This window comes from Oncorhynchus kisutch, linkage group LG8, assembly GCF_002021735.2.
Source record: "Oncorhynchus kisutch isolate 150728-3 linkage group LG8, Okis_V2, whole genome shotgun sequence".
Taxonomy (NCBI): Eukaryota; Metazoa; Chordata; class Actinopteri; order Salmoniformes; family Salmonidae; genus Oncorhynchus; species Oncorhynchus kisutch.
Genome location: NC_034181.2, coordinates 55,842,328 through 55,893,877, shown reverse-complemented (window position 1 = coordinate 55,893,877; position 51,550 = coordinate 55,842,328). Strand labels below are relative to the sequence as shown.

Genomic DNA, 51,550 nt, shown 5'->3' with positions numbered 1-51,550 from the left:
GTTAATGGACATAAAGGGTCCCTAAATATTGTCCAGAAATTCAAGGATTGTATAGTTTAAGAAAACATTGCCAACACTGAATTCATTAGCAACTAAAACTTGCTTAGTGTACCTTTAGTCATTGTTACAATGTAAACTGAACAAAGATTTTACTGAGTTACAGTTCATAAGGAAACCAGTCAACTAAATATATTAATTAGGCCCTAATCTATGGATTTCATATGACTGGGCAGGGGCACAGCCATGGGTGAGTCTGAGAGGGCATAGGCCCACCCACTCGGGAGCCAGGCCTAGCCAATCAGAATGAGTTTTTCCCCAGAAAAGGGGCTTTAATACAGAGGGAAATACTCCAGTTTCATCAGCTGTCCAGGTGGCTAGTTTCAGACGATCCCACAGGTGAAGAAGCTGGATGATTTGGTCATGGGATGGCTTAGTTACACAGTCTGCAGTTTAGGTCGATTGGACGTACTGACAAATTCTCTAAAATGACATTGGAGGCAGCTTATGGTAGCGAAATGAACATTCCTGCAGACAGCTTGCCAATTGCACACTCAAAACTTGAGACATCTGTGGCATTGTGTTGACAAAACTCCACATTTTAGAGTGGCCTTTTGTCCCCACCACAAGGTGCACCAGCGTAATGATCATGCTTTTTAATCAGCTTCTTGATATGCCACACCTGTCATGTGGATGGATTATCTTGGCAAACACGAAATGCGCCGTAACAGGGATGTAAACACATTTTTGCACATTTGAGAGAAATAAGCTTTTGTGCGCATGGAACATTGCTGGGATTGTTTTTCAGCTCTTTACATGTTGCATTAATATTTTTGTTCAGTATTTATTTGGGAATTGTCACTAAGCATATCATTTAAATGACCAGAAATTAGACCCTGAAAAGACTAAAAACTAATTGCATGAAGCCCGCTCTGTAATAAAGTAAATACTTGTCAATGCAGTAAAATACCAAGGTAGAGATTCCAAGTTGCCCAAATTCATTCTGTATTTTACAAGCTGTTTTGATAATTAATAAATAGCCATAACCTGTTGACTGCTCTATTTGACAACAGAAACACCCAAACAAGTGTGGGTAAATAAATACAATACATTTATTTTACTGGCCGTGATATTTAAGAGAACTAATTACAATAAAGCATTTGTTTTGAATAAGCATAACTCAAATCACTTTGAAATTGTAATAAATCAACAAAAAAAATGAAAATTCGGGAAAATTAGTGGTTTTTGGTTTCAGTTCGTACACAAATATATAATCTGCCAATAGGCTACAATATCTGTCAGGTTTTAATTTATACATATAAAGCAGAATATAGATGGTCTTAAAGTGTTAAAAAAATAATAAGTTTGCATTTCTATGTCAATATGGTTTACAGCGTCACCCTTTAAGATGTAGAGAAGGGATTAAATGAGTTCTGCACATCAGAACATTGTAAATGCTATTAGTCAACTTTGAGTTATCTACAGTATTAACAATAATTAACATTGTATTCTAAACAACTGAAAACATTTAGACTAAAAGACCCCATACCATTAAATCACATACCTTGTATGTGATTTGATGTCATTTCAATGTAGACAATCATTTGCTGGTATGAGTTACATATTGAAAGGAAAAATATGAAAACTGGGATATGGTTTTGCAATTTAAGTCTCAAGAGCAATTCAAAATAGATGGCTCCACACACGCATGCCCAGGGAAGAGCAAACCCTTTGAATAGTGTGTAGAAGAACCATCTTCAGGCTATGAGTCAGCTCCATCAAAGACGATCTCAATATCAACCCAACTAAATAAAACAAATCGCCATAAAAACCTGATGGTTGACAAACTACAAATAGAAAACCACCAACCCTAATATTACACATATTTGTTAAATAATTGCATTGATTTCTTCTCCTAACTGAAAGCTCCATATAGCTTACTCCCTTATCGCTGTGCTACTTTGACATATTGTGCAACTTATGATAAATCTCCCCCATTTTGTCTTGGAGTCCTCAACTCTCCTCTATTTCACACTGATCTGAGTTGTAAAGTGGGGTCAGTAATGAAAAATAAATACAAATAAGTCTGTCAATCAGAAATCGCATCAACAAAAAGAAAAGCTTTCCTTCTCTAATTCCTTCTGAACGTTTGTTTTCATAAATGTCACATTAGCAAAGTCATCATCATACAAAGGACTGTGATAGAAACAGCATCATGGGGGGGGAACTGATGAGTAACAGCTTAGTCGAGTAAAATCCTATGACCTTATTAGAAATGGGTAAGACTATTATAAACATTCACGAACCACCATTTATGAATAGGGTAAAACTATTGAGTAATTCATTTTTATTTGTAAGCATTTCTAAACATTTACAGTGGTTTATTCATGAACGTTATAGTGTAACCCAAAATTGTTACAGTTGCAGAAAGTACTGCAGTGCCCACACAAGGAGCGCAATTTAACTTATTTTGCTATTCCAACTATTGTGGGATGCAAAGCACATTTTCAACATCTGGATGAAATTGCCACTCAGATGTCTGGAACCATGCTGATTTGGGGGAAGGGAGGAGAGTACATACAACTAAACCAAGGATGTGCAACTGGCGGACCCCTCTGACTAATTTCAGTCAGGGCCTCAACTTACTGTTGAGAGTTTGTATATTCTATGTGAAATTTGGTTGTGCATCAGTCAATTAGCTCATGTCAGCTAAATTGTTAAGTTAGTCTAGCGGCCAGCTATATAAACTTGTAGTAAGCATGGTCGAATTACCGACCAGTGTGGGGCCCATCAGTTATTAAAAACCGCAAACATTTTCCTCCAGCCTATGGCAAAATTGTGTAGAATTCCAGGAAATGAGCTGTAAAACTAAACATTTGTTCGCTTCTGTCGGGGGGGGGGGGGCGCTAAAATGTTTCTCGCAGGGTAGGCGGGGGAGATTGTGCGTACGCAGACCCACTGCATGTGGAGTTCCGTTTTTTTTGTGCCCCCAGCTGCATCAAAGAAGCCTATCCCTGGCCTAAGCTTACTACTCCCTAACGTAGCATTGAAGTTGTTCCAGTGTATAAGGCCTCAGCTTGGCCCTCACATATCCAGTGATGCTTTTACATTATTTTTTTTAAATCACTGCTTGCTTGTGCGTAAGTGAGTGATTGTACAAGTCATTTTGTATGGATGTCTTCACTTGTGGGCATACTAAATATATATATATATATATTTTGTCATATTAATATATACTTTGTACATGTAAATCAATGTTTGAGTGCATTTACAAAATGGTTGGTGGGGGTCCTGCACTTGAAAGTGGTAGGCTACACATCTCTATACCAACACTTCCAATCACTTTACCTTAAACAATTCAACACCAATCAGAATTGTTTTCTTGTTCCTTCACCGACAGGAGAACAAATCAGATGGCTGACTATTAAACTGCTAAATCACAACAATAATCAAGCAGGTGACCTACCAGTCATCTGGACAGTGGACACCAATAAGACACATTGCTTAACATTGGGCAGCAGTTAGGATACCTCTGTATCCTATCCCATTGCAGCACAGGGCTAACATGTATTTTTCTGTTTATTTTCACTTTGGGGTTATCATCCATGATGTGGATCTGGAGAGGGGGGCATTGCCAAAACCTTCATGGCAATTGTCGTTATAGATAGTCTCGTGATCGGCCTATCAACAGATATCAGTAGATGTAATGGTGAACACTGGCTAGCAAGTCTGAGCTACACTGACCATGGCAGCACAATCTCACCACAAGCCCGTCTCACCTTCAATAACGAAATGGGCGAGGGAGAGAAATCAGGTGTGCACAATCCTCAACCCATAGAAATAGAATTAATATAAATTGGTAATTCTATTTCTTTGCCCCAACCTCCCCATGAGATTAGTGTCCCAGTCTGTCCTCCAATCTGGCAACCGATCTGTAGGTTTGATACGTCGTGTTTGGGTATCCTGGGAGGCATCGCTTCATTCTCAAGTCTTTTTTTCGAGACACTCGAAAGACAAACCCAATGTTTCTGTCCGTCCCAGTACGCAGGTTTGCGGAGCGCGGCAGAGTTCCGCGAGGGTGTCGGCTGGAGTCACTCGTGGACGTCCCATATTTCAGACAGCAGCGGCGGGAGCTTCTTGTCCTGGAGGCGCAGGGCGAAGACCTGCTCAGAGTGGACGCTGCTGAGGGTGCGGAGGCTGACCAGCTTCATGAGCATGCGTGGAAACATCAGATGATCCTAGAAGGAAGAGAGATTAATATTAACCCCACTTGTCATTCAGGGTTGGGGACCATTACATTTATTTTTTTATAACCCAACATTTTCCTGTTCTTTCAATTTGGATTTTCCTCACTCATGACCTGAATTTCAATACATTTTCTGTACCGACTGGAATTTCAAAATTGAATTCAACTCTCTACGCGGACTCAAGTATGTATTTGAAAACTGAAACATCCTCAAAACCTACACATGGTGGCTTGTGCAAGTTAAATCATATATAAAAGTAGGGCACTCACGTTTGGTCTCTTTATCATGATGTAAGAACGAAGTGCGTTCACATACGGCTGCTGCAGTCGCTCCACCAGTTCATGGTCCTGGACATTGGGCCGGTCTGGGGAACATACGAATATAGCTTCACGTTTTATACCCAATACAATGCATAGACATCTGTTGAATGTTACTTCCTACATATGGGCAAGGTCTCTGTAGTACCCAGGTCAAGACATTCATATTTTGAAATCCTATAACTCTTTGCATAAATGCGGAAGAAGTCTAAACAGAAGGGACCAGCGAGGCGAGTGAAAATAAGTGAGTGATTGGCACGGAAAGTTCACCAAAGTGGAAAATAAAACACATTCATAGTGAACTCCTCAACAAACACATGCAGTGCCTTCAGAAGTTATTCACACCCTTTGACCTTTTCCACATTTTAGTGTGCTACAGCCTGAATTTAAAACAGATTCAATTTAGATTGTGTGTCACTGGCCAACACACAATACCCCATAATGTCAAAGTGGAATGTTTTTAAAAAATCATAGATTAATTGAAAGTAAGTATTCAACCCATTTTATGGCAAGCCAAAATAAGAAAATTGCTTAACAAGTCACATAAATTGCATGGAGTTTAACATGATTTTTTAAATGACTACCTCGTCTCTGTACCCCACACACACAGATTGTAATTGTAAGATCCTTCAGTCGAGCAGTGAATTTAAAACAGATTCAACCACAAAGACCAGAGGTTTTCTAATGCCTCGCAAAGAAGGGCACCCATTGGTAGATGGGTAAAAATGTCAAACGCAGACATTGAAGTTATTATTCATTCTACTTTGGATGGTATATCAATACACCCTGTAACTACAAAGATACTTCCCAACTCAGTTTCCAGAGAGGAAGAACACCGCTCAGGGATTTTACCATGAGGCCAATGGTGTCTTTAAAACCGTTAGAGTTTAGTGGCTATGGTAAGGAGATCAACAACATTGTGAAATTATAAGTAAAATAATCTGTCTAAACAATTGTTGGAAAAGTTACTTGTGTCATGCAAAGTAAATGTCCTAACAGACTTGCCAAAACCAGTTTGTTAACAAGAAATTTGCAAAGTGGTTGAAAAATGAGTTTTAATGACTCCAACCTAAGTGTATGTAAACTTCAACTGTATAGTTTGGCAAGTCGGTTAGGACATCTACGTTGTGCATGACAAGTAATTTTTCCAACAATTGTTTACATACAGTGAATAAGTGAAATAATCTGTATCACAATTCCAGCGGGTCAGAAGTTTACATACACTAAGTTGACTGTGCCTTTAAACAGCTTGGAACATTCCAGAAAATGAGGTCATGGCTTTAGAAGCTTCTGACAGGCTAATTGACATCATTTGAGTCAATTGGAGGTGTACCTGTGAAGGTGGGCCGTGAAATACATCCAAACTCAGTGTCTCTTTGCTTGACATCATGGGAAAATCAAAAGCCAAGACCTCAAAATTTTTATTATTTTTTAAAATAATAATATCGTAGACCTCCACAAGTCTGGTTCATCCTTGGGAGCAATTTCCAAAAGGCCTGAAGGTACCACGTTCATCTGTACAAACAATAGTACACAAATTTAAACACCATGGGACCACGCAGCCGTCATACTGCTCAGGAAGGAGACGCATTCTGTCTCCTGGAGATGAATGTACAAATCAATCCCAGAACAGAAGCAAAGGACCTTGTGAAGATGCTGGAGGAAACAGGTACAAAAGTATCTATATCCACATAACCTGAAAGGCCACTCAGCAAGGAATGAGCCACTGCTCCAAAACCGCCATAAAAAAGCCACACTACAGTTCGCAACTGCACATGGGGACAAAGATCGAACTGTTTGGCCATAATGACCATTATATTTGGAGGAAAAAGGGGGAGGCTTGCAAGTCGAAGAACACCATCCCAACCGTGAAGCACAGGGGTGGCAGCATCATGTTGTGGGGGTGCTTTGCTTCAGGAGGGACTGGTGCACTTCACAAAATAGATGGCATCATGAGGAAAGAAAATTATGTGGATATATTGAAGCAACATCTCAAGACATCAGTTAGGAAGTTAATGGGTCTTCCAAATGGACAATGACCCCAAGCATACTTCCAAAGTTCTGGCAAAATGGCTTAAGGACAACAAAGTCAATGTATATTGGAGGAGTGGCCATCAAAGACCTGACCTCAATTCTATAGAACATTTGTGGGCAGAACTGAAAAAGCGTGTGCCAGCAAGGAGGCCTACAAACCTGACCAAGTTACACCAGCTCTGTCAGGAGGAATGGGCCAAAATTCACCCAACTTATTGTGGTAAGCTTGTGGAAGGCTTCCCAAAACGTTTGACCCAAGTTGAATTTAAAGGCAATGTCACCAAATACTAATTGAGTGTATGTAAACTTCTGACCCACTGGGAATGTGATGAAAGAAACAAAAGCTGAAATCACTATTATTCTGACATTTCACATTCTTAAAATAAATTGGTGATCCTAACTGACCTAAGACATGGAATTTTTACTAGGATTAAATGTATTTGGCTACGGTGTATGTAAACCTCCGACTTCAACTGTATGCTTGTCATCAGTAAGAACTAGGAATTGTGGGCAAAAATTTAGTTAAGCACAGGTAAAAATCCAAGAGGAAAACCTATTTTTTCCAACAGACAGTGGGAGACAAATTCACCTTTCAGCAGGACAATAAACACACAAGGCCAAATATACACTGGAGTTGCTTACCAAGATAACACTGAATATTCCTGAGGGGCCTAGTTACAGATTTGACTTAAATAGACTTAAAAATCTATGGCAAAACTTGAAAATGGCTGTCTAGCAATGATCAACAACCAACTTGACAGAGCTTTAAGAATGTGCAAATATTTGCACATTGCACTGGTGTGCAAAGCTCAGACTTACCCAGAAAGACTCTGTAATCGCTGCCGAAGGTGATACTAACAGGGGTGTGAATATTTATGTAAATTAGATATCTGTATTTAATATATTTGCAACAATTTCTAAACTTCTTTTCACTGTCATTATGTGAGTATTATGTGTAGATGGGTGAGAAATGATCTATTCAGTCCATTTTGAATTCAAGCTATAATAATTTTGAATAGGTCAAGGGGTAGGAATACTTTCTGAAGGTACCGTATCATAAACGTGTTACTGTCATTCTATTTACTGAAAAGTTTTTCAAAATATCTACAGCCACCTTTACTTCACTTCATATTTTCACTGCAAGCCCTGTAGAATCTTTGAAAACGGCACTGTTCCCATAAATGTTTTTGGAAGCTTCCGCATATGATTACTAGGGATGCACAATATATATCAGTGACCATATTGGTATAGGCCGATAATAGCTTAAAAATCGATATCGCAAAGGAAATATTTCATATTGGTATCGTCCCAAAATGATTACGTCGATGTCCAGACCTTCGTAATAAAGGTACCTTGCATATGAGCTCTGTTCCACACTAGCATACCACTTGACCTCTGACCTGCAGAGAAGATGTTGATGGCGATGAGCAGAGCGTACTCCGCCTCGTCCAAATGCAGGTCATTCATGCCCTTGGAGAACTCAAAGATGGGGTTGATAAACTCCAACTGCAGCCCTGAGAGGGATGAGAGCGAGAGAGGGAAATAAATATGGGTTAAGGGTAAGAGGTCAATGTCTCCACAGAGTATGGCAGGGGTTGCACCAAAGTTCCCTTGAGTGGGTGCGGGACCTTCCTTGACTTCAGGGGTGTGTGTGTGATTTTTATATATGTAAATACACCTCCAGCCTGTGTACTGTATGTATGCATGCATGCATGTATAAAACACACAGTACCAGTAAAAAGTTGACACCTACTTATTCCAGGGTTTTTCAGTATTTTCTACATTGTAGAATAATAGTGTAGACATCAAAACTATGAAACACACACATGGACTCATGTAGTAGTATGCGGGGGAAAAAAAGAAGAAAAAAATTCAATGTAGCCACCCTTTGCCTTGATGACAGCATTGCACACTCTTGGCATTCTCTCAACCAGCTTCATGAGGTAGTCACCTGGAATGCATTTCAATTAACAGGTTCCGCCTTGTTAAGTTGCAGTATTTTGAGAAATGTCTTTCCTTAATGCATTTGAGCCAATCAGCAGTGTTGTGACAAGGTAGGGGTGGTATACAGAAGATAACATATTTGGTAAAGTCCATATTATGGCAAGAACAGCTCCAATAAGCAAAGAGAAACAACAGTCCATCATTACTTTAAGACATGACGGTCAGTCAATGCAGAACATTTCAAGAACTTTGAAAGTTTCTTCAAGCACAGTCGCAAAAACCATCAAGCACTATGATGAAACTGGCTCTCATGAGGACCTCCACAGGAAAGGAAGACTCAGTTACCTCTGCTGCAGAGGATAAGTTCATTGGAGTTACCAGCCTCAGAAATTGCAGTCCAAATAAATGCTTCAGAGTTCAAATAGCCTACCTAAAAGATGTCATGAATCTTGTTAAAAACTACATGGAATTGCAGGAAATGAGCTTCAAAAACAACAAATTACTTTTTTTAATGTTAAAAAGGTGGTCATGAGGAAAAAAGGGTGGGAGAGCCTGGAGTATGGGGTACAGAACAGGAGGTGGTTGAAGGCGAGCAGCTTGTTTTTGACTGATTGCCGTTTGAATGTGGATCATGAACATCTCAGACAAAAAGGAAAGATGCTGTACCTGCTTTGGCAAAATCCTCCTTGTTATAACTGAAGTCCTTCAGGAACGTGATGCTCTCAATGGCAGGGTTATATCTCCGCGATGTTTCCAGCAGCATGATCTGCAGAAAAACAAGGCACATCAGTGACTGGGGATAAAGTGAGAGACATCCTGCAAAGTAGATCATCTACTTGACATATTGAGACATGTGATCCTGAAAACCAACATAATGATATAGAGCCAGGCATGACCCCCCCAGTGGTCTTGACTAGAAGGCAAAAGACAATATCAAATCTGTCTGAGAATATGAGAGGAAATATGAGAGGAAAGAAGTTAAATGGTGAGGAGATACACTAGAAAAACCATGACTCACCTCAATGGTTGAGGTCTTCAGCAGGGCAATCTGGTCCTCTCTGGTGAGCTCTAGGAAGCCAGGCAACTGCTTGGCAAAGTCCACTATCTCCTGGACCGACATGATGGCCAGCTCGGTGAAGTGGGCAAAGCGCTGCTGCCGTACCTCCCTGTTCTGGGGGTCCTGACTCTGGGGCCACGGCTGGAAATTAGATGGCGACAAAGACGTCAATAGATTAATTATTCAATAAAAATGTTTCACACCTAATACAATGCAGAGATTTCACCATGTGCTCAGCCATGCAGAACTACCAGAAATTGTCTAGATGACAGTTAATTTGCCCAAAATTCGACAACAATATTTTGTGCAGTATTTTTGGCTAACATGTCTTTGAACAAGCGGAGGTGTTGTGGAATGCAGAAATGTTGCATTCCCTACATTAGTGCAACTGTCAATCAAGCAAAACTGTTTAAGATATCTAGCATGCCATATGTTAGTAGTTTGCCCTGTGGCATCAAAAGAATTGGGACACTCAGAGACAATCACCGTGACTTTGGGCCGGTCGATGAACGAGCGCTTGTTGCACTGCTTCTGCATGGCCACCAGCTTCTCGATCATCTCCAGCTGCTCGGGCTCCAGCGGGACCACCTCCGGCACCGGGGTGGGGGTCACCACGGCAGACGTGCGTGCAGTCTCTTCCTCGTTCTTCTTCATTTTCTTCCCTCGGATCTGCTCCTCTGAGAGAACGCCTGGGAACGCCAGGAACACACAAAATCAGAACAGTTATGACAAGTAGGAAAAATATATATTTTTATAGAGCTCTTGCCAAGCCATCTCCAATCAGTATCTCTACATTTAATATTAGTGCATCTTCTACCTTTTTTTTAGCACAACCCCTACATAAGGTAAAAAAAATTACATTAAAAAAAGCACAGGTGTTTTTGAAGATAAAGGTGTATATAAAAAAATATTTTAAAACATGGCTGCCACAGGGAACTGTAGCTCAAACAGACAACTCACATTGCTCCAGCATGCCCGCCTCGCGGCACTTGCGCAGCCGGCACTGCTGGCACTTGCGGCGCATGTACATGTCCATCTCACAGCGGCCGTTGTTCTTGCACGAGTACTGGGCGCTCTTGATGACGCTGCGGCGGAAGAAGCCCTTGCAGCCCTCGCAGCTCAGCACGTTGTAGTGGAAGCCCGAGGCCTTGTCCCCGCACACGCTGCACACCTCGTTCCCCAGCATCTTGGGGGCTGGACCCTTCTTCCTCTTCACCGGCTGACCCTCTGTGGAAATATAGAACAATTTAAGTATTGAGGGGGCGCTAGTGCGCATGGAGTAGACTCGCTCCTTCAGATCTCCTCTCCGTTTTATTTAACCCCTTTTTTCTCCCCAACTTCGTGGTATCCAATTGGTAGTAGTTAGTCTTGTCTGTGCGGGAGTTGCAGCGATAAGACTCGGGAGAGGCGACGGCCGAGAGCCATGCGTCCCCCGAAACACAACCCAACCAAGCCGCACTGCTTCTTGACAACACACATCTAACCCGGAAGCCAGTCGCACCAATGTGTTGGAGGAAACACCGTACACCTGGCGACTCGGTCAGCGTGCACTACGCCCGGCCCGCCACAGGAGTCGCTAGTGCGCGATGAGACAAAGATATCCCTGCAGGCCAAACCCTATGGACCTCCCGGTCACGGCCGGCTACGACAGAGCCTGGGCTCAAACCCAGAATCTCTGGTGGCACAGCTAGCACTGTAATGCAGTGGCTTAGACCATTGCGCCACCCGGGAAGCCATCACCGCTTATTAAAAATAAAAATAAAATGTTACCGTTTCATTTCCAAGTCTGCAAAAAATGTTTTTAAAAAATTATTAAAAAAACACACCTGATGTCGGAAGTTTACATAAACCTATACGCTAAAAAGCGTGTGAGCAAGGAGGCCTATAAACCTGACATAACCTGAAGGCAATGCTACCAAATACTAATTGAGTGTATGTAAACTTCTGACTCACTGGCCAGAAACAAATAACTTTCTTCTGAAACACAGTCTGTTTTTGTTCTGAGAAATTAAGGCTATTCCACACAAGAAATTGCCAAGAAACTGAAGATCTTGTACAATGCTGTGTACTACTTCACAGAACAGCGCAAACTGGCTATAACCAGAATAGAAAGACGAGTGGGAGGCCGAGAAACAGACGCCACAAGTCCTCAATTGGCAGCTTCATTAAATAGTACCTGCAAAACACCAGTCTCAACGTCAACAGTGAAGAGGCGACTCCGGGATGCTGGCCTTCTAGGCAGATTCTCTGCAGTGTCTGTTCTTTTGCCCATCTTCATCTTTTCTTTTTATTGTCCAGTCAGATATGGCCTTTTCTTTGCAACTCTGCCTAGAAAGCCAGCATCCTGGAGTCGCCTCTTCACTGTTGACGTTGAGACTGGTGTTTTGCGGGTACTATTTAATGAAGCTGCCAGTTGAGGACTTGAGGCGACGTTTATACATCTTGGACCCAGTAGCCTCTGTCCCTAACCCACTAGACTTATAATAAATTCATTTGGCAAACTATCTGGCTATTCAATAAATTGAGGGAAAAGGGATCTAATGTGCATCTCAGATAATTTTACAAGTGTGCTAGAGAGGATACCATTTGAAATGATGCATGACCACTTAACTTGCCTGGCACTAAAAATACCTAGAAATCCAAAGCTCATCTTAACTACAGTGAGCTGTTGCAAAGCTACAACAAAAAACAGAGCAGGAGTATATTGCTTCTTTCCATGATGGGGTTTCTCTTCCCAGGTTCCTTAATATTTTCCAGAATCTTCACATTTTTAAGACTTTGGACTCAACAACCTTGTCATTTGTCTGGGGTTACAAAAACCACCGTATTCATAAAGGCCCACTTGCAAAAGCCCAAGGAAAGTTGCGGCTTAGGCCTACCCATCTTTAAGCATTATTACTGGGCTGCAAATGCCAGGGCATTAACATTAATCCCCCTGTGGCTAAATATGCAACTCAAGTCTGTCACAAATTCCTCTCTTCCAAACAAACTGACAACTTTTCTTTGAGAAATTCTTAAAGAATTTTAAACCAGATTAAGCATGTTTGCAAGGTGCCTGATACCTCTGTATACACCCCAATATGCTTTTAAATCATTATTTTGTTCTATCTCGGTCTGATAAGGTATTTCTTGAATGGAGGGAGAAGGGACTGGCCACAATTGAAGACTTCATAGATAAGCAATTAGCATAATTTGTCCAATTAAAGAATACATTCACACCCCCATTCACCTTTTTTTTCCATTACTTACAAGACAGACACGATAGCAAAGTGGAAAGTAAAAATGCTGACACCCTGTAAAACATTTATTTTATGATTTGCTACAGCGCCCTCCCAATTCAAGAACACCTAATCTCATTTTGTCTCCTTTTTCTCCAACTACACACAGGCCTTTACTGGTCATCTCAAGGAGACTTGGGGCAAAAAAAAAAAAAAAATTAAGAGTTAAATATTGAGATTTCAGATGATCTATGGGGAGAAACCCTGTCTAGAATTCACTCGTTCCATCAATGCCAGATATCAGTTGATACAATAAAGTTGTGCATAAACTTCATTACTCCAAAACCAAATTACATACAATTTACCCCCAGGTCTTATTGTGGCAGAATCAGAATCCTTTAGGTAACATTGATAAATAGATGTTTTATCAATTTTCATAAGTATGCTTATGTGGTAAAAGTTACTTGGGCCCCAGAGAGGGGAGATGTCAGGCTTGTCATCATATGGGAATGTGTCTAACTATTACACGTCCCCTCTGAGGTTGCCTTATCTTGATTTAGTATATGGCCTAGGAGGCTCACTGTCTTTTCTGATCTTGTCCAGGAGGGGGTTTACTTGAGATGGGAGTATCTAGAATTGACAATTGGTATATGCCATTGGATGAGGTAATGTTTTGGTCCTAAGTGGTACCAAGACCCAGATAGGAACTTCGTTTAGGAGACCAAACTGCACAATAATTTATAGCTAATGCTGTCTGACTATGGGATACTCCTCTCTAAAGTAAAATCTTCCTTTGTGCAGTTTTCCTAAGACCTGTGGTTTGTCGTCATGTCGACTAGGAGGTGGATCTTTGCTATAAAGGATCTCAGTTGCCATCATGTTGACACTCTCAGATAATTAAGACATGAAGGTCAGTCAATACAAAAAAATTCAAGAACTTTGAAAGTTTCTTCAAGTGCAGTTGCAAAAACCATCAAGCACTATGATGAAACTGGCTCTCATGAGGAAAGGAAGATGCAGAATTACCTCTGCTGCAGAGGATAATTCATTGGAGTTACCAGGTTCAGAAATTGCAGCCCAAATAAATGCTTCACAGAGTTCAAGTAACAGACATCTCAACATCAACTGTTCAGAGGAGACTGCGTAAATCAGGCCTTCATGGTCAAATTGCTGCAAAGAAACCACTACTGAAGGACACCAGTAAGAAGAAGAGACTCGCTTGGGCCAAGAAACACAAGCAATGGACATTAGAACGGTGGAAATCTGTCCTTTGGTCTGATGAGTCCAAATGTGAGATTTTTGGTTCCAACTGCCATGTCTTTGTGAGACGCAGAGTAGGTGAATGAATGATCTCACCATGTGTGGTTCCCACCATGAAGCATGGAGGTGGGGGTGCGTTGTTGGACACACTGATTTATTTGGAATTCAAGGCACTCTTAACCAGGATGGCAACCACAGCATTCTGCAGCGATACACCATCCCATCTGGTTTGCGCTTAGAGGGACTATCATTTGTTTTTCAACAGGATAATGACTCAACACACCTCCAGGCTGTGTAAGGGCTATCTGACCGATAAGGAGAGTGATGGAGTGCTGCATCAGATGACCTGGCCTCCACAATCACCTGACCTCAACCCAATTGAGATGGTTTGGGATGAGTCGGATGGCAGAGTGAAGGAAAAGCAACCAACAAGTGCTCAGCATATGAACTCCTTCAAGACTGTTGGAAAAGCATTCCAGGTGAAGCTGGTTGAGAGAATGACAAAAGTGTGCAAAGCTGTCAAGGCAAAGGGTGGCTACTTTGAAGATTGTGGCTACTTTGAAGAATATATATTTGGATATGTTTAACACTTTTTTGGTTGCTACATGATTCCATGTGTGTTATTTCATAGTGTTAATGTATTTTACTTTTACTCTACGATGTAGAAAATAGTACAAATAAAGAAAAACCCTTTAATGCGTAGGTGTCCAAAATTTGGACTAGTACTGTATAAGATAAGACTTTGTCGAAAACAAACGGATTAGCCTGACGCTTGGACCAGTCCGACTGGTTTGAGGACATCACTGGACACACAGGTGCCAGGTCTCCCTCACAAAATATATATATCTTGACCTCAATGGGACTTTGTGGATAAATAAAGGTTAACTAAATACAAAAACATGCGCACCTGTGTTGGCAGGCATGTCGCCGGCGGGGTCAGCCTTGATGTTGCTGGGCTCCATGAGCAGCGGGCTGCTCTTCTCAGCTAGTGAGGAAGGCCCTTTCTGGGGGGGACTGGAAAACCCTGCATGGTGGGGTGGTTCCAGGGGGAGGAGGTTGCCCTCATGCTTCATTTCTGCAATGCTGTGGTTGTCACCACTGCAGAAGCAGTCCAGTTGCAGCTCTGGGGCCCCGTCGAACACTTCACCTGCGATACAGAAACACACATTGCAGGGTGTCCAATCAAAAATGCATTTTTTGACCAATGGGTAAAATAACCAGGTTAATTGTGTAGATCAGTGGTTCTCAACTGGGTTTTGCCTCAGGACCCAAATTGAACCAGGTTGTCTCAGTCGTGACCCAATATTCACAACACTTTTTTTTGTTGCCAAAATACATTGTGGAAAACTTTTTTTTTTTTATGCTATATTGATAGTAAATGTAGCAATTATATGACAAGGGAACAACCTTTCCACCTCTCATTGTGGATGATACAATTTTCCCATATTCTTGGTGAGCTCACTGGTTTAAGACCACAATCTACCAAAAATAGCACTGCTAATAGCACTATATTGAAAATAATGTGATTGAAGAACAATTGTTCAAAGATTAAATTATTAAAACATTTAAATGTGTCATTTATCTTATCTAAGAGTGACCTGAGTCCTGAGTAAAGAAAACATTTCACCCACTATAGGCAGAAAACCTACACATTGAGATATTAGACCACTTTACGGTCATTTGCTGTGGCTTTACTTTTGTAATCATACATGACCACATCACCTTTCTAAAAAGTCACAAGATTGTGAGACGTTCACATTTAGGCCTAAATGTGCTCTAACTACATGCAACAATTACACCTGAAAACAGTCCTAAATGTCAATGATATAGGCCTATCTGTAGTAGTAAAAGAATACAATTATAATTTAACAACTTAAAGCTATAAAAAGTTGATGTTTTACTGCCGATCGGCTGGTAACGCGAGGTTCTATGACAATGTATACAAATAGCAACGTCTTCCTGTTACACGGTTGGTTCTAGGAGGTTGAAAACAAACAATATAATACTTCACATCCCTGAAACAGATGGGTTTGGATTATGACAGGGTAAAAAAGTCATACTAAGCTAATTAATTTCTTTAAACATTTAATATTTTCATGACATGACTAAGCCAGTTCAAATATAATTTTTTTAAAGAATAGATATATTTTCTTTTATCTAAAATTGTCACTACATTTTTTTCCTTCTGTAGTGTACTATGTGGGGTGCTCTACAATGACCCCGCTTGTCATTGCACTGACGACTGAGAACCCAGCTGATGAATGAGAGTTAAGGACAAGAACCCAGTCAGATCACTACTAAAACAACATGGGGCTCTTACCATGACAAACATGTGATATCAGTCCCAGCCAGTGTGGACATCTTCTGCACAGCAGCTTGTCATTACGAAATCAAATCTGCACCTGGGGTTAATACAATAATACGAGAGCCAATAGACTGTACTTTAACGCCATAAAGAAGTGATCACGTAGAAAACGTGAAATATAAAGTGCGCCTATACGTGTGATCTCAATTAAATAGCATGTAGACTAGGTTATATGGGGCGGGGAAGCACGGCGCAGTCGCCTTTAACTTCCTAAATATGACAGGCTACAGTTTAGACTCCAACATCGACTGGAAATACATTTTACACTGCTTGAAAATCATCCGGCTCACATTTGTCATTTAGCATTTTTGTCACTTATCAAGGGCTCAATGGCAGACAGGTTTTCACCTTGTAGGCTCAGGGATTCGAACCAGCAGCCTTTCAGTTACTGGCCCAACTAACCGCTCGGCTACCTGCCACCACCACTTATACAAAATGCTCCTAAAAGTTATGCAAAACGTTCTACTCTCAAAGCCTTTAAACTCTACACTGTTTTAAAGTCACCATGGACTCACTGTGAAATCCCTGAGCGGTTTCCTTCCTCTCTGGCAATGGAGTTAGGAACTCTTTTTGTAGTGACAGGGTATATTGATATACCATCCAAAGTGGAATGATTAACTTCACCATGCTCAAAGGAATATTCAATGTCTGCTTTTTACATTTTTACCCATCTACCAATAGGTGCCCTTCTTCGCGAAGCATTAAGAAACCTCTGGTCTTTGTGGTTGACTCTGTTAGAAATTCACTGATCGACTGAAGGATCTTACAGATAATTGAATGTATGAGGTACAGAGATGAGGTAGTCATTCAAAAAAAAAAAATTAACACTTATTGCACACAGAGAGAGTCCATGCGACTTGAGCTCATTTCTAGGAGTTGAATACCTGACTGAAGACAATTTTAGCTCTTCGTTCATTTGTAAAAATGTCTAAAAACTTAATTCCACTTTGACATTCTGGAGTGTTGTGTGTAAGCCAGTGACAAAATCTCAATTTAATACATTTAAAAAATTAAGGCTGTAACAACATTTGGAAAAAGTCAAGGTGTATGAATACTTTCTAAATGTATTGTATTTGAAATTTTCGGTCTGTCACCTGGCCTTAATTTCAACGTCCACAAACGTTTTTTTGGTCCTTAAAATTGGTCCAAACCTAGACGTCCACGATTGGTTCAGATTTGGTCCGGTCCAAATCTGAACCAATCATAGACGTCTAGGTTTCGAAAGTTTAGACAGTACAGCACAGTAAGAGTATAGTACTTTACTACTTTTCTTTACTGTATTATAGAGTATAGATCAGAACAGTCCTTGTACAATAGAATGGAGTACAGTTTAGTACACAGTAGAGCACACTAGAGTTGAGCAGATCAGAAATCTGCATTTTTTTTAAACAGACCTTGAAAAAAAATGAACAATTCAGGTTTGTTTTATATTGAAAGTCAGTGTATTTCCTGCTTCAATAGAGTGATCAGGGGTGTTAGAATATAGTTTTCCTTCAAAGAAAATACATTAGCGCAACACATTCGGCACTAAATAGCTTCCTTTTCATCAGGATGGCAACCAAAGTGCAATTCTATTTATAGCAGCCACATTTAAAAATGAGCTTACAATGGAAAAAGGTATTTTTGGCAAAAACGATGCATGGCCATCATGTTTATAATGTTTATCATAAAAAGAATGTAGCCAGCTACATTGCCTAATTTTCGCTTGAAGTTAATCTTGCATATTACCAGAGAAAAGTAGGTTACACTGAGAAAAGTAGTTACACATTAGTCAGAGCATGGTCTGCTGATAAAATGCCCGTGTGTGAATTCTCATCCAATTGGAGAAGTGCAACTGACGTACAAAATGTGTGCTGACAATATACAGCATTTTAGATCTGCGTTTACAAAATGCTTCAAGATATTTCTTATGTGGGAAAAACAAAAAGTCAAAAAAAATGCACAATTCTGCATTAACACACCCCTGTTGAGTACACTATAATGTAGTGTAGTATACTTTACTTGAATATACTCTGAGCTATAGTGTGCTGTACTTTGATGTCCAAACTTTGCAACAGAATGGTTCAGATTTGGTCCGGTCCAAAGCAACCAAATTTGGTCTTGTTTGGTGGTGGAGCTCATTAAAATAATAGCCCGTGTAGAATAATACCCAAATATTTCAACCTTTTTTTTACCTATTTAGGATACATCACCATGAAGAGAATGACATTCATATCCATAATTATGCAGGGACCCATGATGAAATTCCATTAACACAATTCTGTTACCAGCTGTAAATCCACTACTGTAGTTTAATAACTAAATTAGATAACTCGGTAAAATCTTAAAAGTAGTCTGTGCATAGAGTTTGAAATCAAATGGTTATTGATTGGTATACATTTTAAGTGTCTCCGCGCAATTTTATTACAGTGGAATTGTCCATAGCTAGGAGACATTGTGGTTTAGTGGGTTGAAATCTTCATAGAAGTCGGGAAAAAAATATGACAACATTTTAGCACTTTAGTCTTTTTTTCATATAAAAAAAAAACTCAGATTTATTGAAATGTCCATGTGGTCTATATTAAAAAAGGGGCACTTTGTAATAACTTATAACAGGCTTTAAAATATCCATGGGATATGGGATTCAAATAGTATTTATTTGTGGAACGATTGATTGATAGATACCCATTGATTCTTTCAAGAACATAAACTTAAACTTAAAATGCCTCATGAGCTTAGTCCAACTGTCCCCATCAGAACCCAAAATAAGCCTGCTTTACTCCAATGTTTGTAAACAGCGTAAGTTTAAACAAACTGTATAGCCTCAAAACTATTGATGGGGGAGAGGGGATCAATAGTTACTTAAGGATATTGTTTGAGATATCGTACAATTTTGACAATGGCACAATTTTATTTTTGCACTAGTTGGCTGTACCTGCAACAAAACGCCAGTATTTGTCCTACATCAAACGTGAACAATTAAGAAAAATGCAGGGCGGCAGATGGCCTAGATTAAGAGCGTTGTGCAAGTAACCGAAAAGTCACTGGTTTGAATCCCTGAGCCGATTAGGCCCAAAATCTGTTGATATGCCCTTGAGTAAGGCACTTAACTCTAATTGCTCCTGTAAATCTCTGAATAAGAGCGTCTGCTAAATTCCTATGATGTAAATGTAAAATGCCATCTGGCCCCATCTTCATTGACTCAATTCAACCATTTGGGCAAATGTAGGCATAATAAAAATGTACAAAATTAAAGAAACAGACTTACTTAGCATAGTCCTGTTATTCGTTTGAGCGGCACAAGTGTATTGCATGTCAGTAACTTGTCAGCGTGTTTAAGAGATTGACCAGAGAGTCAGTTAAACTGGGCATCTGGTGTTCAACATACCTTTGAAGTAATGTCCTGTTATGATCTGTCCATCTTGCCCATGTGAGACTGAAACCTCATTCAATGTGGCTGCTTCCCCAGCATTGACAGGCAAACAGCTTTAAGGACAGGCCTGTTTGTGTTCCACTCAAAAAAATAAATCCCTCGGTCCTCGGTCTCGTGGAAGTTATGACTCAAGCATATCTTGAGAGAAACACAAACCCTTCTGCTAGCCAATATCCTGTGGGAGACAGAGAGAAACAGAGAGATGGAGGAAAGGCAGGGTGAAAACAGGAACACAGACGAGGTAACTATTGGTCGTTTGCATGGTTCTGAAATCCCAATAGGGCCTTGTGCTGCTCAAATATTTTCATCTTGGAGTGTGTCTAACCAGCCACTTCTCACAAACACAATACAAAAAAGCAGCCTTCTCAAAGTTCTCTAGTGAACAGAGAACTAACAACTCACAAGTTATGGTGTAATAGTACACCATTTGTACTGAACCGTTCAGTATGGGGACCTCAGGTCTGTCCGCACTGAACCCAAATTGATACAAAAAATAAATGTACAAAATAAAAATACACTGGGCCTATAAGCCATTGTAGGACTATGCCTCAAGTAAATCTGAGCAGAAAAATATTTCAGGCTATTCCGTAAAATTTATCATTTTAATTGGCGCATTTGAAACTGTGCTTTTGTGAGGCACAGCCAGAAACTAGTTTAAAATCTCCAGTTTGGGAACATTGTCTTCCCAGACTACAACAGCGATGGACAGATAGTGGATAAAACGTTAACAGTACGTTGCCACGCTCAATGAGAATAACCTATGCATGTTGACACATTTCAGGGCTCCACAGTGCAACCATTTGACTTACATTTCAATAAAAATGTTAATGTGTACCAGCTAAAATTGCAGTGGTCTGAAGGAATAGGTCCATTCTATGAATTGTGTTTCTATAATTGAAATGACACCCACCTTGTATTCAAGAGCATGTCTCAACCAATTGCAGGCACAACACACAAACCTCAGATGATGTCAAGTAGGGTCGAAGCTTTAACATAAGTGAATGTAAGGCAATGCATCGCAGTGCTAGAGGTGTCTCTAGAGACCTGGGTTCAATCCCGGGCTGTGTCGCAGACGGGAGATCCGCGAGGCAGCGATCAATTGTCCCAGCGACGTCCCGGTTAGGCCCACTGGGATGTCCTTGTCCCATCGCGCTCTAGTGACTCCTTGTTGCGGGCAGACCGCCATTACGAGTCAGCATCACTAAAGTGTCATGCCGCCATCTCGGTAAGGTGGTTCTCTAAGTTCTTCCCAATTTGAACTTTAGTCATTTCGGTAATGAGAAGGTCAAGTGTCAAAGGTTATTTTTTTGAAAAATATCCTCATTCTGAAAACATAAGTGAAGAAATTTGTGCTCAACTAAGGACAACTCCAATGGCTGATGCATCATTGGTGAATAAAAATGTATTGAAAAACTGAGTTTGTACAGCAACTTCAAAAAGTGTTATGTTAATTGACAAACGTGTCCACAGGTGTTTAAGTAATAAATATTATAGTTCAATATAAACCATTTATGAACCAACTACAGCAACAGTGTTTTATTCAAATAAGTTAGGTTTTTCTAAAGTAAAAAAATGACCTAAAGATTTAATACGGACAAATTTTGGTAATGAGACTTTGGGGCGACATTTTTTTCATTATAATAAAGACAGTGCCATAAACTAGGCATCTTAGTCTTCAGAATTATAGTTCACCGTTGCAGATGCATCATGGTTTTCTAACTCAATTTCATAAGCCATGATTAAAGCTGGTTTCATGAGAATCAGTTGTTCAAAATTCATTGATTCTTGAAGAACCACCGCTACGCTAGACTCCGCATGAGCTTAGTACAACCGTCTTACCAAGATAACTAGGGCTAGGAATTGCCAGGGACCTCACGATATGATATTGACACTTTGGTGCCGATGCAATATGTATTTCAATTCTCATAATTCTAGATGTATTGCGATTAGATACTGCGATTTAATTGCAATTTGATGTTCCAAACATATTGCTCACTATATGTCTGCTGCTGAGAAACAAGACAGAGCATAAGAAAATGTATTTTGATCAGTCATGGAAGTAAAAGCGCTGAAAATGTGTTGGCTTACTATTTAAAAAGGAAGATGGGTAACAAGCTATAGGATGAAAACTACCCATGTTAATGTGCAGGTACAGCCAACTAACATTAGCTAACGCTACTTAGCACCAGTTGTGGAAAAAGTACCCAAATGTCATACTTGAGTAAAAGAAAGATACCTTAATAGAAAAATCACTCAAAATCAGTAAAAGACAACCAGTAAAATGCTACTTGAGTAAAAGTATTTGGTTTTAAATATACTTAAGCATCCAAAGTAAATGTAATTGCTTAAAATATACTTAAGCATCAAAACTATAAATCATTTCAAATTCCTTAAATTAAGCAAACCAGACAGCACACTCCAACACTAGGATATTACATACAAACCAAGCATTTGTGATTAGTGAGTCCTTCAGATCAGAGGCAGTAGGCATGACCAGGGATGTTCTCTTGATAAGTGTGAATTAGGCCATTGTCCTGTCCTGCTAAGCATTCAAAATGTAACGAGTACCTTTGGGTGTCAGGGAAAAATCTATGGGTGTAAAAAGTACATTATTTTCATTAGGAATGCAGTGAAGTAAAAGTTGTCAAATATAAAATAGTAAAGTAACAAAAACTACTGAAGTAGTACCAAAGTATTTTTAATTAAGTACATTACACCCCTGCTTTTTACAAATCGATTCTTGGGAGTCAAATTATCAATATAATATTGTGATATGTAACTATTGATTTTACCTGCATCACTATTGACCACCCCAAATAAAATAGGCTATACTTGTTTTAATTCATTGTTTGTAGCTTCAAAATCAGTTTAAAACTATATTTTTGATATTGTGGACTGTCAGTTGTCCATAGTACCATCTATGAATGTAAGAGATTAGGCCTACAATTCTCCAGAACCATTTCTTAGTTATGGCAAAACAAGTGCCTGGGCTGCCGTTGGTGAAAAACCAAAAGGAGGATTGTTCCTTTCAAGACTTTTTGCCTATTTAAATGTACTGTGTCCTAGGCTAACAATTTCCACTTTAGATGACAGGAAAGCTGCAGCTGGTTTGAAAGCTTGAGTTGACTGGGTGAATGAGGATCTTTGGGCTGTGGGCCACTGACCTAAAGTAACCTCCCCCTTGCTCAATACAAGTCCAATGTTCTGTAGAGCTTATCAGGAACCTATGTCCAGGAAATGGGTGCTACTGTTCTCAAAGACTGGTGGAATTTAAATCATAAGAGACATTCCCAATAAATTATAAAATATATATTTTTTAAAGGGGATATCTGCATTTGCTACACCAATTTTTTTTATTCATGATATACACCCATTGATTCCTGAAGAGGCCTAATTCAAAAACCTTACTTAAAAATATCCTTTGGTCATAAATAGATGACATTAATTTATTTCCATGGCTAGGGGGAGCAGACATTCTGAGATATGAAATTAGGAATATGCCCTTTAACCCACTTTATTCAAAGCCTGTTCTGAGAACTATTGGGAACTGTCCCCTCATTTGTAAACATAGGATTGTTACTCAACAATGGTGAAGAAGCCATACAAAGCTTTAAGAAAACTCATGTTGCTTATGCCCAAGTTTCAGTACCTCCTTTGCTGGCGAGCATGCATGGGAGTGTGTGTGTACGTACAATCTCACAGTGAAAGGCAGCAGGAGACAGTTCCATCACAGTAGAACATCTATTGCCAGTAAGCATATTGGGTGTAACTTATTTTTTCTCCTGAGTGTCACAACATCAGCGGATGTAACAACTGGTTAAGCGAAAAGTCTTCCATACTCAGCACCAACAACAGCGTGTGAAAGGTAACCTTAGCAGATTTTGGCCATCCATAATCACACTTCAAGGAATTCTGGGTACAGAACTAGTATGAGTTCTAGTCATTATATTTATATGAGTTTGGCCTCTAATGACCCACTGAGGAAAGAAAAGTCACCTCAAATTAAAGTCCCCCCCCCCACACACACACACACGTAGACTTGGACACAATTACTACCGTTGCTAGCTAGTAACGGGCTAATGCAACGCTCCATTAGCCGTTAGAGGATAGGTACGGTTTGGCGAAGCACCGAAAATTTGAGACCAACCATAACAATACTATCTTCATTTTCGAGTTGGTCAAACCTTTTCACATTTTGTTACAGCCTTATTCTAAAATTGATTTTTTTATATATATATATATATAAAATAGCAATCTACACACAATACCCCATAAAGACAACACAAAAACAGGTTTGACATTTTTTACAAATGAAATACATTGTTTACATAAGGTATTACATAGTATTCAGACCCATTTCCATGAGACTAAATTGAGCTCAGGTGTATCCGATTACCATTGATCATCCTTGAGATGTTTCTACAACTTGATTGGAGTCCAATTCAATTGATTGGACATTATTTGGAAAGGCACAGAACTCTATATATTTATGTGTGGTGATTAGAAGAAAAAAAATATATATATATATATGGTCCCACAGTTGACAGTGCATGTCAGAGCAAAAACCAAGCAATGAGGTCGAAGGAATTGTCCGTTGAGCTCTGAGATAGGATTGAGGCACCGATTTCGGGACTGGTACCAAAACATTTCTGTAGCATTGAAGGTCCACAAGAACACAGTGGCCTCCATCATTCTTAAATGGAAGAAGTTTGAAACCCCCAACACTCTTCCTAGAGCTGGCCGACCAGTCAAACTGAGCAATCGAGGGAGAAGGGCCTTGGTCAGGGAGGTGGCCGAGAACCCGATGGTCACTGACAGAGATCCAGAGTTCCTCTGTGGTGATTTAGAAACCTTCCAGAAGGACAACCATCTCTGCAGCACTCCACTAATCAGGCGTTTATGGTAGGGTGGCCAGACGGAAGTCACTCCTCAGTAAAAAGCGGGTGACAGCCCACTTGGAGTTTGCCAAAAGGCACCTAAGACCATGTCTGATAAAATCTAAATTGAAAACTTTGGCCTGAATGCCAAGCGATACGTCTGGAGGAAACCTTACACCATCATGCTGTGGGGATGTTTTTCAGCAGCAGGGACTGGGAGACTAGTCAGGATTCTTGATGAAAACCTGCTCCAGAGTGCTCAGGACCTCAGACTGGAGCGAAGCTTCACCTTCCAACAGGACAATGACCCTAAGCACACAGCCAAGACAATGCAGGAGTGTGTGGCCCAGCCAGAGCCCGGACTTTAACCCGATCAAACATCTCTGGAGAGACCTGAAAATAGCTGTGCAGCGACACTTCCCATCCAACCTGAAAAACCTTAAATACAAGTGTGCCAAGCAAGTAGCGTCATACCCAAGATGACTCCAGGCTGTAATCGCTGCCAAATGTGCTTCAACAAAGTACTGAGTAAAGGGTCTAGATACTTACGTAAATGTAACCTGTTTTTGCTTTGTCATTATGCGACAGTGTGTAGATTGAGGGGGGGCAACAAATACATTTTAGAAAAAGGCTGTTAACAAAATGTGGAAAAAGTCAAGGGGTCTGAATTCTTTACAAATGCACTGTGTCTTCTAAAAAGTCAATGTCCAGTTGCAGGTGGGTAGTTTGAATTTAGAAAATGCTCCGTTATTAAAATAAATCCATGTTTTCCTTCATGAAGTAATCAAACATAGTGTACACCGCCATCTTGTCTAGTTAAAATATTTTCTCATTGATCATTACAGGTGAGTGTCATCATGACATACTGCACTTTGCGGTGGACCCACTGGAGTGTATGGTTGATGAAACAGTGAAGCATGTGTTGATGTATTGTTCTAAGTACCAGTATGTGGAAGAGAGGGATAGATTGATGTTTAGGGTTATTGAGGTTGGACAGGGATGGATGATTGACTACACACTCCATCCAGTACAGTAGGTGGACCTCTAACGTTTGTTTGCGGACCACCATTATCTTATAGAAGGGGTGGACATACCTGTCTCAATCAATTACTATTATAACTATAGGTCGACCGATTCAATCGGAATGGCCGATTAATTAGGGCTGATTTCAAGTTCAAGAACGGTGGGTTAACTGCCTCCTTCAGGGGGAGAACGAGAGATTCACCTTGTCAGCTCGGAGGATCCAATCTTGCAACCTTACAGTTAACTAGTCCAATGCAATAACAACCTGCCTCTTGTTGCACTCCACAAGGAGACTGCCTGTTATGAAAAATGCAGTAAGCCAAGGTAAGTTGCTAGCTAGCATTAAACTTACATTATAAAAAACAATCAATCATAATCACTAGTTAACTACACATGGTTGATGATATTACTAGATATTATCTAGCGTGTCCTGCGTTGCATATAATCTGACTGAGCATACAAGTATCTAAGTATCTGACTGAGCGGTGGTAGGCAGAAGCAGGCGCGTAAACATTAATTCAAACAGCACTCTCGTGCGTTTTGCCAGCAGCTCTTTGTTGTGCGTCAAGCGTTGCGCTGTTTATGACTTCAAGCCTATCAACTCCCGAGATGAGGCTGGTGTAAACGAAGTGAAATGGCTGGCTAGTTAGTGTGCGCTAATAGCGTTTCAAATGTCACTCGCTCTGAGCCTGTGGTTGTTTCCCTTGCTCTGCATGGGTAACGATGCTTCGAGGGTGGCTGTTGTCGTTGTGTTTCTGGTTCGAGCCCAGGGAGGAGCGAGGAGAGGGACGGAAGCTATGCTGTTACACTGGCAATACTAAAGTGCCTATAAGAACATCCAATAGTCAAATGTTAAATGAAATACAAATGGTATAGAGGGAAATAGTCCTATAATTCCTATAATAACTACAACCTAAAACTTCTTACCTGGGAATATTGAAGACTCATGTTTAAAGGAACCACCAGCTTTCATATGTTCTCATGTTCTGAGCAAGGAACTTAAACGTTAGCTTTTTTACATGACACATCTTGCACTTTTACTTTCTTCTCCAACACTTTGTTTTTGCATTATTTAAACCAAATTGAACATGTTTCATGATTTGAGGCTAAATTGATTTTATTGATGTATTAAGTTAAAACAAGTGTTCATTCAGTATTGTTGTAATTATCATTATTACACATTTTAAAAAATTACAAAAATCGGCCGATTAATCGGTACCGGCTTTTTTGGTCCTCCCATAATTGGTATCGGTGTTGAAAAATCATAATCAGTCAACCTCTAATTATAACCTACCCAAACCAGAAACCATGGATAGAGGGCAGCATTCGCACTAAACTGAAAGTGCAACCGCATTTAATCATGGTTGAATGCAAACATTTTAATTATTCCCTCCGTAAGGCAATCAAACAGACAAAACGTCAGTACAGAGATAGTTTAATAATGGAAAAATTGTTGTAATCAATTTATCACTAGCCACTTTATATAATGTTTACATACCCTACATTACTCATCTCATATGTATATACTGTACGGCATCCATAGCCGCATCCTCAGAGCATGCGGTGACCAGCTGGCTGGAGTGTTCACAGACATATTCAATCTCTCCCTAATCCAGTCTGCTGTCCCCACATGCTTCAAGATGTCTACCATTGGTCCTGTACCCAAGAAACCCTACCCCATCCCAAAATCCCTTTCATCCCTGTCCAACCTCAATAACCCTACACAGCAAAGCAAAGGTAACTGAACTACTGACTACCGCCCTGTAGCACTCACTTCTGTCATCATTAAGCGCTTGAGAGGCTAGTTAACCTCTTGAGTGTAGGGGGCAGTATTTTGATGTTTGGATGAAAAATGTACCCAAATGAGACTGCCTATTTCTCAGGCCCAGAATATGCATATAATTGTTAGGATAGAATTAGGCTAGAAAACACTCTAAAGTTTCCAAAACTCTCAAATATTGTCTGAGTATAACAAAACTGATATCGCAGGCGAAAACCTGCAGAAAATAAAACCTGGAAGTGTTGTTTTTCCTGGAAGCTCTGTTCCATAGCCTGCCTTCGCTCCATTTAAGGGGATATCAACCAGATTCCTTTTCCTATGGCTTCCCCATGGTGTGAACAGTCTTTAGACATAGTTTCAGGCCTTTATTTTGAAAAATTAGCGAGAAAGATCACATCGTGTCATTGGATGGCTGGGTGCCAGCAGCGTTTTGCATGCACAACAGCTTGGAGCAGACATTTTCTCTCTCCTATTGAAGAAGCTACAGTCCCGGTTGAAATATTATTGATTATATATTGTAAAAACAACCTGATGATTGATTTAAAAAAAACGTTTGACATGTTTCTACGAACATTATGGATACTAATTGGAATTTTCGTCTGCGATGTGACTGCTCGAGCCTTTCTGAACAAAACGTGCCAACCAAATGGAGGTATTTTGGATATAAAAAAATAATCTTTATTGAACAAAAGGAACATTTATTGTGTAACTGGGAGTCTCATGAGTGCAAACATCCGAAGATCAAAGGTAAGCTATTAATTTTATTGCTTTTCTGACTTTCGTGACCAATCTGACACCAGGTGGATTAACAACAAGCTAAACTGTGTTTTGCAATATTGCACTTGTGATTTCATGAAACATTAAATATTCAATTAATTTAAATTTAGCGCTCTGCAATTCAGCGGATGTTGACAAAAACGATCCCCCTAACGGGATGGGTGCATCAAGAAGTTAAAAGATCATAACCACCTTACACCCTAGACCCACTTCAATTTGTTTACCGACCCAATAGATCCACAGACGATGCCCTATCCCACCTGGAAAAGACGAATACCCATGTAAGAATGCTGTTCATTGACTATAGCTCAGCCTTCAACACAATAGTACTCTCCAAGCTCGGGGACCTGTATCTGTGCAACTTGGGCCGCCCCCAGGTGGTAAAGGTAGGAAACAACATCTCCACTTCACTGATCCTCAACACAGGGGCACCACAAGGTTACGTACTCAGCCCCCTCCTGTACACCCTGTTCACCCATGACTGCGTAACCACACACACCAACTCAAGCATCAAGTCTGCAGGTGACAACCATAGTAGGCTTGATTACCAACAATGACGAGACAGCCTACAGGGAGGTGGTGAGGGCCCTGGCGGAGTTGTGCCAGGAAAATAACCTCTCCCTCAACAAAATGAAGGAGCTAATCGTTAACTTGAGGAAAAAGCAGCGGGAGAATGCCCATATCCACATAGACGGGACCGCATTGGAGAAGGTGGAAAGCTTCATGTTCCTCGGTGTACACATCACTGACGATTTGAAATGGGCCACCCCCACAGACAGTGTGGTGAAGAAGGCACAACAGTGTCTCTTCAACCTCAGTAGGTTGGCTTGGCCCCTAAGACCCTCAAACTTTTACAGATGCACAATTGAGAACATCCTGTCGGGCTGTATCACCACCTGGTACGGCAACTGCATCGCCCGCCACCACAGGGCTCTCCAGAGGGTGGTGCGGTCTACCCAACGCATCACACTACCTGCCCTCAGGACACCTACAGAACCTGATATCACAGGCACGCCAAAAATATCAACCTCCCAAGCAAAGGCCTGTTCACCCTGTTATCATCCAGAAGGTGAGGTCAACACAGGAGCAACAAAGCTGGGACAGAGAGTCTGAAAAACCACTACTATCTCAAGGCAATCAGGAATGTTAAGTAGCCATCACTAGCCACCTTCCACCCAGTTACTCAAACCTGCACCTTAGAGGCTGCTGCCCTATATACATAGATATGGAATCACTGTTCACCTTAATGTCTACATATTTCTTTACACATTTCATATGTATATACTGTATTCTATTTTAGTCAATGCCACATTGCTCATCCTAATATTTATATATTTCTTAATTCCATTTTAGATGTGTGTATTGTTAGATAATACTGCACTGTTGGAGCTAGGAACACAAGCATTTTGCTACACCATCTGCTAAATATGTGTATGTTACCAATAAAGTTTGATTTGATGAGAGAAGATTTGAAATAGACAAGATAGTAGCATACACATTGTTGGATTGGATTACTTCATGGAGCCCAAAATATTTTATCAGAGCATTTTCGAAATACAAACGAACCACATGGAATTAGACATTTTAAAATATACATGTTTGACCAAATCGAGAACTAAGATAATGTTGCCAAGTTATGGTTGATTGCAAATTATCTGTGCTAAGCCTAACAGTACCTATCCTGTAACCCGCTAATGAAACATCACAACATTGTTAGCCCGTTGCAATCTGCTAGCTATGTATCACAATCACATTGAACAACCATGATCAAAAACACAACTAATCTCATTTGTAAAAATTCTGAGTCTGACAAATTGAGCACAGGCATCATTAGTCACCATAAAGTTGTCAAATGCCGCACGGGGCAGCAGGGTGGCCCAGCTGTGAAGAGCGTTGGGCCAGTAACCTAAAGATTGCTTGTTCGAATCCCCTAGCCGATTAGGTGAACAATCTGTGACAACACTGTCACTGTCCAGCTGTTGAAGTTGTGTTGCAATCTTATGGCAAGTTCCCAACTTATTATTTCGCAATCATGTCATCATGACCATTGGGGGTAGTTAGATAGCGAGTTAGCTAAATGCTAGCAAACTATATGGTTTTCTGACGACATCAGTGATGTTGACGTTAGTTAGCTAACTAGGTAGCGTTTGCTAGGTAACTACTAGTAGCTAGCTAACTTGTTAGCAAGTTGTTTATTAACGCAGAAAGCTAGCCACATAACTCATTTAAACTCCATAAACATTGCCTTAACCACGTTATTCTGTGGCTCGTACGCTGTTTTTCTATAACTAGCTATTTAGAAGAGCTAACTAGCTAATGTAAGCTCTATCGGTAAACGAAAACATGCCTGCTTAGCACGCTACCGTTAGCTATGGCTCAAGGGCTAACTCTGGCTGGCGGTGGTGGATTCTAGCTACCAAGTTCGTCAGCTAGCTATTCCAGTAGACAGAAGTAGAAAAAGACAACTGTATCATGTCCAAACTGACATTTCAAGAAAACAAACTATCCTACGCAACACAAAAAAAGGTCAGATTTGGTGGCTTGCCTGAGTTTGTTACCGATAGTCACCCCGTTTCGTAGCGACTAGCCAGACAGATCCCACGAAGCCCTGCTGCACGGTCGGTGAAGTCAATCAGGTGACTTGAGCAGGAAATAGGTAGAGGTAGGCCTAAATACATTTCAGCCGAAGCCACAAAGATTTGTCAGTTTTGACACACATAGCCTAGATACAGCTAAAATGAATTCATTATTGCGAATGCCACATATTTAACTGCACCACCCCCCGGCCTTGACCAAAACTGATCTGATCGATTGCACATGACGTCACGACAACAATTTGTAAACTCGGTCAATTTTGAAGAGGGGTCGCAATGTATGCTGCGTTCAAAACACCTGTGAACTCGGACAAATACGGTAAAATCATGACCTCAGTGATCTTCGTGTCGGAAAGTCGGAGATCTAGAATAGGCCCGAGTTCTGGAGTTGGAATTCCAAGTCGGATGACCGTTCAAATCGAGCTCGTTCAAGTAGAGTTCGTTTTTTTTTCGGAGTTCCAAGCTCCCAGTTGTTCTGAGCGCGGCAATATTTCTGGAAGATGTGGGCACTTTAGCAAACGATATCATTCACGCATTATTTATTTAACCGTTATCAGGGAGTCATGCTGAGACCAATGTCTCTTTTACATATGAGCCCTGGATTACAGAAAATAGAAATGCAAGCCGAAAGAAAACACGGTCATAAAGAATGTATTTCCATGTTTCCCTTGTTGCTTTGTAATTTAAATGGGAACAGATGGGCATGGAGAATAAACGATATCACGATATCGTGGAGAATAAACGATATCACGATATCATGGAGAATAAACGATATCATTTGCGGTAGGTTGTGCACACTAAAGGAAACAAAGATGATCTATTAGATTGATAAAATAGTCGAGTGCCCGCTCTAAATTGAGGAAATGGAATGGAGTCCCTGGAGAAGGCGGTCAGGAGTAGTGCAGTTTTATCATGAGGAGACGTATACTTAGAAAACGGAGGAGGAATGAAGGGAAATTGAGATGGAGAGAAGGTCTAACAGAGAAAGAGAGGGGGAGATTGAGTCGGATAAGAATATTGGGGGAAAGGGAGATGGTTTGTTAAAGAAGAAGGGAGAAAGAGAGGGGGAGATTGAGACGGATAAGAATATTGGGGAAAAGGGAGATGGTTTGTTAAAGAAGAAGGAAGAAAGCGAGGGGGAGATTGAGTCGGATAGGAATATTGGGGAAAAGGGAGATGGTTTGTTAAAGAAGAAGGGGACAAAATGTAAGCAGAGGGAGCTGAAGACAGGAGGAGAAATGGAAGTGAATGAGGATGAAGTATCGGAGGTGGTAAATGCGGTAAAGTTATTGGAGACCGAGGTGTGCACGGATGATCAGGATTAAGAAGAGTCTGTGACAGTAGGAGTGAAGTTTATGGAAAAAGTGACTGGCCTTTTGGCTGATCCATTTGTGGTTTCACGGTGGGTGGAAAAAGAGTTGGGTCATGTGGAATCGGTGAGGGTAACTAGAAGTGGTCTAGTGATAATGGTTTGTGGTTCTGTTGGGCAGAGGAAGAATGCGCTCGAAGTAAAACGAATGGGGGCAATAAAAGTGAATGTTTCGTTCTCAAGAAAAGGGCACCAATGAAAGGAGTTATAACTGGGGTAGCAGTAGATATAAAAGTTGACCAGCTGAGGGCAAAGATTCCCGGTGTATGTGATGCTCGTCGTTTGATGCGACGCAGACAGGGTGGTGAGAGTGGGGAAACAGAAGAGCCATTGTCTGTTCTTTTGAGTTTTGAAGTTGAGTCTTTGCCTGACAGTGAATAAAGGTATCTATAAAGGTATCCTGTACAAGCTTATGTGCCGAACACATTAAGATGTTACAGGTGTCAAGCTTATGGGCATGTGGCAGCAGTGTGTAGGAGGGAGGGTCCAAGGTGTTCCTATGTGGCAGCAGTGTGTAGGAGGGAGGGTCCAAGGTCTGAGAAATGTGCAGAAGGGCTATTGTAATGGCAATTTTAGTGTTTGTGCTTTTCTTTATAACACGTTTCTGTGTTCTATTTGTAACAGTATAACGTTAGACCGTCCCCTCGCCCATACCCGGGCGCGAACCAGGGACCCTCTGCACACATCAACAACAGTCACCCTCGAAGCATCGTTACCCATCGCACCACAAAAGCCGCGGCCCTTGCAGAGCAAGGGGAACTACTACTTCAAGGTTTCAGAGCAAGTGACGTCACCGATTGAAACGCTATTTAGCGCGCACCACCGCTAACTAAGCTAGCCATTTCACATCCGTTACATATTCATATGCTGTTCTAATAACCCATTTCTGTGTTCATGCAAGTGGCTGACTGTACAAATCACCCTTATCAGTGGCTGCAATTTGGCAGTACACCCAGACCGTGTTTTGAAAACGAATGAGAACAAACTAAAGATATCGTTGTTTGAGAACAAACTAAAGATATCTCGGTTTCAAGGTCTCAGCTAAGAGAGGAGAAGCCTCATGAGGTATTGGTCTGTCACATGTTATGAAACAGTATTTGTCTGTTACATGAATTAAACAAAACGTTAATGATTCATTAGTTATGCTAAATCATGCAAATATAACTTGTCTGTGTATAGCCAAAATATAACACAACTGCTGGGTCAGCCCAGGAAGAGCTCCTGATTGATGTGTACTATGGTGCATTGAGTTGGTTGGAAGCTCTCCAGGGCGCTGACAATAAACAATGATTCATATAAGATTGACTTTGAGTGGCCCTGTGTAACACAATATCCAAGACACTATATAACTGGGTTTTGGCCTTATTTAATCGCTCTTTGCGTTTTATTTAATTTAACTAGACAAGTCAGTTAAGAACAAAGCTCTATGGGACTCCCAATCACAGCCGGTTGTGATATAGCCTGAAATCAAACCAGGGTCTGTAGTTGCTCCTCTAGCACTGAGATGCAGTGCTTTAGACATTGATGTTGAAAAATGGTCAATTAACTGGAGTTTTAAATTGTCGGTGGCGAAATCTTGCTGTATGTTCTTCTCAAACAAGAAAGTTGCTGATAATATACTGTTGTTTCTGTATGGACAGCCTATGGGGAGAGGTTTGAAGTACAAATATTTGGGTATATGGTTCAATGAGCGATATAAACTCAAACTCAAAAAAAGAAACATCCCTTTTTCAGGACCCTGTCTTTCAAAGGTAATTCGTAAAAATCCAAATAGCTTCTCAGATCTTCACTGTAAAGGGTTTAAACACTGTTTCCCGTGCTTGTTCAATGAACCATAAACAATTAATGAACATGCACCTGTGGAATGACACTAACAGCTTACAGACGGTAGGCAATTAAGGTCACAGTTATGAAAACGTAGGACACTAAAGAGGCCTTTCTACTGACTCTGAAAAACACCAAAAGAAAGATGCCCAGGGTCCCTGCTCATCTGCTTGAACATGCCTTAGGCATGCTGCAAGGATGCATGAGGACTGCAGATGTGGCCCGGGCAATAAATTGCAATGTCCGTACTGTGAGACGCCTAAGACAGCGCTACAGGGAGACAGGATGGACAGCTGATCGTCCTTGCAGTGGCAGACCACGTGTAACAACACCTGCACAGGATTGATACATCTGAACTTCACACCTGCGGGACAGGTAGAGGATGGCAACAACAACTGCCCGAGTTACACCAGGAACGCACAATCCCTCCATCAGTGCTCAGACTGTCCGCAATAGGCTGAGAGAGGCTGTTGTAGGCAGGTCTTCACCAGACATCACCGGCAACAATGTCGGCAATGGGCACAAACCCACCGTCGCTGGACCAGACAGGACTGGCAAGAAGTGCTTTTGTCGCGGTTTTGTCTCACCAGGGGTGATGGTCGGATTCGCGTTTATCGTTGAAGGAATGAGCGTTACACCGAGGCCTGTACTCTGGAGCGGGATAGATTTTGAGGTGGAGGGTCCGTCATGGTCTGGGGCGGTGTGTCACAGCATCATCAGACTGAGCTTGTTGTCATTGCAGGTAATCTCAATGCTGTGCGTTACAGAGAAGACATTCTCCTCCCTCATGTGGTACCCTTCCTGCAGGCTCATCCTGACATGACCCTCCAGCATGACAATGCCACCAGCCATACTGCTCGTTCTGTGCATGATTTCCTGCAAGACAGGAATGTCAGTGTTCTGCCATGGCCAGTGAAGAGCCCGGATCTCTATCCGATTGAGCACGTCTGGGACCTGTTGGATCGGAGGGTGAAGGCTAGGGCCATTCCCCCCAGAAATGTCTTGGAACTTTCAGGTGCCTTGGTGGAAGAGTGGGATAACATCTCACAGTAAGAACTGGCAAATCTGGTGCAGTCCATGAGGAGGAGATGCACTGCAGTACTTAATGCAGCTGGTGGCCACACCGTATACTGACTGTTACTTTTGATGTTGACCCCCCTTTGTTCAGGGATACATTATTCCATTTCTGTTAGTCACAGGTCTGTGGAATTTGTTCAGTTTATGTCTCAGTTGTTGAATCTTGTTATGTTCATACAAATATATATACACATGTTAAGTTTGCTGAAAATAATTACAGTTTACTTTTTTTGCTTAGTTTACATCGAAAGAGCATGTCATAATTGTTCAAACAAAGTGTTATAAGGTGGTGGATCTTATGCGTTCGGTCTCTGGTTATGAATGTTTTTTTTTTTTTTTTAATTTATGAATTAATTATTTATTTAACCTTTATTTAACCAGGTAGGCAAGTTGAGAACAAGTTCTCATTTACAATTGCGACCTGTCCAAGATAAACCAAAGCAGTTCGACACATACAACAACACAGAGTTACACATGGAGTAAAACAAACATACAGTCAATAATACAATAGAAAAATATGTCTGTATACAATGTGAGCAAATGAGGTGAGATAAGGGAGGTAAAGGCAAAGAAAAGGCCATGGTGGCGAAGTAAATACAATATAGCAAGTAAAACACTGGAATGGTAAATTTGCAGTGGAAGATTGTGAAAAGTAGAAATAGAAATAATGGGGTGCAAAGGAGAGAAGAAAAAATATGGTTACTCCAAGATCCTGTTGTTGATCTAACCTTGATAGAGAAAAGGAAAGATTGGTCAGAAGACACTGGTTGACAATTACATTGGTAAAAGTTTTATGCATTTTTAGCGCTTTTTACAGATGGATCCATTGACCCAAATAGCACAGGAGCTATCGTTTACTTTCCTGAATTTGATGTGTAGATATGTAGAAGACTAACAGAGAACTGTCAGTATACTCAGTTGAATTGTTGGCGATAGTAGTTGCCCTCCAGTGGGTGGAGGACATACAACCTGTCAGAATTATAGTGGGCTCAGATTCCCTTTGTGTATTAAATAGTTTATCATCTGGAAAATCTAATAGGAGTGACCAGCTATTGGAGGTATTAAGGTTATAATGCAGAATTTAGAGGCTGGGTGTAGATGTGAGATTCTGCTGGGTCCCAGCCCATTCGGGTGTGGAATGGAATTAAATTGTAGACCAGTTAGCCAAAAGAGCTTTAAAACAAGATATAATTGATATTAATGTTCCACTGGTTAGAGGTGAGGTGAAATGTAAGATCAGAGCCATTTTGATAGATGTGTGGCAGAGAAGATGGGACTCTGAGCAAAAGGACCGTCATTTACAGTATATGTCCTCCAAAGGAAGGTCGGTGGACCAAGATTCATAGGTCAGACTAGGAAGGAAGAGGGGGTGTTTTCTTCATTGCACCTTGGACGTTGTACATTGAACTCGTCATTACAGCTGGTTGGCAAGCATGTAAATAGTTTGTGTGTGTATGGAGTGTATGGTCGATGAAATGGTGGAGCATGTGTTGTAATATTGTTGTATGTTAAAATCAAATCTAATTTTATTGGTCACATACACATGGTTAGCAGATGTTATTGTGAGTGTAGTGAAATGCTTGTGCATCTAGTTCTGACAGTGCAGCAATAACTAACATGTAATCTAACAATTCCACAACTACCTAATACACACAAATCTAAGTAATGGAATATGAATATATACATATAAATATATCGATGAGCAATGGCAGAGCGGCATAGGAAAAATGCAATAGATGATATTATATACATAAGAGATGAGTAATGCAAGATATGTAAACATTATTAAAGTGGCATTATTAATGTGGCTCGTGATCCATTTATTTAAGTGGCCAATGATTTCAAGTCTGAATGTAGGCAGTTTGTCCATAATGTGTATGCAGAGGAACAGAGATGGAAAGATTGAAGTGAAGAGTCATTGAGGATGGTGGGGTGTGGAAGGGATTTTGGTGGGAGGGTGTATTGGAAGTTAGTAGGGCTCATTTTTTATTTTCTCCGAAGTACTGAGTTCGGTAAGAGGATTTAGAAATGTGGAGCTAATCTTGTAAACCGTGATTTACGACACACTCCAGCACAGTAGGTGGCGGCATGCACCTTTAACTTTTGTTTGCAGACCGCAATTTTATCATAGAAGAAGAAGAAGAAGAAGAAGAAGAAGAAGAAGAAGAAGCACCAACACAGTTGGACTGGAAGCGGTCCTTCCGATATTTTATATTGCTAATAAATAAATTGACATCAGACCGCACAAGCACGAGGTTCATCATGCCTGTCACCTGTGCAGTAAACGGCTGCACCAACAAGTTTATCAAAGGGTCAGAAATACGATTTTACAGGTAAGGAGTAAAGGACTTCAAGCTAACTTTCGCTAAGTCGTTCTTCAAATGTTGTTGTCAGCTAGCCGCTATTGAGTTGGCAAGCTAGCTACATTTGGTGTGTTTATGCGTGCGCAAGAGAATGCATGCTTGTGTTAAGCAGTGTTTCTTGTCCTATTCTTCTCAGGTTCCCCATCAGTAAGCCTCAGCTTGCCAACCAATGGGTACAAAGTTTGGGGATGAAAAACTTCATCCCTACACCTAACACTTGCCTCTGCTCAGAACATTTTAACCCAGATTGTTTCCGAGACTACAATGGCAAACAGTTTCTTAGGGAAGATGCCGTGCCCACCATTTTCGGTGCTGATTCATCGAAGGTAATGTATGGTTTCATAGTTGCTCAACCCAGTTTAGCCGACTGTCTTTGTTTTGTATTCAGCTAGACTACAAGAACTATGTTTTTTAAAATATTGCAGCCTGAATTACGGAAAAGGGGTATGATGACCAAGGACACAAATGCGGCTAACCGCTTCGGTGCACCGTCAGACCGGGAGAGGGCTAAGACGCTGGAGAAGAGCAAGGTCAAGGAGAAACGACATAGTACCCGGGATACTGGCAAGGTGTGTCAATTTTTTATATTTTTTATCACCTCTCACAGATGGGTGTCACCCCTATAAATGAATGTTAGTGTAAATCCGGTTGCAGAGTATATATAGTAAGTTTTGGTGAATTTTTGCAGTTAAGTGCTGTTTTTCAGAGACTTTTGTTTTCACCCCTTGTTTCATCTATCAACATTCACTCAGTTCTTTTTTTTGTTTTTGCAGGGAAGAGGTGATGGCAAAAAACGAGGTGGAGGACGAGGAGGAATCTCCTCCAACACTGACCGGTAAGAGTGGAAACATGTTTCCAGAATCCATCACTGCATGGCTTCCTCGAAGGCCGCACCGTATGCTTGTTTTCATTATTGCATTTCAAATGGTTGCCTTTTTTACTGGAGAGACTAGTCAGGTCAGACGTTCCCATTGTTTTTGTGTATTTGCAGACCGACTATTGGTGCGAAGAGCAAAGTGTATGACAACAAAGGCCGCCTGCTCTCCTGTGGCAAGGACATGTGTGACTGCCTGGACGCGGACTGCATGGGCTGCTTCTACCCCTGCCCTGAGTGTAGCTCCCGCAGGTGTGGCGTGGAGTGCCGCTGTGACCGCAAGTGGCTCTACGAGCAGGTTGAGGTGGAGGGGGGAGAGATCATCCGCAACAAGTACGCTGGCTAGTCTCCCCTACCCTTATGCTTTGAACTATGACTGTTGTTATTTTTCTCATTTTTGTTTCCTGTAGAAAGAGAAGGGACCGAATAAGAAATAGTCTGAAGTTGCCAAAAGATACTTAATCAAATCAACTTATCACAAGATGTATCAAGAGTAAATGAATAAGAAATAATACTCCCACAATGGTTTCAACCAAGTGTTCAAGTGTTATAAGCATTTCATATGTAGTTTAGTTCCTGTGCCCGAGAGGATCAATTCAAGAAAGTGTGTACGCATACACTTTGCCGGTACCTCGCTACGGTACCTCGCTATGATTTTTGCAATTCACCACTTGTTCCGATTAGTGATTACATATGTTCTTTGTGCCCACAGCTGTCAATTACATTGGTCTTAATTCATATTAAAAAAATGTGAGTGTCCAGATTCCAAAAGTTTATAATAATTATCGGTGATGACTGGTGGCCTCTTCACTATCATGTGTGTGGTTTTGCAACAGTTTCCTAGAAATTTCCACAAGGTGTTAAGCAGTCAAAACAAGTCCTGCTGCTTTACCACAGATAATCTCCATTACAGGGTGTTCTGTGCAATTTCACAATTATTTTCTGTGACCTATTAGGTATATTTTTGGGTAGTGATAAATGACCCATAGTCACAGTTGTGAAGTACAACTTAAGTAGTTTCTTTGGTTATCTGTACTTTTTATATTTTTGACTACTTTTACTTCACTACATTCCAAAAGAGAATAATGTACTTTTTACTCCATACATTTCCCTGACACCCAAAAGTACTTGTTACATTTTTAATGCTTAACAGGATAGGAAAATAGTCTAATTCACACACACTTATGAAGAGAACATCCCTGGTCTAATTCACACACTTATCAAGAAGAACATCCCTTCTGCCTCTGATCTGGTGGACTCACTAATGACATGCTTCATTGGTAAATTATATCTTGTTGGACCCTGCCCCTGTAAATAAAAAAGTGAGTGAGGTCTGGTTTGTTTAATTATTAAGACATTAACTTTTGATATATGAGTATATTCTAAAAAGAAAAAACTTTTAGACTTACTCAAAGTAGTGTTTTATTGCGTTAGCACATCAACAATGGAAACGGTACCATAGAATAGTCAAACTGTTGCTAAACAAACTGGCTGCTGCAACAGCCTAACTCTACAGTATTACATTTCTAGTGGGTTTACAATGCAGCTGGGTGTTGCCATGCTTATGCGATCACAGTCGGTGTTGTCCGTCTTGCATTTGATGCAATCGCAGCTCTTGGCAACGGGTATGAAGAAGGGGTCGACCCCGGATGGACAGCCTTCCAGGTAGACCTTCTCGTAGGACCACTCCTTGAAGTTACACACCCCCTGGGAGCGTGGCAGCCATGTGCTCTGATAGTTCAGGTCCTGCCAAAAACAGGTAAATTGACATCAGAACTGGCCTGTTCCCAGATATGTTGTAATGTATAGTCAACTCATGGCATGCCAATAACCATAGGGCTTGGCAAGAAACTCAAACTGATCTGGCATTTGGCTAATGGAAACCATGTTTTTTAATTATTGCATGATTCATAGTGTTACTCTTCTGGTGCCAATGTGATCTACACAGAACAAAAATAGAAATGCCACATGTAAAGTGTTGGTCCCATGTTTCATGAACTGAAATTTTAAAAAATCCCAGAAATGTTCCACACGCACAAAAAGCCTCTCATGTTATGCACAAATTTGTTTACATCCCTTTTAGTAAGCATTTCTCCTTTGCCAATATAATCCATCCACCTGAAAGGTGTGGCATGTCAAGAAACTGATTAAACAGAATGATCGTTACACAGGTGCACCTTGTGCTGGGGACACCAAAAGGCCAATTTAAAATGTGCAGTTTTGTCACAAAACACAATGCCACAGATGCCTTAAGTTTTGAAGGAGACTGACTGGAGGAAAGCTAGCTAAATTGGAGGAATGTTGCCAGAGAACTGAATGTTAATTTTTCTTTTAGAGTACGTCCAACCGGCCTCACAACCATAGACCATGTGTCCACCAGCCCAGCCAAGGACCTCCACATCTGACTTCTTCACCTGCGGGATTGTCTGGGGGGGCTCTTTTGTGGGGAACAACTAATTTCTGATTGGCTGGACCTTGCTCCCCAGTGGGTGGGCCTGAACCCTACCCAAGCATGTGAAATCCATAGATCAGGTCCTATTGAATTTATTTAAATTGACTGATTCCCTTATATGAACTGTAACTCAGTAAAATCTTAGAAATTGTTGCATGTTGTGTTCAATTTTTGTTCAGTATATATCAAAGGGCTGCTGATGCAACCTGGTGCAAAGTCAAATAGTAGAATGAATTATTTAGCTCAATTAGCACATACTCCTAGTCAATTAAATTAAACAGCAGAAAATGTAGCATGGCTGCACTACAATATATTACACAACAGCTCACATGCAACAGAATATATATTTTTTGTTATTTATTTAACTAGGCAAGTCAGTTAAGAACAAGTTCCTATTTATGGGCCAATTGTGCACCGCCCTATGGGACTCCCAATCACGGCCGGATGTGATACAGCCTGGATTCGAACCAGGGGCTAGTGACGCCTCTTGCACTGAGATACAGTGCCTTAGACCAATGCACCACTTGAGACCAAAAATATATATAACTCAATGTAATGAACAATTGTACAGGGGTGTGTTCATTAGGGCACTCAACAGAACACTTTGTGCATCAGAAAATAAAAATGTGTTTCCTATTGGCCAAGTAGGCCCTCCCTGTTTCAGTCAGTCTTGTCCAGTTTGGCACCTAATAAACACACAACCCTAAATAAGTACTGTCTATCCCGATTTAGCTACCGTCGTTTCGCACAGGCCGGCGCAGGTGGTGATGGTGATGCTTCCGTGACAGTCCTCTCTCTCCACGGTGATGGTCATGTTGTTTAGTCGGCAGCCATACCTGCAGTCTGTCCCCGCCCTCACTGGTGTCACCCACAGCGTTGCCATGACGACCAGCTGCAGCGTCTTTAAGTGGGTGCAGTACATAATGCTTCCACAAGGAGAACAGGTCCCTTCAGGAATCTGCGACACAGCAGGGAAACACATGCTGATCAGACCCCTCGCACGCGTGCGTCCACCAACACCAGAGGCGTTCAGGACACGCAGGTTGAAATATCAAAACAAACTCTGCACCAACTATATTAATTTGGGGACATGTTGAAAAGCATAAAAAAATGTATGGCAATTTAGCTAGCTTGCTGTTGCTATCTAATTTGTCATGGGATGTTATTTTACCTGAAATGCACAAGATCCTCTACTCTAACAATTATTCCACCGATTAATTATCCTCCTTCAGGCTTCTTCTTCTTTGGACTTTATATGGTGGTTGGCAACCAATTTTAAGGTACATTACTACCAACAACTAGACTGGAGTGTGAACCTCAGTTCATCTTTCAATCACCCACGTGTATATGCTCCTAAAAACCAATGAGGAGATGGGAGAGGTGGGACTTCCAGCGTGTCAAGCAGAATAGAACCATGTTCTATTTTAGCGCCTGGCTACGCAGACGTGCACGAGCAGTGTGGGTGTAATGATTGAATATCATGTATGTGTATATTTATTTTGCAACACCCGCGCATGCGACACGAGCGGTGTGGTAAGCATGTTACCAATGAGTAGATGGGAGAGGCAGGACTTGCAGCACATCAAGCATCACAAATGGAACCAAGTTCGATTTTAGAGCCTGGCTATGCAGACACGCGCAAGCAGTGTGGGTGCAATGATTGAATAACATGTATGTGTACATTTATTTTGTAACGCGAGCGGTGTGGTCAGCATGTTACTAATGTGCCGTCTCCTTGGTTTTTAGGAGCATATACCCACGTGGGTGATTGAAAGATGAACTGAGGTCCACAGTCCAGTCCCAAGACAAATTAGCTAGCAAAGGCAAGCTAGCTAGCTAAATTGCCATAAATACTTAATGCTTTTCAACCTGTCCCCAAATGAATATAGTTGGTTCAGAGTTCGTTTTGATATTTCAACCTGCGTGTCCTGATCGCGTCTGGTGTGGGTGAACAAAATCAGCATGCTTGCGATGGCGCATGCGCTAGCGCTCTGATCGGCATGTTACATTCTGACCACACCGCTCTCAGCACATGCGCAAGTGTTACAAAATACATTTACACCGATGTTATTCAATGATTGCACACACACATACTGCTCGGGCGCGTCTGCATAGCCAGGCACTAAAATATAACTTGGTTCTATTTGTGATGCTTGACGCGCTGCAAGTCCCGCCTCTCCTATCTCCTCATTGGTTTTTAGGAGCAAATACCCTTGTGGGTGATTGAAAGATGAACAGAGGAACACTCCAGTCCAGTTGGTGGTGGTAATGCACCTTAAAGTTGGTTGCTAACCGCCATATAAAGTCCAAAGAAGAAGAAGAAGTCTGAAGGAGGAGAGATTACTAGAAACAAACTTGCTTTACCCTTTTATCTGTGGATTAATTGTTGGAGTAGAGGACCTTGTGCATTTCTGGTAAAATAATAACCCAATGTTCATATCCCAGGACAAATTAGCTAGCAACAGCACGCTAGCTAGCTAAATAGACATACATGTTTAATGCTTTTCGACATGTCCCCAAATTAATATAGTTGGGTCAGAGTTCGTTTTGATATTTCAACCTGCATGTCCTGATTACGTCTGGTGTGGGTGGACAAAATCAACATGCGTGCGATGTAGCATGTAGACACTCGTGATCGGTCTGGTCAGCATGTCAGGTCACACTTTAAACAAAGTATATCTTATCTTAACCCTTTGAAGGGAGTGCATATAGGGTTATGTGTGCCACATTTGCCAAAGCACCAGACAAAGTACCTCACCCGTTGTATCACTTCTATTATATGATACATTTTATTTATTCATTTATAACCTGAATATGATTATGGCCATAATATCAGGTTTCCTTACTGAGATTTTCTCAGACCACATAACATTCCCTCTTGGTCTCCCAATGGACTTTTTATCTACCATTTCAATCAGGGATTCACAACCACTCAGAGGACATTGCTCCTGAGTGGCGCAGTGCTCTCAGGTACTGCATCTCAGTGCAAGACGGGTCACTACAGTCCCTGGTTCTTATCCAAGCTGTATCACAGCCGGCCGTGATTTGGAGTCCCATAGAAACGGCGCACAATTGGCCCAGTTTTGGCCGGTGTAGGCCATCATTGTAAATAAGAATTTGTTCTTAACTGACTTGCCTAGTTAAATAAAGGTTCAATATAAAAAAAATGAAATAAAAATATTTAAATTGCTGTGGGTCTGTTGAAGATGTTTGTCAGAGATAATGCCGTCAAAATCTGAGATATACTGAAATCACCTAAAGAATACAGACAAGGTCAGATGAGTCATTTTCTATTTGGTCACCAGCCAAAACCAATAGTAGATTTGGGAGGAAAAAGATAGCATGCCGTTGGAAGCTATTTAGCTCATTGGGAAAGAGAATAGATGTTGTTCTACATCAACATAGCCCTCTTAGACCTTTGTGGCCAGGATGAATGGAATGAGCTTAAGGCTATTGTTACTCTGCCATGGACAAGATAAGATCGTCTATAAAACTTCATTTGATGTAATTTAATGCGGGCATCCAGGGGAGGGAAGAAGGGAGGACAAATGTATCACCAAAATGATGTTGAATTAGATTACATTAAATGTTCAGATTAAACCGTCAATTAGTTTATCAAATGATCAGTAACGCCCTAAAATGATGTGCTAGACTGAGTCTTTTGAAATGAGGAAAAATGTATTGTTATTACTGTAGTATTATGTTATTGCATTAGAAAAAGCTACAGCCCGGGTACCAAAGTAAATTAGACGGTGAAAAGGGGAGACAATTAAGAGATGACATTACATCAGAATCTTAGTTTGAATATCAAATCTCATGAAAGGCTTTCAACTTTTCAACAATAGTGACAATTTAACATTCACGCAATTTAAAACCATTAGAATTCAAACGAGCATTGCAATCTCAATTTATCAATGATAGTTTTCCCATATTTTTCTTCTACTCAGATTAGTCACGTTGAAAAGATCTCAGTAAGTGATGAAAATATTTTCCAACTATTCCAAGTGCATACTGTCTTTGAACCCTTCCAGATCACGTTAGTCCTCTCTCCACAAGCTGTATCATCTATTTTGAGCATGACAAATACAAACATTACAGTCAAACATAAAGATTCAGGGAAAACACGCACGCCATTCAGATATACACTAGGCTACACACACACACACACACTAAGGAATTACATTTACAGGCAGAGATAGTCAATGAGATCAGCAGTGTACACAGAAGTCTGCAAAGTCAACATGCTCACCTGTTGGGTTCTCCCTTTAGATTTAGTGACGAAGGAGGGTTGCCGCAGCTCTTTTATCCTCTCTGCACCTATAAATATTATCATACGGGTATTGCTCCATCTTTGACTGCTTTCATCCGACAAGGACCTTTCTTAAACCTTGCACGGGGGTGGACTCAAATCTCTTAAGCTCCGTTGCCTTGGAATAGTGAGGTTTTTCCTACCTGTCTGTCTATGTGTAAATATAGTGGTTTAGCTCCTTTGGTACGCGGATAGGCTCAGGTCTGTAACTCAAGGTCAATACACCCACACAAGGGGAGCAAGCTCGTGTATTTAGAATAGCTGTATCAAAACACAAGGCAGAATGGCTTAAATGGATCAGCAATGTGTGTGCTCCCATTAGAACCAACATGTAACATTGCCAATGCATGGAAAAACCCATATAACGCCTGCATGTTCAATACTGTAGGTGCCTGTCAGCCCCCTCTCAGAAAGAGGACAGCACGCCAAATCTTCAGTGTCATTTCAAAGACTCGGACAGTGTTGTCCGCACTATAGATATTCCTTGGATACATTGATATGTAACAGAGATGGTTGTGTAACTACACTTGTAGAAGTCCCGGGTTCAAACTCTGTCGGTCACAAATACAGTGATTGACCAATGCCTCAAATGGTTGACAATAACACTTCTGGTCTATTTGACCAATGCCTATGAAAGCACTTGGTTGACAATCCCATTCTGTGGTGCATCATCATTATTGCATTCCCCTCTGAACCATTGGCTCCCTTTATAAGTTCCCAATGCATAAGATGGGTAAATCAAGGCATATCTCTAAGGAATCTTATTTGTCATAGGATATTTTTCACGAGAAAGTGCAATAATCTGACTAAGACATTCTTTAGTTAATTATTAATACTTTGCTAGGGGAATATGCTTAGTGAGGGACTCGAGTATTTTATCATTTCTGACACCTTCACCAACCATGCTCACACAAGATGAACCCAGTGGTAGGGAAAGTACCCAATTGTTCTCCTTATAAGTCAGTGAGTTGGACCATTTTCCTATCAGGGAAAATGTATGTAGTAAAACTTACATTATTTTATTTTGGAATATAGTGAAGTAAAAGTTGTAAAAAAATATGAGTAAAGTACAGATACCAGAAATAACTACTTAAGTAGTACTTTAAAGTACTTTTACTAAAGTGCTTTACACCACTGGATGGACAAAACTAAAAAGGGTGGTGGCTAGTATCCATAGGTCTGCTGATGGACAAGAACTAAACAATAAGTTAACCAGATTGTTAACCAGATTGTCAAATAAATGTTTTCCTAAATGTACACTTTGCACTGGTGCAAAGAGATATGGAGCTTATGTTGCCAGTGAAGCAATGGTAGGGAAAGTTAGCCATGTCCCTAGCTGGCCAGGCTGTGGCTGCATTCAGTCAAGTCAGTCCTGGAGGTTTCAACATGAAAACGCACCACAGCCTAATAACAGTAACCGTTTGGGCAGCAGCCATGGATTGTACAGACAGTTCCTTGGACTTCAATGTATAGTTTCTGCTCTGACATGCACTGTCAACTATGGGACCTTATATAGACCGGTGTGTTTCTTTCTAAATAATGTCCAAACAATTGAATTGCCGTAGGTGGAGTCCAATCAAGTTGTAGTGACTGTTATGGAAATTCTACACAGGGACACTCGAAGTCAATCTTAAATTATCCTTGTTTATTAACACTTAACTGGAGAAGTCACAGTCAAACTTAAATGCTTAAAGTACTGGTCTGAAGTGACACACAGACAAGTTATATTTGCATGATTCTGGGCATACTGCCAAATTGCTGATACTGATAGTGAGGATTCGTTCAATCAGTCACTTCTATGAACACAGAAAAAGGTTATTAGAAAAGCACAAAAATGGAACACAGACATTCATTATTAGAAAAGCACAAACATAAAATGTTCCATCACAGTACCTCTTCTTATCACTCAATCTGTGATCATTACATTTTAAGGTAGGCATTAGATTATAGCTTCTATCAAAACGTTCTATACTTCTATTAAAGTAAGGGAAATCAACACATTAAACTAGACACTTCATCATTTCAAACCCTTCATTCTGGGTTATACAATCTAATTAGTACGGTAATACTATCAACATAATAAAGGATATACTTCTATTAATGGGAGTGAATACATCAAAAACACACACACATACACACAATGTTACATTTTGGCAATTTGAGATCCCCAACTTCCAAACAGCGATTCCAACCAAGTTGCAGGCGTCCACTCTGGTTGTGGGGAATTATTCTTAGCAACAGTGGCAATGTATTCGGCAAAATCAATCATATTAGAAGAGTGATCTGGGACAAAGTATGTTCAGCACCAATGATTGAACAAGTGCCCCCTTGATCTGCCAAAATTTAGTCAAGAGCTTCTCTGTTTTGCAGAGTAAGTTCTTTTAGTATTACCAATTCTCTCTACGTCTCTAGAGATCTCCTGCATTTGGTTTAGGGCATTTTTGTTAAGTTCACCACTTAACCGGACCCAAATCAGGGCCTAGCAGGGCTCTCCTTCCACGATGACTATCTACTTATGGGCCTCTACTCAAGGCCGGCATTGGTCCCTTTCACTCAGGACTCCTTGTACTTCGCCAAATACATTTGCCAAATACAAACACATTTGCACATAAATGATTCCATCTCACCCATAACACATGAATTGCTTCACTTATATAGTTAGAAACATACTAAAAACTTGCTCAAGTCAATTAGCCAGTTACAAAATAAAAGTGTCAGTTTCCAACAATCCCTCATCTGGAACAATGATCATTCACATGTTCCACACAACCTAGAAACCATATGGACTTTCACAGGGAAGAGAGAGAACATGAGAGAACACTTTCCCACCAACCTTGATAAGAATGAGTTCGGGGCAAGGTTAGCCCAAGCTACAATCTAGCCCTAGGCTCTCCTCACATTTTAGGGGCATTACTCTGTCTCTAGAAGCCTCGCCTTTCCAAATCATAATTAGAACTATTGATAAATTATCCAACCCAAATTTAGAATGACAGTCCTTAGTGCTTCATGTTGGTTCTCACACTCAAATTTTAAGACCCTCAACTTAGCACACACCGATACTGGCAGAATGTACATTGACAATGATGTACAGTATATTCATCTTATATTCATCATAAACTTTTCTAATCACGACCCCCATTTGTGGTAATGACAGATCGGTATCTCAATGCGTTGTTAGTCCAAATTACTACACATTTATCAGTGTACACACCTCCTTAATCAACCTGATACCCCAAATAAATAATGTTGGACAAGCTTAAATCAATTATGGGCACGGTTGACCACTCCCTTCCTTCACGGCACTCATTCTTCTGCCGTTTCTTCATTTTCTTCTTCAGATAGTGTTTTAGTTAGTGCTCCCAATGGAACATGTTCAAAGTGGATGGCCCTTGACAATGTCCCGATTTCAAAGCAGACGAATCTCTCACCTGAGCCGGTACCCTCTACAGTCCATTATGTCTTGTACATTTTCCTACCAGTACACCAGCAGCATGAGAAACATTTGGATGGGATCTCTCTCCATGCTCACTCTACGTGGACTCATGTCGCACTCCTGAGAGAAAAGACCAGAGAGAAAAGGCAGTTGATAGCTTCGATTGAATGCTGTGTACAGGTTGCTGGCTCGGACTCAAGTCTCACGGTAGAAGTGATGACGGACAGGGCCATAGTGAACGCCATTGTTGCCATTACTTCAGCCAGTTAGAAGGGGTGAGGTTTACACTGTTCTTGGTCAAATTATCCCTTCCATGCATCTAGATACCATCTGTGGTCACCTTCGCCATAACCTCGAGAGAGGACAGACCAGAACAACAGTTTAGTTTGGGGCATTGCATTTATTCACTGTAACATCATTTCAGGGTTTTTCTTTATTTTTCTTACTTTCAACTTATTTTCTAAAAGTAGTGAAGACATCAAAACTATGAAATAACACATATAGAATCATGTAGTAACCAAAAAAGTGTTAAACAAATCAAAATATATTTTAGATTCTTCAAAGTAGCCACCCTTTGCCTTGATGACAGCGTTGCGCACTCCTGGCATTCTCTCAATCAGCTTCATGGAGGTGGTCACCTGGAATGCATTTAAACTAACTGGTGTGCCTTCTTAAAATAAATTTCATTTGTGAAATGTATTTCCTCAATGCGTTTGAGACAATCAGTTGTGTTGTGACAAGGTAGGGTTGGCATACAGAAGATAGCCCTATTTGGTAAAAGACCAAGTCCCTATTATGGCAAGAACAGGTCAAATAAGCAAAGAAAAATGACAGTCCCTCATTACATTAAGACATGAAGATCAGTCAATCCGGGAAATGTCAAGAACTTTGAACGTGTCTTCAAGTGCAGTCGAAAAAACCATCAAGCGTTCTCATGAAATTGGCTCCCATGAGGACCGCCACAGGAAAGGAAGACCCAGTTACCTCTGCTGCAGAGGATAAGTTCATCAGAGATACAAGCTTCAGAAATTGCAGCCCAAATAAATGCTTCACAGAGTTCAAGTAACAGACACATCTCAACATCAACTGTTCAGAGGAGACTGTGAATCAGACCTTCATGGTCGAATTGCTGCAAAGAAACCACTACTAAAGGACACCAATAATAATAAGAGACTTGCTTGGGCCAAGAAACATGAGCAATGGACATGAGACCAGTGGAAATCTGTCTTTTGGTCTGATGAGTCAAAATATGAGATTTTTGGTTCCAACCACCGTGTCTTTGTGAGATACAGAGTAGGGGAACAGATGATCTTTGCATGTGTGGTTCCCTTCCGTGAAGCATGGAGGAGGAGGTGTGATTGTGGTCTCATTGTGAGGAGGAAGACTCAAGAACGGGGCCATGCAAGCACCAGGGAACCTATGGAATAAGTCAACTGGTCAAGAGGATTTATCAACAACTCCAAGGAGTTTTGAGGAACATTTTATGTAATTACTTGTGATCATTATGAACTTCAACAACGGAGCACCAGCATGCTAGCTAGCAAATGAACTAGCTTTCCAGGCAGTTGATTGGGACAGAAACGTTACAGCTAATAGCATTAGCAGCTAGCTAAGTAAGTCATCATCACAACTGTTAGCCAGCTAGCTGATTATCTGTTTAGTGTTCAGTATAACCTACATGTTGTTGAACGTTTATCTAGCTTCTATAAACTAAAATCGTATTTTACAACTAAGTTACGTTTACAACGTTCGTGTGATAACTTTGTCTGGTGGTAGCTGGCTAGCTAACTTGTCTCATGTTGCTATGACAACAACTATGTTACTAGAGAAGTCAACTATCATCGCTGAATTATTTTGCAAGTTAGTTCTCCATGTTCTTGCTACGTTAAGGCTTAATCATTCAGTCAATTGAGCATTTCTTGCCGTTCTTATATCTCCATTGTGTCAGTTAATGCAAGATATTTAGGCAATGGAGTGAGACATTCAGGGGTATTGGGAGGGTTTTAGGGATAGACCGCTGCGTTCAGTCACGGGTCTAACATTGAGTGGAGAGGGCAGACTGTTGTGTCCATGGAGGGGAGGGATTCTTTGTTTAAATGGTTTTGATACATTTTGCAGGGTAATTGGAGGTGGAATGACAATCTGATGGGTATTGTGATTTTACATACAGTTGAAGTCGGAAGTTTACATACACCTTAGCCAAATACATTTAAACTCAGTTTCACAATTCCTGACAAAAATTCCCCGTATTAGGTCAGTTAGGATCACCACTTTATTTTAAGAATGTGAAATGTCAGAATAATAGTAGAGACAATTATTTATTTCAGCTTTTATTTATTTCATCACATTCCCAGTGGGTCAGAAGTTTACATACACCCAATTAGTATTTGGTAGCATTGCCTTTAAATTGTTTGACTTGGGTAAAATGTTTCGGGTAGCTTCCCACAATAAGTCGGGTGAATTTTGGTCCATTCCGCCTGACAGAGCTGGTGTAACTGAGTCCGGTTTGTAGGCCTCCTTGCTCACACACGCTTTTTCAGTTCTGCCCACAATGTTCTATAGGGTTGAGGTCAGGGCTTTGTGATGGCCACTCCAAAACCTTGACTTTGTTGTCCTTAAACCATTTTGACACAACTTTGGAAGTATGCTTGGGGTCATTGTCCATTTGGAAGACCCATTTGCAACCAAGCTTTATCTTCTTGACAGATGTCTTGAGATGTTGCTTCAATATATCCACGTACTTTTCCTACCTCATGATGCCATCTATTTTGTGAAGTGCACCAGTCCCTCCTGTAGCAAAGCACCCCCACGACATGATGCTGCCACCCACGTGCTTCACGGTTGGGATGGTATTCTTACGCTTGCAAGCCTCCCCCTTTTTCCTCCAAACATAATGATGGTCATTATGGCCAAACAGTTATATTGTTGTTTCATCAGACCAGGGGTC

At 40.8% G+C, this 51,550-nt stretch overlaps 3 protein-coding genes across 8 annotated transcripts; 1 reads left to right on the top strand and 2 right to left on the bottom strand.

Moving 5' to 3' along the window:
• Positions 1-1,085: 1,085 nt before the first annotated feature.
• On the bottom strand, positions 1,086-31,387 carry LOC109895544 (oxysterols receptor LXR-alpha). 6 transcript variants are annotated; one of them, XM_031830621.1, is made up of 10 exons: positions 30,854-31,387; positions 19,807-20,026; positions 14,982-15,221; positions 10,557-10,823; positions 10,083-10,285; positions 9,558-9,737; positions 9,206-9,305; positions 7,948-8,109; positions 4,514-4,608; positions 1,086-4,235 (listed from the first exon to the last, which is right to left on the bottom strand). In XM_031830621.1, the coding sequence occupies exons 3-10, from the start codon at positions 15,145-15,147 to the stop codon at positions 4,089-4,091; spliced, it is 1,320 nt and encodes a 439-aa protein (XP_031686481.1). In that variant the 5' UTR covers positions 15,148-15,221; positions 19,807-20,026; positions 30,854-31,387; the 3' UTR covers positions 1,086-4,088. The 6 variants fall into 6 exon arrangements, with proteins under 6 accessions (XP_031686481.1, XP_031686484.1, XP_031686480.1 ...); XM_031830624.1 differs by having other exon boundaries at positions 7,996-8,109; positions 30,854-31,380; XM_031830620.1 differs by lacking the exon at positions 30,854-31,387 and having other exon boundaries at positions 10,077-10,285; positions 19,807-20,025.
• Positions 31,388-37,304: 5,917 nt separating this feature from the next.
• On the top strand, positions 37,305-39,741 carry arl14ep (ADP-ribosylation factor-like 14 effector protein). The gene is made up of 5 exons (XM_020489314.2): positions 37,305-37,505; positions 37,672-37,861; positions 37,961-38,104; positions 38,309-38,370; positions 38,527-39,741. Exons 1-5 carry the CDS (start codon positions 37,435-37,437, stop codon positions 38,753-38,755), a joined length of 696 nt encoding a protein of 231 aa, XP_020344903.1. The 5' UTR covers positions 37,305-37,434; the 3' UTR covers positions 38,756-39,741.
• Positions 39,742-39,804: 63 nt separating this feature from the next.
• Positions 39,805-45,226, bottom strand: fshb (follicle stimulating hormone subunit beta). Its single transcript, XM_020489315.2, has 3 exons — positions 45,111-45,226; positions 41,598-41,819; positions 39,805-40,155 (listed from the first exon to the last, which is right to left on the bottom strand). The coding sequence occupies exons 1-3, from the start codon at positions 45,192-45,194 to the stop codon at positions 39,928-39,930; spliced, it is 534 nt and encodes a 177-aa protein (XP_020344904.2). The 5' UTR covers positions 45,195-45,226; the 3' UTR covers positions 39,805-39,927.
• Positions 45,227-51,550: the final 6,324 nt, after the last annotated feature.

What these genes read in the sequence shown, in the direction of transcription:
- fshb (XM_020489315.2), bottom strand. Translation starts at nt 45,194, where the DNA reads ATGATAATATTTATAGGTGCAGAGAGGATAAAAGAGCTGCGGCAACCC. An exon ending in CTAAAGGGAGAACCCAACAG is followed by an intron (nt 41,820 to 45,110) that starts GTGAGCATGTTG and finishes GCTGTGTCGCAG; the next exon opens with ATTCCTGAAGGGACCTGTTC. An exon ending in CCGGCCTGTGCGAAACGACG is followed by an intron (nt 40,156 to 41,597) that starts GTAGCTAAATCG and finishes TGTTTTTGGCAG; the next exon opens with GACCTGAACTATCAGAGCAC.
- LOC109895544 (XM_031830620.1), bottom strand. Translation starts at nt 15,147, where the DNA reads ATGAAGCATGAGGGCAACCTCCTCCCCCTGGAACCACCCCACCATGCA. An exon ending in GGAGGATTTTGCCAAAGCAG is followed by an intron (nt 8,110 to 9,205) that starts GTACAGCATCTT and finishes CATCCCTCTCAG; the next exon opens with GGCTGCAGTTGGAGTTTATC. An exon ending in TCATGATAAAGAGACCAAAC is followed by an intron (nt 4,236 to 4,513) that starts GTGAGTGCCCTA and finishes TCTTCCTTCTAG; the next exon opens with GATCATCTGATGTTTCCACG.
- arl14ep (XM_020489314.2), top strand. Translation starts at nt 37,435, where the DNA reads ATGCCTGTCACCTGTGCAGTAAACGGCTGCACCAACAAGTTTATCAAA. An exon ending in TCGGTGCTGATTCATCGAAG is followed by an intron (nt 37,862 to 37,960) that starts GTAATGTATGGT and finishes AAAATATTGCAG; the next exon opens with CCTGAATTACGGAAAAGGGG. An exon ending in ATCTCCTCCAACACTGACCG is followed by an intron (nt 38,371 to 38,526) that starts GTAAGAGTGGAA and finishes GTGTATTTGCAG; the next exon opens with ACCGACTATTGGTGCGAAGA.